Source organism: Neomonachus schauinslandi, chromosome 5 (genome assembly GCF_002201575.2).
Source record: "Neomonachus schauinslandi chromosome 5, ASM220157v2, whole genome shotgun sequence".
Taxonomy (NCBI): Eukaryota; Metazoa; Chordata; class Mammalia; order Carnivora; family Phocidae; genus Neomonachus; species Neomonachus schauinslandi.
The window spans coordinates 19,864,023-19,936,111 of NC_058407.1; the positions used below are offsets into that span (position 1 = coordinate 19,864,023).

The 72,089-nt window shown below is 41.6% G+C and overlaps 2 protein-coding genes across 2 annotated transcripts in view; one reads left to right on the plus strand and one right to left on the minus strand.

Moving 5' to 3' along the window:
- Window positions 1-5,030: 5,030 nt before the first annotated feature.
- Window positions 5,031-41,316, minus strand: DRAM1 (DNA damage regulated autophagy modulator 1). The gene is made up of 7 exons (XM_021687565.1): window positions 41,034-41,316; window positions 22,512-22,579; window positions 20,796-20,938; window positions 14,893-15,070; window positions 10,621-10,679; window positions 5,849-5,941; window positions 5,031-5,271 (listed from the first exon to the last, which is right to left on the minus strand). Exons 1-7 carry the CDS (start codon window positions 41,162-41,164, stop codon window positions 5,227-5,229), a joined length of 717 nt encoding a protein of 238 aa, XP_021543240.1. The 5' UTR covers window positions 41,165-41,316; the 3' UTR covers window positions 5,031-5,226.
- Window positions 41,317-71,672: 30,356 nt separating this feature from the next.
- The window catches only part of GNPTAB (N-acetylglucosamine-1-phosphate transferase subunits alpha and beta), a 73,945-nt gene continuing 73,528 nt past the window's right edge, over window positions 71,673-72,089 (plus strand). Inside the window, exon 1 of the mRNA XM_021687564.2 lies at window positions 71,673-71,789. Coding sequence (XP_021543239.1) covers window positions 71,673-71,789 — 117 coding nt within the window. The remainder of the gene's footprint in view (window positions 71,790-72,089) is intronic.

Below are 72,089 nucleotides of genomic sequence, written 5' to 3' on the forward strand. Positions count from 1 at the left end.
CTGAGGGACTGCCGAAGCTGGGGCTTACTAGGCATCTCATGGCACCCTGGCTCAAACCACAGAACAGATTTTGGTACCTCGTTTAGCATTTTTTAAGCATGGGTTTTGGAAGTCACAGCCACCCCCGAAATGAGCCTGGCATGCTGCTGCCCTTCCTTTTAGAAGATGAGTCTCCTGGGGGTAACCAAGGAAAGTCAGAAGCTTCTCCTCCAGGGCTTGAGGCTGTGGTTGCTCTCTTATGCAACAGACAGGACGCAAATGCATGACATTCTGGCCTTGAGAATGCAGGGCGTTCAGAGCCAGACCAAGAATATGTGTGTGGGGAGACGGCTGGCCTTACAGGCTTGCCAGAATCAGGGAGTGGGAGAGAATGGGATACCACTTATCTTCCTCCCACTCCTCCTTCCTCATTCCAGAGCCCAAACACCAGACCAGTGTGTCTCCAACTGAGTAAAAAATGGGAACATGGGACAATGCCACATGCAAGGGATGTTAGGAAACCCAAACACAGCACAACACTGATGTACTTAATTTGGTTTATGAAATGCAATTTCTGTGGAATTCTGTTAGTGTTTTGAAAGAAAGAAAGAAAAAGAAGAAAGAAAGAAGAAAGAAAGAAAGAAGGAAAGAGAGAGAAAGAAAGAAAGAAAGAGAGAGAGAGAAAGAAAGAAAAAAGACCCACTTGATTAGCAATCAGGAAAACAAGAGTCCCCGACTGGACTCCGTCGCCGGCCGGCAGCAGAACCTCTGGCACGTCCCTGAGCTTCTCTCTTCGTTTCTTCATCTGAAACATGTGATAAATAACTGCCTGACCAACCACACAGGGGTTAAATAAAAACACAAGAAGCTGGAAAAAGCGTAACTTTGAAGTTAACTGAAGGCATGTTTATTCCTAAATGGTTTACTTCTTTTAACCTGATAAGATTGTCAGCAAGTATAATTTGATTTACCCTGAAACAAGTTAGGTTGTCTTTCCTGGTGGGGGGGGGGGGGGGGGGAGGGGTTGGTTATCTACTGCTTTGAGTCTGTCCCAGACCCATTCCCCATTCCTTTCTTCTGAGAAACAACTTTCACCCACCACCAGCCCCACATTTCGGACACTGCTGACCCCGCCCTGCTCCAGAGGGGGACACGTGAAACACGGCTGACTAATCAGAGCATCAGACCTCCCTGAGCGGGGATGGCCATGTGACCCAAGCCAGCCAATCAGAGACAACGAGCTTCAACTCACGGGCTTTTGTGCGAACTCTGGAGGGGTCCCCTCTTTCCACTGGACAGGTGGTCACCCTCAGGCTTCTAGAAGCCATCTCACTCCCATCAGGGGAAAAACCTGCCTGTGAATGATGCCAACAGAGAGAAAAAGTAGAGCTAGGAGGAGGGGGTTCTGCTACCACTTTTGGATCCAGCCATCCCTGAAGCCAACTCCACCCCTGGACTTGAGTCAATAGATGCCTCTTTCTTCCTCAACACATTTGAGTTGGATTTCTGGTGCCTTCACCTCTAAGAGTCTAGACTGATGCAAACTTCTGATACTAATGTTGGAATCTCTACAAAGATGAACCACTGAGCCCACATGCAAAGCTACAAGAATTAAGAAAACATAAGGTTTAAACTGTCTTTATGGGGGTCCAAGTGGAACTACAATTGTCTCCTGGATATATAGACTTCATAGTAGTACTTAGTCGACATGTTGTAATTGAACTGAGACACAAATTACTAAAATAAAGAAATATTTCATTTTATTTTACTCTTTCAGCCGTGAGGTCCAAGGAAATGCAAGTTCATGGAAATTAGAAATAATACCGAAATTTGGATAAGACCAGCTTTAGAGGTTTCATGGAATCAGTAGAATGTGATTGTCTGCAGTTATTTTTGGTGTTCTCAGTTTGCCAAGCCAGGTGTACCATTTTGTCTAGCCCATCTAACAATTTCGGTGGTAACTGTCCAGGTTGAAGAGAGTTGTCCTAGAGTGGTGAAGCCCAAACAACTGAAATGTTTACAGTACACAAAGCAAAACAGTCAACATTACTGGGTGATACAGTTCATTTATAATAGTATTATAAATGATACTATTCATTTATTGCTTCACTAGTAAGCGGTGTACCAGTGTAAATCTCATTACGCAGCACTACAAATATCCCTAGTCATGCCTTCCTCTGTTCATTCCTTCATGCATTCAGTGATATTGATTAAGCACCTACTATGGACCAGGAGGCACCCTGGTAAACGCTGGAGTTACAAAGTTAAAGATTAAGGCCCATACTCTGCCCTCAAGGAGCTCCCAATCTATCTCGCAGAGAGATAAGGAAATGAAGAATGGCAATGCATCATGAGAAGTGCAGGGAAGAAAAGTCTGTTCCAAGTGAGTCCCAACCATGGATTCATTCTCCTACAGGTTCGTTGGCACAGCTAAGTGACACTTCTCCCCCCGTCTTCAGAATAAGGAATGCTTGACGTAGTTTCAATCAGTCTTTCACTTCCAGTGCTACTGTGGGGGGCCACAGCATTACAAGTTGCAACAGACTCAGACATGGTTATGGGGTTCTCACTGCTGAATGCACAGGGGACACAGTTTGTCATTGCAGAGGGGGCTGACTGCTTCATTCACTTGACAGATAGTTACTGAGGAGTCATGATGTGCTCCCCACTCCCAGATTCCCTCTCAGGCTGTCTAGGTGGGCTGCTCTGCCCTTGGCATACACCCTCAAGGTCTGCACCCACTTGGCCGGATGCAGATTTGTAGTCTGGAGGGTCTTCGAAGCAAAGCCTTCTCTTCAACTTTCAGATCTAAGCCTTAACATTTCAAGGTCCACTTCTTTTTTTAAAAATTTTTTTTATGAACATGCAATGTATTATTTGTTTCAGAGGTACAGGTCTGTGATTCATCAGTCTTAACACAATTCACAGTGCTCAACATAGTACATACCCTCCCCAGTGTCCATCGCCCAGCCACCCCATCCCTCCCACCCCCTCCACTCCAGCAACCCTCAGGTTGTTTCCTGAGATTGAGTCTCTTATGGTTTGTCTCTCTCTCTCGGGTTTCATCTTGTTTCATTTTTCCCTTCCTTCCCCTATGATCCTCTGTCTTGTTTCTTAAATTCCTCATATCAGTGAGATCATATGATACTTCTCTGATTGACTTATTTCGCTCAGCATAATACCCTCCAGTTCCATCCACGTCATTGCAAATGACAAGATTTCATTTTTTGATGGCTGCATACTATTCCATTGTGTATATATACCACATCTTCTTTATTCATTCATCTATTGATGGACATCTAGACTCTTTCCATAGTTTGGCAATTGTGGACATCGCTGCTATAAACATTGGGGTGCATGTGCCCCTTCGGATCACTGCATTTGTATCTTTGGGTTAAATACCCAGTAGTGCAATTGCTGGGTCATACGGTAGCTCTGTTTTCAACTTTTTGAGGAACCTCCATGCTGTTTTCCAGAGTGGCTGCACCAGCTTGCATTCCCACCAACAGTGTAAGAGGGTTCCCCTTTCTCCACATCCTCGCCAACATCTGTTGTTTCCTGACTTGTTAATTTTAGCCATTCTGACTGGTGTGAGGTGGTATCTCATTGAGGTTTTGATTTGGATTTCCCTGATGCCGAGCGATGTTGAGCACTTTTTCATGTGTCTGTTGGCCATTTGGATGTCTTCTTTGCAGAAATGTCTGTTCATGCCTTCTGCCCATTTCTTGATTGGATTATTTGTTCTTTGGGTGTTGAGTTTGATAAGTTCTTTATAGATTTTGGATACTAGCCTTTTATTTGATATGTCATTTGCAAATATCTTCTCCCATTCTGTAGGTTGTCTTTTGGTTTTGTTGACTGGTTCCTTTGCTGAGCAAAAGCTTTTTCTTGATGAAGTCCCAATAGTTCATTTTTGCCCTTGCTTCCCTTGCCTTTGGCGATGTTTCTAGGAAGAAGTTGCTGTGGCTGAGGTCGAAGAGGTTGCTGTCAAGGCCCACTTCTTGCTCTGGAACAATTTGCTTTTCCTTTGTCATTTGTGCTTTGGGTGAGAAGGAAGAGTCTGTCGGTCATGCTTAATAAAGGACCGACTCCCATTTCATACAATGTGCAAACATCCAGCCACGGGCATTAAAAGAAGGAGTAAATAACCTGCACTCTGCACCCTCTCTTTCTCTGTCTCAGACCTACATTCTCTTCCACAGGTTTAGTGGCAAGAAATGAATTTCAGACGTGAGTTTCAGCTTCTGAGTCAAACTGTATGTAGATCACTTTATGCCAGTGACAGTAAAGGGTGGTTTTACTAATGGTCTTTTTAATGTTTTTCACAGATTGGCTTTTGCGGAGGTTTAGTATTAACCAAAGGTCTCTTTCCATAATCTTGCCTTCGACAAATGGTCCCTGAGATACTTTCCCTCCTTGCTTATCCAGCCAGGACAACAATCCGGAATCCAGTGTGGTTTTCCTTGTCAGGTGCTCACCTCCACTTTATCGTTGTTCTAAGGCTTTTTTAATCTGTTTTGCTGAATTCATCTCATCTGGAATTGGGCCCACTATGGAATGCCAGCTGGCAGCAAGGGTAAAAGCTGTGGCTCTGTGAGCAGGGAGGCCCACAGGGGACGGAATTTAAAAACTGAGGTACTCTGTGTTCACTTAGAGTTAATGTGCATAGAGAGAGAGTCAATAAGGCCTTTCGATAGAAGCATTTTGCTTAGTTCACTTAAAAATCAGAGTATCCTTGTTAGTGTTCATTTGTTACCTAAATCTTTATGATTGTTATAAATCAAGCTTTATAAATGCTATCATGATATAAAATTAGACTGTTCATTCTCTAAAAATAAAATTTAAAAATGAATATGCCCTGATTTTACTTGTTAGTGAATTCCTCATTTAGTGTATTCCCACAAATCACTTACACACAAAGAAAACACAAAACAGAATCTGTGCAAAAATAAGAACTCTCCATTTTCTGTAACACCTTCTCTTTTCCGTATGAATTTGTTCATGTAAAAAAAGTGTCTACTTGGAAAATTATAAAAACATTGCTACAATGCCGTATATGCTCTACATTCTCTAGGAAAACATACCTTTGGAAATAGTACAACTATTGGGAATTCTTAAAGAAATTCAAGTCGTGGACGTGCCGCAGATACATTCCACTCAGAGCAACAGTGAAACCCTGTCTGTCCTCTCTACCACTTCCAGAAATTGTCTGCGACTCTCACTGAGTGAGATATCATTCTTCTTTCTTCAAACATCATCATTGATTTCTGTGGATATTCTTAGGGTGACACTCTATTAAAAACAAAAGAAAAAGGTTTCAAAGAAGGTAAACCAGTGCCAGCAACCAACTCCCCACAGCTCCGCACCCACCCTTCCAAGATAACCTCACTACGGTTTTGGCAGAGTTTGAGTTGGGTCTGAAAGAATTTTCTTGGTTTTCTATATCCTTTTAGCTAAGAATTCACTTGTTTCAAAATGTACGATTTTCTCTGTTCTCAAACCTGATAAGGTCCCACCTACTCTCTGCCTTGGAAACATTTTTCAACAACAAACTTTTATTAAAAGGACATATTTCCTTTTACTTGGAACTAGTCAGCAAGGCCTCCTCAGAAAGCTAATAACCAGGATCTATGACTATGAGCAATAAGGGGGCAGAGAACATATGAAAATGTCATTGTTTGGGAGAGCTGTTAGAGATGCTTCCCTTAGGGAATAAACTAAACTGTATGATATTTACATATCTTTTCAAACACATAAGGGTAAAAAGAAAGATAGCGCTCTTACTTTTTTTAAGTGTAAGAAATGTTCTATGGCGTTCTCCTAACCCTAATTGTCAGCAATTATAACATATGAACCGGTAAATACCTACCTGGAAATCGTGGATGAATGTTAGGAAGTAGAAAATGAAACCAAAGGCCACTGTCCATTCACAGATTGCACTCACTACGTGATATATATAATCCTAAAAGCAACAATAAAGAAACAGAATTTAGCGGAAATACATTCACTGTAGTGTATGTACTGAAATAAAAAGCTGGTCAGACCAGAGAGGAAAGTTGTCGGGTGAGCATAAGTCAACCCCTTGAGAAAACACAGTGAGCAAGGCCAGGTGGATGAACATCAGGGCACCTGCCCGATGTGAACATGAACGCAATTATCCCAAAAGTTCTTCAGGCTCTCATGCACTCTGGTTTTAAGACTTAGTCTATGCACTTCAAAAAGGCAGAATAGGGGCGCCTGGGTGGCTCAGTCATTAAGCGTCTGCCTTCGACTCAGGTCATGATCCCAGGGTCCTGGGATCAAGCCCCACATCGGGCTCCCTGCTCAGCGGGGAGCCTGCTTCTCCCTCTTCCACTCCCCCTACTTGTGTTCTCTCTCTCACTGTGTCTCTCTCTGTCAAATAAATAAATAAATAATCTTAAAAAAAAAAAAAAAAGGCAGAATAAGGGCCACAGAATGGCTGAGAATGGGAAGCAAATTTGGACTCAAGAGAAGAAAAAACTGGGGCGCCTGGGTAGCTCAGATGGCTAAGCATCTGCCTTAGCCTCAGGTCATGATCCCAGGGTCCTGGGATCGAACCCCACATCGAGCCCCACAATGGGCTCCTGGCTCAGTGGGGAGCCTGCTTCTCCCTCTCCCTCTGCCTCTCTCCCTGCTCATGCTCTCTCTCTCTCTCTCTGTATCTCTGTCTCTCGAATGAATAAATAAAATCTTAAAAAAAGAGAGAGAGAGAGAAGAAAATCTTTCCACTCAAGGCGTGACTTGCTCTCCCACTGCTAGGAATCCCAAAGTTGAAATGCATGCTTAAAAAACATCGAGTCAGCTTGTGGGCCCTTATTAAAAAGAATGAATGCTCGCACGCAGAGGACAATGGCTATCTCCACGGGTGTTGTGTTTCTCTATTACTACAGAAAAGGTCCTATCAGAACACAGCCACAGAGCAAAAGCTAAGGAGACATCAATATGGTAACTTACCTTATTGGGGGCAGAGATGAGAGAATGGAAAGCAAGAGTGGAGGCTTTAATTGGGGGTTCCTCCTATGGAGGCCAGAGAATAAAAATAAATGGAACTGATGGCTGCAAAAAGAGAGGGGGGACAGGGAACCCACTCCTCATCAGCTCAATTCCATTTTCACCAAATGGGAAAATATAACCCCCGTGTTGCTCTGAGAGATTAAGAAAAAGCCTCTGTGTGTGTGTGTGTGTGTGTGTGGTGTGATCTCTCCTGATTTTTAAATGCGGTAAATTACTTTAAAAGCATTTTTAAACACCATCCAAAGGTGGCCTGGGGGGCTTAGCCAGTTAGGTGTCTGACTCTTGATCTCAGCTCAAGTCTTGATCTCAGGGTTGAGAGTTCAAGCCCCGGTTGTGAGTTCCACGCTGGGTGTGGAACCTACTTAACTATAATAAAATAAACACTGAGTGCAAACTGCATGTCTGCATTCTGACTTGAGCCCACATGCCAGATTAGGCCTGTGGACTGTCATCAGTTCTCTGATTTCAAATAGTGACCTATTTTTTTTTCAGACTTCACTCTGCTCTGCTATAGGTTACACGCATGAATACACAAATATGGTGGGCTGCAGGTTGGTTCCATGGTGACAGGTGCTTTCTCTGATACAGTTTTCATCCATGAAGATTTCACTGCGGTGCATCAAACTCTCACAGAGAGCACTCCTCACTCTCCCCATGCACGTTCATATCCATCCCTGTCCTCATCCAGCTCACACTAGGGAGAACCAGATCAGCCTACGCTGGATGTAGAGAACTGAGGCCCCCACCTCCTTTTGGTGACCTTACCAGGAGATCCACCTCATCCTTTATCGTTCTCGGACAGTGAAGATGGCTTATAAAAATAGAAACAGAATTGGGGGAGGAAGATTTCTTTAGCATATTTAATGAAAGCACACTGAACTAGGAGTGCAGACTCTTCCACTACACTTGTGGGAATGCAGGCAAAGCTCTAATCTCCTTGCCACATGACATGAGAGAATGATATTAGAATTCTCACCATCCCTACCAAGTAAGTGAATGCACAGGAATGTGCTACACAAGCTCCAAGCACGCCACAGAAGTTTGGGGCAGTACCTAAGCCATTATTCCATTCAGTGAATTCATGTAAAGAGTTTTGTGTGCATTCATTGATACTGGGAACAGAAAGCAATACAAGAGCGGCATGGTAATTTATGGCGTGAGCAGAAAATGAGGTACTTTTCAAATTTTTAAGATAGAAAATGAAATGAAAAACAATTTTTAATTGCCTGGGGGATATAGTCTGATGAATCCTTCCCAGCAGCTGGTTTTGTGTTTGATTTGTGGTGGAAGGTCTCCCTCCAGTGGCTGAACTGGTAAAGTACATCCAAAGCCACCTCGCTGTGAGGTCTCGCTTTCAGAAAGGACTTTTTTTTTTTTAAACTTCTGCCTGGATCATTCTTTTCCTCACCCTCTTCAGTCTCGAGAGACTAAGGTGGTGAGGAAGAGAATGATCCCAGAGCGAGGAGGCAGAGGGAGAAGCGGACTCCCCGCTGAGCAGGGAGCGGGAAGCAGGGCTGGATCCCAGGACACTAAGATCATGACTTGAGCTGAAGGCAGATGCTTCACCGACTGAGCCACCCAGGTTTCCCTTCTCCGTAGTCTCCTGCAGGCTTCCATCACATGCCAGAATCCTGCCATGGAAAATCCCCTGATCCCACTGGCCCTCTAGCCACCATGTTATTTCTCCTCTTCCTCTCACTTCCAAACATTCATATAGCTGAATGAATGAACCACCCCTCTCACCATTTCTTTACCCTCCTGCAATTGGCCTAAAGCCAACATTTTACTGAAACTGCTTTTTGGAAAAACATCAGTAACTACCCTGCCCCTTGAAAAACAAACTGCTGTTCTCCCACCAACTCCCCTCTCCTGGGCATCATTCATTCCCCATATGGCATCTAGATGAGCCACCACTATGCGTACCTCGTGGCATGAGTCCATCTCAATTCCAAACATTCAGTTCCAGGTGTTCTGATGTTTGGGCTGGAAATACTCTGTGTCCTGATGGTTCCCAGTACCCCCACGGGTCTAGTCCCACAAGTAACTGGGCAGTTCTCCTTAATGTTTCACTATAGCCTCAGATTCAACAGTTCTAAACCCAAACCCGCCCACCTTCCCCTCATGGAATCATTTATTCCTGTTTGGGACTCTGCTTCTCTCTGCTCACGGGGACAGATTCTTTGCTTCCCCCAAGATAACATCTGAAAGTCCTCTTTGATTCATGTCCTTCTATTCTCATGTCTGTCACTTGCCAACACCCATGAATATTTCCCCTTCATACTTCTACCCTAGGCTAACCTTTTTTTAATTCCCTTTTTTAAAGTTTTTAATTTTAATTTCTGTATAGTTAACATAGTGTTATATTAGTTTCAGGTGTACAACATCGTGATTCAACACTTCCATAATCACCTGGTGCTCATCACAGCAAGTGCCCTCCTTAATCCCCCTCACCTGTTTCACCCATACCCCCCACCCACTGTGCCTCCAATAACCATCAGTTTGTTCTCTATAATTAAGAGTCTGTTTCTTGGTTTGTCTCTCTCTTTCTCACTTTTTTTCCTTTGTCCGTTTGTTTTGTTTCTTAAATTCCATATATATATGAGTGAAATCATATGTTTTTTGTCTTTCTCAGACTTATTCGCTTAGCATTATACTCGCTAGCTCCAACCATGTCGTTGCAAATGGCAAGATTTCATTCTTTTTATGGCTGAGTAATATTTCATTGTGTATATATACCACATCTTCTTTGTCCATTCATCTATGGATGGACATTTGGGCTACTTCCATCATTTGGCTATTGTAGATAATGCTGCAATAAACACAGGGGTGCATGTATCTCTTCGAATTAATGTTTTTGTATTTTGGGGGTAAATACCCAGTACTGTGATTACTGGATCATATGCTAGTTCTATTTTTAACTTTTTGAGGAATCTCCATACTGTTTTCCACAGTGGCTGCACCAGTTTGCATTCCCACCAGCAATGCACGAGGGTTCCTTTTTCTCCACATCCCCACCAACACTTGTTGTTTCTTGTGTTGTTGATTTTAGCCATTCTGACAGGTGTGAGGTGCTATCTCATTGTGGTTTTGATCTGCATTTCCCTGATGATGAGTGATGTTGAGCCCCCTAGGCCAATCCTGATTTGAAATCTAAACTAGAGAACTGCCTTCTCCCTGCCACCCTAACTCCAGGCTCTCTCCTCAGTCCTTTATCCCAGGGTTGCTTCTGACTAATAGGTACCCGCTAATACTCTTTCAATGTACTTGCCTGTTCAAAAGGCTTCAAAAGCTTATTTGGGTCACCTACGTCAAGAAGGAGCCTCTCTGCCTACCTCTTAGAGCTTTGCACAAACTCCTCGCCCGCACAGATAGTTTATTCTCCAGTTCATCCTGAAACAAAAGCCCTCTGTGCTGGAGCGGGTCTCATCCTCTCTGCTCACCACTCCCCGCGTTCCTTGGACCTCCATATACTTTAATTCACAGCAGCCCCTACCATTAAGTGTCTGACCTCTTTTGATGAGGAAATTCAATTAGGAACTCAAAATTTTGAAAATAATCCCCAGGCACCAGGTTCAACAATCATATTGAAGATGAGTTAAATTTTACCTTTTCTTTGGGATTCCACTCCAGCTTGGTTATAGAAATTAGTGAGGCACAGGCAATCACTAAAAAAGGGAAATCGTTAAGGAAGCTCCAAAAAAATACAGGTATTTTAATGTTAAGACTATTCTTCTAATAATCATCACACGGTGTTAAAATGTTAATACCAACATTTCTGCAATCAGAAATGTTATGTCAGCTTCTTATAATCTCAAAGCTTAAGTTCAATTGTGATAGCATTTAAATTATAACATGGACTTATAGTCGTTCCTTAGCAATACCTTTTCGGTTACGTATAGTCAAATTTTCTTCTGTGGCTCCATTTTGCTCCAATGTGCTTTTTAAATTTGGTCAAAATGACAGATGGGTACTTTTTACCTAAAATACTATTTTCCCTAAATAAAAGTATTGAATAAAAATACTCTTTCCCTAAAATCCTATTTTCAAGGCAACAGCTTTAAGGAAAAATTAACATTTCAAAGTATCAAAGCATCACAAACTACCAAGGTCCCTCTACAAAAACAAGCTACAGATTCACACTACTGTCTTTAAAAAAACAGACTTATTCCATCAAGTCCTTGGGTATAAACGGAGTCCTTCCTTCCAGGCCTAAAGGGTTTACAAATCAAAGAGATACATCCTACCTCTGACCTTCGGGGATACCCAGAGAGGCCAAACAGTGCCGGGGACTGAGGCTAGAGCCTCCATGGGCTGTCTGCAAAAGAGCCATGACAGCCATTCTGATGGAGCTTATAAAGGCAAAAGAGAAAGCTAGAGATGAGATGATCTTAAAATGCTTTTGCAAACAGTTATGAATTCAAAGCTTTGAGTCAATGCCAAGTTTAGAACTTCCTCCGAATTCAGAGTCAGCACCTCCTCTCCCTGCCCTCCCTACCCCCCAATATTTTGCAATTCTTAACACTTCTTGGTTTCTCAAAATAAAAGATTCTCTGATCATGTCATTACCATATTTCTGTTTCTAATAGTTTAAAAGCCTCTTAACTCTTTGTTCTCAAGTCCTATCTTCTGTGCACCAGGTACCATGCTGGTGGGGAGGAAGGGGGAGACAGAAAACTCTGGCAAAACAGACTTGGTGTCAGCTCTTGGAAACATCACAGCCTTGTCGGATGAAGCCCAGGGAATGTGCTGCATTAAGACAGAAAAGAATAGGGCACGATGATGACTCAGAGGGAAAATTATGAATTCAGAGTGGAATGGGATTTTAGGGGTCAGGAAAGGCTTCACTGAGTTGAGCCTAATGTAAGTTGAGGCTTGAGGAGCTCTCTAGAGCAGCATCACCTCAGAAATTAATGCCAGCCACATGTGTAATGTAAAATATTCTTTTTTTTTTTTTTAAAGATTTTATTTATTTATTTGAGAGAGGGATGGCAAGAGCAGGAGCACAAGCAGGGGGAGTAGGAGAGGGAGAAGCAGGCTCCCACTGAGCAGGGAGCCTGATGCGGGGCTCGATCCCAGGACCCTGGGATCATGACCTGAGCCGAAGGCAGATGCTCAACGACTGTGAGCCACTCAGGCACCCCTGTAAAATGCTCTCCCATAGGCAGATAGCCTCTCCTCTGCTGCCCTACCCGCTTCTCCCTTCAATAAACTTCTATCTCCTTAAAAAAAAAAATTCTACTATAGTAGCTACACTAAAAAAAAAACTAAAAAGAACCAAATGAGGGGCGCCTGGCTGGCTCAGTCGGTAGAGCATGTGACTCTTGATCTCAGGATTGGGAGGCTGGGCCACATGTTGGGTGTAGAGGTTACTTAAAAATAAAATAGAACCAAATGAAATTAATTTTAATAATATATCTTATCTAACCCAATATATCAAAAACATTATCATTTCAACATGTACTAATATAAAGAATTAATAATGAGATATTTTACATTCTCCTTTTCTTCTTCTTAAATCTTTGAAATCAGTGTGGTTTTTACACTTAGCTGCATGTCTCCATGTGAACCAGCCACATTTCAAGTGCTCAGTAGCCCCATGTGGCTAGTGGCTACCGTACTGGACAGCTCAGCTCTAGAAAACAAGGTGGAGGAGGAGAATCCAGCCAGGGAGGACAGAATGGGCAAAAGCAGAGAACAGGAAACGGGCAAGTCCAGGGGAGACCATGTAAGAATGAGGTAAAAAATACAGGCAGTCTCATGGGGCACGTGGGTGGCTCAGTCTGTTAAGTGCTGACTCTGGGTTTCAGCTCAGGTCATGATCTCATGGGTCATGAGGTCAAGTCCCACATGGGGCTCTGAGCACAGTGAGGAGTCTGAGATTCTCTCTCTCTCTCGAAAATAAGTAAATCAATAAAATCTTAAAAAAAAAATACTCAATAGGCAGTCTCAGGCTATGTGTCTCAAGCGAAGGAACCTGGGCTTTATGCTGTTAGTGATTTTGTGAAGGCTTTTGAAAGTGTTAGAAGCCAGGAGCAAGATGGATAGTCTCGCAGGGAGGGCCTAGAAGCAAGATCCTAGCAACTGCCTCATCTTTGCTTCAGTTTCTTCATTAGTCAAGTGAGGATGTTTCACAGAAATATTACAGTAAGAAGAGACAAGGGCATTTTAAAGATATTTTGAAATCTTTGGAAAGAAATATAAATACCATGCTAATGCTTAGGACAAAAGACCTTTCCATACGGATTAATTCATTCGAGTTGATTTAATACAGGGACATGACCTGTTTCTGCTTGGGGATGCAATCCCTTGGCATGGCTCCTAAGAATCACCTAGAAATGGGAGCTATTTGTATGTGAAACTCTTAGGCCTGAAATGCTTATTCTTACTAAAATTCTCTCTGATTTTAACATCTAAAGATGTGCCTCTCAAGTTGGAAGCAAGCAAAGGTTTCCTACACCAAGAAACTTTGGCTTTAACACTACGAACACTGCTACTATAAATTTTACAACTAACACAAGCTAGAAGTTTTAAGTGGATATATTTGGAGAGAAACATGAGTGTCTTCAATCCATAAATAGGACAGGGAAATTGCGAAGGAACTATCTTTGTAACAAGGGTATGTATTTTGTTTAAATTTCTCAACAGTAGGATTTGCTTCCTCTGTGCTTAGAAATTTTGTAACTAAAAATTTCCTTCCCTAAGATGAAAAAAAAAAAAAAAAACCAAAACCCAAAACCGTACTTAGGCTTCACATTTTGTATAGCTTCTGTTTTAAAAGAGAAATGCAAAACTTACTATTTAGAAGCACATGGTGCATTTTCACTCAAGCTTGCCCACTTTATACCACAACCCAATCCAGACTAAGAAAGTTTCTGCTAATAAAATAGTTGTTATTTTCCTACAGTCTGACAGGAATCACCATCTTTTGATGGCTCTGCAGTTTTTGTCTGATAGGACTGCAGATGGTATTTCTTTTTTTTTTTAAGATTTTATTTTTATTTATTTGAGAGAGAGAGAATGAGAGACAGAGAGCATGAGAGGGAGGAGGGTCAGAGGGAGAAGCAGACTCCCTGCCGAGCAGGGAGCCCGACGCGGGACTCGATCCCGGGACTCCAGGATCATGACCTGAGCCGAAGGCAGTCGCTTAACCAACTGAGCCACCCAGGCGCCCCAGCAGATGGTATTTCGAAAGATGGGGAATTTTCCACATCTTAAAGACACAGCTTTTTTTTTCTGTTAAATACCTCTAGAAAGAGCAAAAGATCAAGCTTTCATTTCCTCTAAACCAGAACGCACAGGCATTTAAATTGATACTTTCTTTTCACATTGTTGAATTAGAAAATGGAATGAGATTTCATTTTGCAACTGGAATCAGTGATAACAAGAGAAGGCTAAACGTATTTCAACTGCCTTAGAAATAAATGATAGAGCTTTTTAAAACCTCTCAACACAGACGGGTAAATCGAACCATCTAATGAATCATCAACGTGCAGGGTGAGGGCAGAGTACTGCCTCTTGGGACTTCACAGGGCTGTTACTTTAAGTACAATATCAATATTTGGTGCCTTTGACCAAGCACTACAAAGAAAAATAAATATTTTCCCATTGCTTATGAAACTTTCCCTGTTGGAAGGAAAGTAAACAGACTAAAGTGTTTCGACATGTTTCCATTCTCCTTGCACACATTCCCCCCAAAGATTGTTTTGAGCTAACCAGACAGTGTTGAGATATTTTCTTAACGACCTACACTTTTCTCCCAATTGTTCTCCTGAAGCACGTGGAAACCGGGCTGTTAACCTTTGCTTTTTTTCATACTCTTTTGGTGGAGTGGGAGAAGGGTCAAGCCTGTGAAGACACTGACAAATGTGGAAAGGATACTGGGGACGACGGCTGCACAGGAAACAGCAGAGATGGCCAGCCGCACGTGGCATGTGGACAGGCTGTTCCACTGGGGACATGATTTGTAAGAGATGATGGACTGCAGGAGCGTGTAGACCACACCGCAGACAAAAGCCAAGAGGGCGCCGCCATCGTGGACCACGGGGACAGCTAACTCCTAGAGAGAGAGTCACAAACAGCTGTTACTCCGCGTGAGTCTGCGCGAGTCTGCGCGCAGCAAGACCCACGCCCCCGCCCACGCTGGGCTACTCAAAGCCAGGGTCATCACAGGTGCACCCACCACTCCTTGGAGAATGCAGTTGCCTGCAGAGGACTACCAAGAGAAATGCCTTCCAGACCCTAAAGTAAATGCTCTTAGTTGTTCCACAGCAAACGGGGGCACGCTGGACAGGGACAGAGGGATGTCTGCTTCAGAGGTGGGAGAACTGAGTACCGAGGGCTTTGGAGTGCGACAGAACTGGATAAAGAATTTCAACTCTGCCACTGAACTCTGTGACCTTAGTTTATAACCTCAATTTCTGTATCTGTAAAATGGGCATAATAATTTCTGCCTTGCAGGTTTGCAGTGAAGATTATATGATGAGTTTCATTTAAAAGTATACAACTGGTTCTATGAACATGCCCAGTGTGGCTTTTCAGGCTCCCTGCTCCCCAGTAATCTCTTTGTCTTCCCCCAGGCACCCCACATGCACACACAAATGTAAGTAAAGACACTGCCCTTGTCATGCAAAGGCAATTTCAGGTCAAGGCCCTGCGCCCCCATCCTCCCCCAGCCATTTCACCCAGAAGGCACCCCTACACCCAGTCTAGGCACAGAATCTGGTATTGATCACAAATATGCTCATGATGGACCATTCAAGGAACTCACTTTAGGCTCCTTTCAAATGTGCAATGGGCACCTACCTTCTGGTGTAACAATGATGTTGGATTGAACAATGAATTGTCTCTGCTTGAACTTGAAAATGCAAGCTTTGCAAAGGGGCAAGTTAAAGTATTGTCCAAGAGAGCCTGGTTTGGGTCCTAGACCCCTACTGGCCCCAACTCACTACCCATACCCTGTCCCTCCCAGATTTTTCTTTGATCTGGGCCCACCCAGGCTTGCCCAGAACCAGGGTGTTCTCCATCTGCTCACAAATAAACTGGTATCAAGTCTTTATTGTCCACATGGGAAAGGAAGATTAAAAAAAAAAAAACTTTCAAACTTTTCTTTTTTTTAAGATTTTACTTATATATTTGACAGAGAGAGAGAGAGCACAAGCAGGGGGAGCAGCAGGTAGAGGGAGAAGCAGGCTCCCTGCTGAGCAAGGAGCCCTGACACAGGGCTTGACCCAAGGACCCTGGGATCATGACATGAGCTGAAGGCAGATGCTTAACCAACTGAGACATCCAGCTTGATCCCAGGATGCTGGGTCAAACTTATTTTCTAAGGAAACTTATTTCCTGGTATCAAACCTACTAATATAGGGGAAAATGCACTACTTGATTTATGTTATAATAAAATATGTCTACATTAACATTCTGCAACATGGAGTATCAATTACACACTTATTAGGTATAGATTCTGTATTCCTAGGATACTTAACATGGGCATATAGATTTAGGAAAATTATATATGAAAAATAAAATACATTCTATGCCCTTTAAAATATTTATATACCTTCAAGTACTTAAAGAATTTTTAAAAACCACTAAACTGTACACTTAAAAATGGTTAAATGGCCAATTTTTTTAAAAGATTTTATTTATTTATTTGAGAGAGAAAGCTAGAGAGAGCAAGCCTGGGGGGGGAGGGGCAGAGGGAGAGGGAAAAGCAGGCTCCCTGCTCAGCAGGGAGCCCCACACAGGGCTCATCCCAGGACCCTGAGATCATGACCTGAGCCAAAGGCAGATGCTTAACCGACTGAGCCACCCATGCACCCCTAAGATGGCCAATTCTATGTTATATATGTATTTTACTACAATGAAAAATAGCAATAATTCAAAGAAAATGAAATCACTCTCAAAAAGCTGACTATACCCCCATGTTCATTGCAGCATTATTTACAATAACCAAGACATAGAAAAAACCTAAGTGTCTGTCAAAGGATGAACAGATAATGAAAATCTCACACACACACACACACACACACACACACACAGATTATTATTCACCCATGAAAAAGAAAAAAATCTTGCCATTTGTGACACACAGATGGATGCTGAGGGCATTATGCTAAGTGAAATGAGTCAGACAGAGAAAGACAAATACTGTATGATCTCACTTATATGTGGAATCTTAAAAAAAATAAAAAACTGAACTTATCGATACAGAAAACAGATCAATGGTTGCCAGAGGTAAGGGGTAGGGGTGGGGATGGAGGATGGGGGAAAGGGGATCAAAAGATTGAAGCTTCCAGATATAAGGTCTGAGGATGTAACGTACAGCATGGTGACCATAGTTAACAATGCCGTATTGTATATTCGAAAGTTGGTAAGAGAGTTGTCATCACAAGAAAAAAAAATTGTAACTATGTGAGGTGATGTATGTTAATGAACTTATTGTGATCATTTTGCAATATATACATGTATCAAATCACTATGTTACACACTAATACAAGGTTATATGCCAAAGATACTTCAGTAAAACTGGGGAAAAAAACAATATAAAACCAACAGTATTAAACCAAATATAAAACCAACATTAAACCAATAAAATAAAGAATGAAGACACAGATCTTTTTCCCCCCCTTGAATGTTAGGCACATTTGGGCAAGGGAAAATGAACAAAAAGCAAGGCGTCCCCTGCTAATGAGTCATTTTCAGGAATAATGTTCTGAGATTCTTTTTTTTTTTTTAAGATTTTATTTATTTATTTGAGAGAGAGAGACCGTGAGAGAGGGAACACAAGCAGGCAGAGTGGGAGAGGGAGAAGCAGGCTCCCCGCTGAGCAGAGAGCCCGATGCGGGGCTCGATGCGGGGCTCGATGTGGGGCTCGATGCGGGGCTCGATGTGGGGCTCGATCCCAGGACCCTGGGATCATGACCTGAGCTGAAGGCAGACACTTAACGACTGAGCCACCCAGGCGCCCCAATGTTCTGAGATTCTTGATGCTTTCCATGAGCTGTTTTCTTTTTTATGCTAAGTAAATCAACATCCTGCATTTATATACTCTGTTTCCTCCAATTGCACTATCAGGAAATTTGCTTCCTCAACCCCCTCCAATTCAACATATCCTTTAGGATCTTCATCTGCAAATTCATGGGCCCCCACATTAACCCTGCCATTACCAGATCAGAAGGTCCTTGAGTCAGCAGGAGTTGTATTTGGATGTGCTTTTTCCCCCTGTGAAGTACATACTCTCTCATCAAAGATGTCTTTTCGAATTTAAAAGGTAGTAAAAAAAAAAATCTAGAATACTGAGAGGGTTAAACCTTGGAAAACTTGACTTTTCCAAAAGGGAAATTTCTTGAAGGAAAGTAAAGCATTGAGAGATGTTGGGGGGGACACACCAAAAAGTAGCCATCCCACCCAACCAGCTCAGGACAGACAGCTCCTTGAAATTCTGATGAGTGCAGTTTGCTCCTACGCAAAGAACACCCCCCCCCAAGACAGCCAGCGCCCTCTTGACCGCACACCTCCAATTCCTCGGGAAGGAACAGCTCGAGTTGGTTTGCTCCCCACATGTTGAAAATGAATTACAGGATATCAAACAAGGAAGTTGTAAAGATATACTTATGGGAACAATGACAAGGCAAATACTTTGCTCTCAGGAAAGTTTAAGATTCTATTGCTGGTTCTTTGTTAAGATGTAATCACTTCACTGAAACCTTAAAGAGAACCACAAGTTCAATGATCTGACTTCCAAGTGTTCTTTCTAACATTTGCCCTTTCTGGTTGAAAAGCTGACAGCTGTCGTGCTCATCCTGTGAGTTAGTTGGAGAGCAAAGTGATAGGATATCATATAGTGTATACTCTTCCCCACTGAACAATTCATATCCACCATCTACTAACGATTATATCGTTCCACGTCTTCTCCTCACCCCTCCGATTCCATTTCCCTTCCGTCGCACTTTCTGGCGCTAGAACTGTGAATTGTGTACCTGCTTTATTTCTTTCAGAGATTTCCCCATTTTGGCCTTGAAGTTAACTCTTTCCCACAGGTTCTAGACAGATGGCTTCGATTCAAAGTCCACGTCTGCCTTTCTGTGTTCATTCGATCTTGGGCAAGGATGAAGCCCTCTGGGCCTCCATTTCTCCACTGGCAAATGAGGAAAATAATACCACCTGACTTCTAAGGTCATTATTGGGATGACAGAAGTTAAATCACTGAATGTTTTTGTAAAGTCTGTCAAATAGGAGATTTTCAATACATTGGTTGTTATGAAAAACCAAACGCATACAATCATAAACTATAAAGAGAGAGTCTCCACCACGTGACCAATGTCACCTGCACCCACATGTGTTACAGCCTTTGTCTCATTTCTCCATTAAAGGGAAAATAAGGGTAGGAAAATGAAATGGAGCCAGAAGCAATCTATTCGTACAGTGCCCTCCATGAAGCCCTGGATACTTGCTCCAGGGAGGCTACAAACCCACCTTTCGGTGTTAACAGGGAAACAATAATTGTGGATTTATAACATTCAAAAACGAAAACTCAGGGGGCGCCTGGGTGGCTCAGTTAGTTAAACGTCTACCTTCCACCCAGGTCATGATCCCAGGGTCCTGGGATCGAGTCCCGCATCCAGCTCCTTGCTCAGCAGGAAGCCTGCTTCTCCCTCTGCCTATCGCTGCCCCCTGCTTGTGTGCACTCTCTCTCTCTCTCACTGGCAAATAAATAAATAAAATCTTAAAAAACAAAACAAAACATAGTGGCAGTGAGAGCAGGACCAACGCAGTGTAAGCCTGTAATGATGGCAGCCACGGTGGCTGCCAAGTACAGCCTGCTGTTAGTGTACATCAGCTCATAGGGTCCTCACAATAACCCTAGGAGGGGAGGATATTATAACTAGTAAAATCTGAAATGCAATAAATACTTTTAAAATATTAAATATTGTCTCCATAGACAAACAGTTCCCATGCCTTCCTGAAAGAGACCTCAGGATGAACAGGTATTCCCGAGTTAGAATAGAACAAGCAGGGTTTATTCAAACACTTCGAACAATAAGAATATATTGAGCAGACTCCAGAGAAGTCACCATATAAGTTAATTTGCTCCACTGGGGCCGTGTTTTGGCTCTGTAATGAATGAGCTGAGTAACGCTGAGCAAATGATTTCACCCCCATTACCTATATCCTCACCTGACAAAGGAAGAAATCAGACGCTGCTCTCCATTTGGTAAACACACACGTTCATACACACAAATATTCTCACACTCTTTGTTTTTTAAAGATTTTATTTGTTTGAGAGAGAGAGCTCAAGCAGGGGGAGGGGCAGAGGAAGAGGGAGAAGCAGACTCTTCACTGAGCGCAGAGCCCAATGCGGGCTCAATCTCAGGACCCTGAGATCATGACCTGAGCCGAAATCCAGAGTTAAAGGCTCAACCGACGGAGTCACCCAGGTGCCCCAAATATTTTCACACTCTTAACGAAACTATTACAATGACTAAAGTCGCTCTCCCAACCCGTCAACCATGTTAATAAACATGGAGCAATGCAGAGCCCGGAACATGGAGCAAAATGCACTTTCTCATAACCGTACAAACATGCACCCCACCTCTCCCAAGTGCCAGGCAGGACTGACTTTCAAATAAGAAAGATTTGTTTCTAAGAAGCAAACTATCCCAACTTTTATAAACCCATCAACTACTTGATCCTGGCACAAGGATCCTCTTGTGTTCTTGTTTCTCTCCTCCAGACACACATACTCCATCATCCCCAAGAACACAAACAACCTCAGGACATACCTGGAAATTGGCTACAATGCCCATTCCGATACATCCCACCAATCCAAGAACTAGGGACACCAAGTTAAATACAGGCGTGCTGAAATAGCTGGTCTGATTTTGCTTCTCTACTATTTTATATCTTGTGTACATTGTGGCTGCACCTGAAAAAGAAAGGCACTTTGATGAATCTTGATTTGACCTTTTAGAACGAAAACACAGGGAAAGTTTTGCATTGCTGTTTTAAAGTCTGTATTTCAATTTAATTGCCACAGTCTCCCACTCACCCACCCAGTCCTTCCTCACCCCTTCTTACTCTCTCCTCAGTGTGATGGACACACACACACATACACACACACACACACCAACTTGCCTGTTATCTTTTTCACATAAATGCTACTGTGCATGTATTCTGTGACTTGCTTTTTTTTCAAATAAAGAAAACCACCGTGGAGATCTCACCATGTTGGTGGAAATAAGTCTACTTCATTGTTCTTAGGGGTCTCATCATGGTATATATTTATTTCGTCATTCTCCTAATGTTGGACTTCTACACTGTCTCTATATTTTTCCTGTTACAAACAATGTTCAATGAAGAGCCTTGTATACAAGTCCTTGGCATGCTTTCAGTGCTTCTGGAAGACAAATTCCTAGAAGTAATATTACTGGAGCAAAAACTGTGCACAATTAAAATGCCAAGGAGTAGCTGCAAATTGCTCCAAGACTGTATTATAGCATTTATACCCTCACGGCAGAGTTTGAAAGCAATTCTGCATGCCCTTGCCTTTTTAATTATGGCCAATACAATGACAACCAACAGGTTGTCATTTCTCCGCTCATTAGTGAGATTGAGCAACTTTCAGTATGTCTGCTGGTCATCTGCATTTCTTCTTCTAAAACTTGCATTTAATTTTTTTCTGATTTTTCTCTTGAGTTTGTCTCTTCATTTTTAATTTGCAGTTGCTTTTTACACATTATGCACGCTAGTCTATTGTCTGCTATAAATATTACAAATTTTCTTCTGGTCCATCTTTAACTTCATTTTTTGTACCTTTTGTCACTTGGAAGTTTTAATTTTTTATCTACTAAATCTTTCAATTCTTTACTGTTCAGCTTCTGGGTTTTGTGTAAATTTATCCCTCTGCCCCTCCTCCCACTCGTGTGCCCGCATGCTCACACACTCTCTCTAATAAATAAACAAATCCTTAAAAAAATTTATATACACCAAGAGTGAACCCTAATGTAAACTATGGACTTTGGGTGATAATGATACATCAATGTAGGCTCATCAACTGTAACAAATGTACAACTCTGGTGGGGAATGCTGATAGTGGGGGAGACACTGGCTGGGGGGGCAGGGCATATATGAGAAATCTCTACTTTTTGCTCAATTTTGCTGTGAACCTAAAACTGTTCTGAAAAATAAAGTCTGCTAAAAAAACAAAAACAAAAAATTATATACAAACTGTAAACAACACATTTCACTTCACTTGAGATTATGAATTTTTCATTTATTTATAATAACTATTGTGGGGCGCCTGGGTGGCTCAGTTGGTTGGGCGACTGCCTTCGGCTCAGGTCATGATCCTGGAGTCCCTGGATCGAGTCCCGCATCGGGCTCCCTGCTCGGCAGGGAGTCTGCTTCGCCCTCTGACCCTCCCCACTCTCATGCTCTCTCTTTCTCTCTCTCAAATAAATAAATAAAATCTTTTAAAAAAAAAACTATTGTGTACTTACCAAGAAATGCAGAGAAGTTTATCATAAATCCAAAAATCCCACTCTCTGGAGGTGTTGTTCCTGTATCACTGACAGACAGAAATGTCCAAGTTATTAAAAAGGAATTAGACCTCTGGGAGGCATGTAACTGGCAATTTTAATATGGTGGTTCTTCTGGGTATTTAGCCACTTTGAATTCCAAGGACTTCATCCGATTTTGCTGTAAAGTATTTTCATTTTGGCTCTGAAAAACCTACCATAAGAGATTACATTAATCTTTTTTCCATTGTAAAAAGCTAGGAAATATTTAAGGTGAATGATTGTGGTGTTTCTCAAATAATCAAGCCCGATAAACTCGATGTGTATTCATTCTCGTTAAGAATTGAATGTGACTATTTAGGGGGGAAAAGAGTCTAAAATCAAGTTTGAAAAAGCAACTATTTGGATTTTAAATATACATAAACACACCATTTGCATTTTTTTAATTCTTTAACTTATCCACAAGAGTTTCTGCTGCTGACAATAGGATGGTGGGAAGCTGAACGATATTTCTGATGCCTATTAGAACCTTATGGAAGCAACAGGATATCAAGGATATATTAATTGTGGTCGACTATTTTAACAAAAAATAGTTTCTATGAGACATGTTTCTGGTGCAATCAATTAATTATATGAGCTCAAAAAAATTAATTAGATGAGCTGGAAAGCAGTGTTTGATGTGTTCTGTTTTCTACTCGTTCATACCAAGGTTTACATTTTTTTTTAATTTTATTATGTTATGTTAATCACCACACATTACATCATTAGTTTTAGATGTAGTATTCCATGATTCATTGTTTGTGCATAACACCCAGTGCTCCATGCAGTACGTGCCCTCCTCAATACCCATCACCAGGCTAACCCATTCCCCCGGCCCCCTCCCCTCTAGAACCCTCAGTTTGTTTCTCAGAGTCCATCATCTCTCATGGTTCGTCTCCCCCTCCGACTTCCCCCCCCTTCATTCTTCCTTTCCTGCTATCTTCTTCTTCTTTTTTCTTTTTTTTTTTTAAAGATTATTTATTTATTTATTTGAGAGAGAGAATGAGATAGAGAGCATGAGAGGGGGGAGGGTCAGAGAGAGAGGCAGACTCCCTGCTGAGCAGGGAGCCCGATGCGGGACTCGATCCCGGGACTCCAGGATCATGACCTGAGCCGAAGGCAGTCGCTTAACTAACTGAGCCACCCAGGCGCCCTCTTTTTTCTTTTTTTAACATATAATGTATTATTTGTTTCAGAGGTACAGGTCTGTGATTCAACAGTCTTGCACAATTCACAGCACTCACCATAGCACATACCCTCCCCAATGTCTATCACCCAGCCACCCCATCCCTCCCACCCCCACCGCACTCCAGCAACCCTCAGTTTGTTTTTCAGGGCCCATCATCTCTCATGGTTCATCTCCCCCTCCGATTTCCCCCCCTTCATTTTACCCTTCCTGCTATCTTCTTTTTTTTCCTTTTTTAAACATATAATGTATTATTTGTTTCAGAGGTACAGGTCTATGATTCAACAGTCTTAGACAATTCACAGCACTCACCATAGCACATACCCTCCCCAATGTCCATCACCCAGCCACCCCATCCCTCCCACCCCACCCCCCACTCCAGCAACCCTCAGTTTGTTTCCTGAGATTAAGAATTCCTCATATCAGTGAGATCATATGATACATGTCTTTCTCTGATTGACTTATTTCGCTCAGCATAATACCCTCCAGTTCCATCCACGTCGTTGCAAATGGCAAGATCTCATTCCTTTTGATGGATGCATAATATTCCATTGTATATATATACCACATCTTCTTTATCCATTCATCTGTCGATGGACATCTTGGCTCTTTCCACAGTTTGGCTATTGTGGACATTGCTGCTATAAACATCAGGATGCACGTACCCCTTCAGATCCATACATTTGTATCTTTGGGGTAAATACCCAGTAGTGCAATTGCTGGGTCATATGGTAGCTCTATTTTCAACTTTTTGAGGAACCTCCATACTGTTTTCCAGAGTGGTTGCACAAGCTTGCATTCCCACCAACAGTGTAGGAGGGTTTCCCTTTCTCTGCATCCCCACCAACATCTGTCGTTTCCTGACTTGTTAATTTTAGCCAAGGTTTACATTTTTACATCATCAAGCTGCTCCCATAAAGCGATAGTTTAAAACTGATGGCCAGAGAGTTCTCAACATGAAGCAATTTGTACCCGTCTTAAGTGTTTCCCCATTTTAAAACAGCTCTGAAATTTAAGTATTGAAACACTGATCATGTTGAAAAGGCACACTTCAAATGATCTGAGGAATTCCACAAGAAGCCCATGTGTGCAGAAGGCAGCAGGAGTCTTCCAGTTTTGTGCACACTTAATATTTGAAAAGTATAAAGAGGTTAAGACACCCCCTTACAACAAATACTTCTATTCCTATTTCAATCTCAGTGGCACTTGCACCTGTAAGAATCTGGAGGGTTTAGAATTTCACGTTATCATTTCTCCTACAAATAACCATTTTTCTCCCCAAAGGAATCTTGAGGGGGAAAAGGCTACACAGTGTGTGGGATGTCTTTCTGAGCATGACATGGGTAAGAGGAGGGGACCGGAACCAGTCATGGAAAAAAAGGCAGACAGCTTTTACCCTCGGGGGGACCTTTTGCCCGAAGATTAAATCTCACATAGAAATCAAGCCTTCTGTTCTTGGCCTCGGGATATAAAAAGGCAGCTTCCAGGTGAGTCATGCAAGAGTACTTGTGATCACAGGCCTGACAGCACCTACCACATGCCAGGGAGATTGTTTGCTTATTTGTGGAGAAAGGAAGGAAATGGAAGAGTGAGGATATTTATGGGAATGGGAATAGGTAAGTAGTTGGAGAGAAGAAGGTGCCCTGACAGGAGATAAGTCAACCGGACTCTGGAACTATCTGCCCATTGATAGCAAACCAAGACATTCGTCAAGGGCCCAGATGTACAGTCCCCATGGCATAAAACATGTGATCTGAAAGCTCAGAATTTCAGGGTGGTGCTTTATTCTTGTTTATCTGTACATGGGTGGTTCAGCCTGATAAGCATCTCACTTCCACTCAGGTCATGATCTCAGGGTCCAGGATCTAGACCCACTTCGGGCTCCCCTGCTCCGTGGGGAGTCTGCTTGTCCCTCTCTCTCTCTCTGCCCCTCCCCCTGCTCATGCTGCCTCTCTCTCTCTCACTCTCTCTAAAATAAATAAATAAAACCTTAAAAAATAACAATAATAAAAAGTAAAAATAAAGTAAAACCATCCAGGCAGAATCAAATGTGCTTTGTAAATAGCCATTCCATATGTATTTGTTGAATGAATATCAGTACTAGCAATAAAAAAAAAAACAACACCCAAACCTAGTAAACACCACTTATTGAGCATTTACTACATATCAGACACTGTTAGGTGGTTACCATACATCATTTCATTTTACCCTCAAAACCTTGAGGTGAGTCTTATTTCAACTCCATTTTACTAAGGAAGAAAGTGGTATTAGAGAGGTTACATAATTTGTTCAAGGTCATGGGGTTATTAAGGAGATGAATCTATATTCCAGTTACTAAACACAACAGACCCAAAATGGAGTTGCTTATACTAAGCCCCAAGTCACCAAACTGAGACTTAATTTAAGTTCCAGCTCTCCTGGAAATGGAATCTTAAACCAGTCATTCAGGAATCACCTGATCAGCATTAGTTATGTAATGTGCCTGATAAGACCCCTGCCCTCTGTAGGGAAAGTAAGCTTGCAATAATCAGTTGGCTTTTTGCCTAGTATAACTTCCTTGTCTGGCTCCCTTCTGCCTATAAAAAGCCTTTCATTTTGTACAGTTCCTCAGAGCTCCTTTCTGCCTGCTACACTGGATCCTGCCCAAATCATGAATCCATGAGTAAAGCCAGTAAGATCTTTAAATTTTTATTCAGTCAAATTTTGTTGTTAACACAATCCAGACATCTGACTCCCTGACTTCCCTGCCTCTCGTGTGCTCTAAAGCAGGCAAGGAACAGAGTAGTTAGAATGATTGCGGGTGGGCGCAGAGGATGAACACTGATATGCTGGTAAATGTTTAACAACTAGCTCTGGAGGTAGCCTGATTGTAGCACAGGCCAATTTCCATGGTGTAACTGCTCCCAACATGTCAAAGTTCAAGCTGCCAAAATGTAGGTCACTGAACATTGAATTGGGAAGAAATGTACACAGTTGGCTCTCAGGAGCACATACTAGCTGGCTCCAGCACACCCTGGGAATGAACCGTGATGGTAATGAAAACAGATCATCATGCCTTTCTGGTATACCAGGCAAGTGTAAACCAGGCAAGACCTCGTAACTCCTCAAATGCCATAACTGAATTGTAAAATATTTTTGACAAATATTGACTATCATAATAAGTCTGACTTTCTTTCAGGATTAGAGTCTACAACACCAACCATCAGTGCATGAGTACCAATGGGCCTACATTCTTACACTTGGCACTATACTACAAAAATTTGGGTAAATATTAGTGTACTGCATTCACAACCAGTTGTTTGATTAAATGCAAACATCTTCAAAATTTTTTTTATTTGGTTCCACAAATACCATGAAATTTATCTGCTCATCAACAAAATATTTAAGAGATACCTACTATGCGTTAGATACCATCTGAGTCACAAATTGCCCAATCTATCAGATAAGAATGGTCAGTGTGTGATTTATTTCCATTAAGTGACAAAAGGTACCTAACTACATATGGTGAAATTTCACTCAAGAATATTCTTTTTTTTTTTAAGACTTTATTTATTTATTTGACAGAGAGAACGAGTGGCTGGGAGGGGCAGAGGGAGAGAGAGAAAGAGAGAAGCAGACTCCCTGCTGAGCAGGAAGCCTGATGCAGGGCTTGATCCCAGGACCCTGAGTTCATGACCTGAGCTGAAGGCAGACGCTTAACTGACTTGAGTCACCCAAGTGCCCCTTGCTCAAGAATATTTCAAGGAAATTTTCCAAGCAGCAAGTAAAAATGTGACACTTCTAAGAATTTTTAAGAATAAAAGCAAAATTAAACTATTTGAGACTACTCCCAAACAAAAGGCTTTTGCACAGCAAAGGAAACCATCAATAAACCACCTACTGAATAGGAGAAGATATTTGCAAATGATATATCCCATAAGGGGTTACCATTCCAAAATATATATAAAGAAGTTATATAACTCAACACCAAAAAATAATAATAATCTAATTAAAAATGGGCAGGGGACTTGAATAGATATTTTTCCAAAGAAGACATAAAAATGGCTAACAGACGCATGAAAAGATGTTCAACATCACTTATCATCAAGGAAATGCAAATCAAAACCACAATGAGATATCACCTCACACCTGTCAGAATGACTAGAATTAAAAAGACAAGAAATAACAAGTGTTGGTGAGGATGTGGGGAAAAAAAGGAACCCTCGTGTACTATTGGTGGGAATGTAAACTGGTGCGGCTACTGTGGAAAACAATATGGAGGCTCCTCAAAAACTTAAAAATAGGGGTGCCTGGATGGCCCAGTCATTAAGTGTCTGCCTTCGGCTCAGGTCATGGTCCCAGGGTCCTGGGAATAAGCCCTGCATTGGGCTCCCTGCTCAGCGGGAAGCCTGCTTCTCTCTCTCCTACTCCTCCTGCTTGTGTTCCCTCTCTTGCTATCTCTCTCTCTCTGTCAAATAAATAAATAAAATCTTTTTGAAAAAACAAGTTAAAAATATAATTACCACACAATCCAGTAATTTCATTACTGGGCACTTACCCAAAGAAAATGAAAACACTAACTCAAAAAAATATAAGCACCCCTATGTTTGTTGCAGCATTATTTACAAGAGCCAAGATATGGAAGCAACCCAAGTGTCCACTGGTTGGATAAACAAGATATGGGTTACACACACGTGCACACACACACGCACACACACACAATGGAGGATTACTCAGCCATAAAAAAGAATGAGATCTTGCCATTTGCAACAACACAGATGAACCTAGAAGGTATAATGCTAAATGACATAAATAATACATAGAAATACAAATACCAAATGATTTCACTCATATGTAGAATTTAAGAAACAAAGCCAATGAACAAAGAAAAAAGAGACAAACCAAAACAAAAACAACAACAAAAAACCAGACTCCTAAATACAGGGAGCAAACTGGTGGTTGCCAGAAGGGAGGCAGGTGGGGGGCGGGGGCCAGGGGAGTGGGTGAAATAGATAAAGAGTACACTTATCTTGATGAGCACTGAGTAATGTATAGAATTGTTGAATCACTATATTGTGCACCTGAAACTAGTATGACACTGTATGTTAATTATACTTTAATTTAAAAAAAAGAATAGTAGTGGTTGCCCATTATCATCAATAAAAATGAAAGGCTCTTTTACCTTAAAATGTTCTTTTAAGTCTTTCAGTCTTTGAGCTAATATGTTATATCATTAATAAATATCAAATCACATCTTCTGCCTGACATTGGAATCCAGATGAGCACAACACCCAGGGGGTACCAAGAGAACCTGTGGGTAGACTCTTTTTATTTTTATTAAGCTCAAACTAAATGATCTCATTGTGCAAAGGTAGAGGTAGTAGTATTTGGCTGGCAGAGTCATACTTCGGTGCTGATTCAGGAAACTGGAGAATGAGTAAGAGGTGAAACCAATTGCCTCCCAACCTTGCAAAACAGTCTCCCCACCCAACTCCCACCACATGATTCTGTACCATACGGCTTAAGCCACATGGTTCTGGCCCTGCCCCATCCCAGCTGCCTCCTCACTTGCCTCCTTGTAAAGAACGCACTTCTTGGAAACTGCAACAGGGTTAGAAAGTAATTGTTCATTTGCATGTGGTTTAGAAGCTGTTGAGGCTATTGTTTGTAGACAGTTGTTTCTAGGGTAGGATTGTGTCTAGGAAATCAACTTACATCGACATTTCCTGTATTTACATCTCTACAAATTAAGTTCACTGTGGAAAATTCCAAGTTGGGTAACATCCTTCTCCAAACTAATTTATGATTTTATACCAGTGCATAATCATTTGATGCTCACAGGAATGAAAACAATGCAAAGAAGACCTACATGATAATATAAGCTTGATGGATGCTGTTCTCTAAATCACTGGATACAAGTAATTCCATCATTCCAAAGCCTGGAGTCATGGTTTATGGAGGAGCGGGGGCGACTGACAAGCTGACAAAATGCAAAACTATCTGTTTGCCCAGACTGAGGTTTATTGGATTGCCCTAAAATTCTAGGCCCAATGCTTGGAAAAATTATTCAGGACTTAGAACCTGAAGACACTGAATGCACCAATAAAGGAGACCATTAATTCCTTTATCTTCACAATATCTAAATATAATATTTGAAGGGAAGAAGTATTATAATAAAAAGTCATTACACTTTATTAGATACTTTTAATTATTAGGGCTAACTTTTTGGCAGCTTCATTTGCTGATGATTATCCTGAAGTGGGAGGCACCATATAGCTCTATCAACCATTTTTAAACTTAAAAAGAATTTCCTACTTATAAATGCAAACAACTCACTCTATTCTCACCCCACCAACATGCAAATTAGCCCCCTTTCTATCAGTCCAACTTCCCTCTTTGTTCACAAAAAAAAAAAAAAAAATGGCGGGGGGGCGGTTTGTGGGCAGAGGAAGAGAGAGAATCTCAAGCAGCCTCTACACCCATCAGGGAGCCTGATGCCAGGCTAGGTCCCACAACCCTGAGATCATGACCTAAGCCGAATTCAAGAGTTAGATGCTTAACTCACTGAGCCACCCAGGCATCCCACAAATTTCTTTTTTTTTTTTTTTAATTGTTAAGTGTCGGGAACTGTGTCAGGTGATGGGGATACAAAGACGAAAAGATAACTCACTAACCTTCAAGAAGCTTAATATCTAACACAAAATTCAAGGATTCACTGATTCAATACATAGTTACTGATTGCCTTCAACACAATAGGTGATTTTGTAGGCATGGTGAATGCAGTGACAGATAAAACAGAAAAAGCCCCTCCTTCATGGAACTTATAATCTGTGGAGGGCAATAAAAAGAGTCTAGGGTGATGAACGCTGTGAAGAAAAGGTAAGTTGGATACAGGACTCAGAGAGGGGTGAGGCGCCTACTTGAGACAGGGTATTCCGGGAAGGGGACTTGAATAGAGATCTGGATGAAGTGGAATATTTGGGCCAGGAAATTTACAAGCAGAGAACAGCAAAGTCAAAGGCCTTAAGGTGGCAATATGTCAGAGGAACTGCAAGGAAGTGGGTGTGGCTGGAGAGGAGTGAGTGAGAACATGTGTGTGCACATGGGGGAGGGAGTCTCGGGGAGTCCTGGGGTCATGGTAAGGACACTGAATGTTATTCTAAGATGATGGGAAGCCGTTGAGGGCTGAGCGCTGGGAAGTGATACGAAGTTGATAGATGTTTTTAAAGACTGTCGTGCAAAGGCTGTGGAGAGGCAAATGTGGTCCAATGAGACAGTTAGGAAGCTATTTCAATAGTTTGTCAAGAGATGACAATGGCTGAGGCAGGGTGGTAACGAAGCCGGAGGTGATAAGAGGACAGATTTGGGAAGTTTTCTGAGAGGGGTCTCTAGAAAACCAACCCTGCTTAGACTACGGCTGCTAATATTACAAGAGAAATTTTTAAGTTAACATTTCTTCAGCACTTACACTCGGTCAGGCTCATCTTATTTGGTCTTCACAACTTTGTAAGGCAAGTACTTTTTATCTCCATCCTAAAGATGAGGAAACGGAGTCTTAGAAAAGTACTTTATGTTTCTTTTTATGAAAACATATCATTTCCATGTGAGTTTGTAGTGCTAGGTAACTACAGCCAGGTTCGCATCCGCCATTCCCTCTGGAGCCTTAGTAGGATGTCCTTGGCAAGAACCGCGTCTACAACGCAGGTACCTGGGGGACCGAAATGCAATTACTGTCAGGTAAGGAGGACTGTTGAGTAGAGCACTCTTTTTTTTTTTTTAAGTTGAAATTGAGACCTTATATTTAAAAATTGTCAGCCTTGCAGCCGTCAGACTTTTGAGCAATACTCGGCTATCTTTTTAGAAGTGGGAATAACAGAAGAAAAACATTCCCAATTTTATTTTTCATGAAAAAAAAAGAATTTTATGTAATCCAATGACAATGGAAAATTTACAGAGGAGAAATTACACACATTTATGGTTGACTCAGAAGCCAAACAACACTGCATCCATCACTTCAATTAATTTTTGAGCAATGAAAGTTTGGGATCTTCAATTTTCTTATTATGCTTTTCTTAGGATTAACTAATTTGGGTAATGCTTTTTTTGAAGAAAATGTGAAGCTCTAAATTATCATTTCAAGGATGATACTTTTCTACCTAAAAGTTTTCAATGGCAAGCCCACATTTTCATCCTTATGATACCATGGCTTAGATACTATGAAGTAATAATCAGTGCACTGTAAAGACTGAAGCATCTGGGGCGCCTGGGTGGCTCAGTCGTTAAGCGCCTGCCTTCGGCTCAGGTCATGATCCCAGGGTCCTGGGATCGAGCCCCGCGTCAGGCTCCCCGCTCCACGGGAAGCCTGCTTCTCCCTCTCCCACTCCCCCTACTTGTGTTCCCTCTCTTGCTGTGTCTCTGTCAAATAAATAAATAAAATCTTAAAAAAAAAAAAAGACTGAAGCATCATTAACATCATGCCAGAATATGTGACTTTATACACACAGACCTCATTATCTGATTATTTATTATCCCCAACCCCACTGTTTTTTGTTTGTTTGTTTTTAATTTTAGGTAGTTAACATACAGTGCAATATTACTGGCTTCTGGAGTAGAATTCAGTGATTCATCACTCACATACAACACCCAGTGCTCATCATAACAAGTGCCCTCCTTACACCTATCCCCCATCCGGCCCATCCCCCACCCACTTCCGTCCTTCAACCCTCAGTTTGTTCTCTATCGTTAAGAGTTTCTTATGGTGGGACATTGTCATAATATGGGGGTAAATGATGAATTGCGGGCATCAACACTGTATGTGACATGGTCTTAATGGTATAAAAGAAAAAAATGTGTATTGTTGTTTATAAATATGCTTACAGATATACTTAAACATATCTTACAAGATGAGTGATGAGTATTATATGGATTGTACTGATGAACTCTAGGCATTTTGTATCCCTCCTCATATATATTAGATATAATTTAGTGACTGTATGTAAATAGAGTCCAAAATTATGCAAATCAATCCAATAATACTGGCTATATCTCTAGAAAGTTGAGATTTGAAATATTTATTTTCTGTTTCTGTATTTCTGATTTTTCACTATGATTATTACATTTTTATTTTAAAATTGTAAAATATGCCTTCACAAGTTATTATTACTGGAAAACTGCTTATTGTGTAACAGTACAAACAGAAGTGAAAAATTACGATCCAAAATGATATGTACAAACTTCCAGTTATAAAATGAGTAAGTCACAGAGATGAAAAGTACAGAATAGGCAATAAAGTCAATAATATTGTAATAATGTTTGGTGACAGATGGTGACTACACTTACCCTGATGAACACAGAATATTGTATAGAATTATTGAATGACTATATTGTACAGCTGAAACTAATATAATCCTTCAATAATAAATAAATAAATAAATACATAAATAAAATTTAAAAATAATATGTAGGAGTGAACCCAATTTTATAAAAAAAGTAAATATAAACATGGAAATGTAGAAATACATAAACATGTAAAGTTTGTATGAACATGTAAAGAAATGAGAAATTCCTAGGATTCCTAGGATGTTGGGTTCATGTTTGCTATTTATTTCTACAATATAGTTCTTTCTATTCTGAAAAAAGAAAAAGTTTCTTATGGCTTGTTTCCCTCTCTCCTTTTTTCTTTTCCCCCTTCCCATATGTTCGTTTTCTTTCTTAAATGCCACATACGAGTGAGATCATATGGTATATTTGTCTTTCTCTGACTGACTTATTTCACTTAACTTAATACACTCCAGCTCCATCCATGTCGTTGCAAATGGCAAGATTTCATTCTTCTTGATGGCTGAGTAATATTCCATTCTGTATATATACCCCATCTTCTTTATCCATTCATCAGTTGATGGACATTTGGGCTCTCTCCATAGTTTGGCTATTGTTGATAATGCTGCTATAAATATCCAGACCCTACTGTTATGGTTGAAATGGAAGCAAAAGTCACCATTGCCTGAAATGCAATGTAGTTAGTAATCAAAAAAGTTGGTTTAGGGTGCCTGGGTGGCTCAGTTGGTTAAGCGACTGCCTTCGGCTCAGGTCATGATCCTGGAGTCCCTGGATCGAGTCCCGCATCAGGCTCCCTGCTCGGCGGGGTGCCTGCTTCTCCCTCTGACCCTCCCCCCTCTCATGTGCTCTCTCTCTCTCATTCTCTCTGTCTCAAATAAATAAATAAAATCTTTAAAAAAAAAAAAGTTGGTTTAGGTAGAAGTCATCAAAAATTATGTGGATACAAAAAAAAAATTATGTGGATACATACACACAACAAGCAAATAAATTACCAGTTAACCCAGCAAGCTGATTGAGGTTGGTTAAGAAAACTTCTGCTCTAGGGGCACCTGCGGATAAGTAGAGAGAGCATGCAACTCTTGATCTTGGGGTTGTGAGTTCAAGTCCCACGTTGGGCGTAGAGATTACTTAAAAAATAAAATTAAAAAGAAAACCTGCTATAATCACAAATAAACCGATTACTTATAAAATTAGCCCTCAACCAAATGTCCTTTCCTACTTAACCCTAGCATCTATCCAGACCAGTGTGGGCTGGTCCCTTGATAATACTATTAGCAAATTCTTACAGAGAACTTAATTTCTTACAGCAGGGTGTTAATGAGTTCTAAGTGAGTTCACACCTTAATGCATGAGGGATGTGCTATTACTAACCCATAGAAAAGCAGAGAGAAATCAAGTAGCCTGTCCAAGATCCTATAGTGAGGGCACAGGGCGCAGTTGTATTCCAGCTAAAGCTGCCTGCTCAGAAGTCGTTCCTTTACCCACAGTGGTGGATAATCAAAGGTTGTAAATATCCAACAATGAAAGTCAAATGGACTACATTGTGAGGCTGCAAATCTTGTAGAACACACAGAATTTCATGAAGCCGACAGATTTGGTGTTGGAGAAGAGCTGGAATGGCAGCCCAAGTTAATGAACAGTGAGCACTGGCAGAATCAGCTAATAATTAAGGAGAAGCTGGCAAGATTAACAAAATGCATACTGAAAGCAGGCCCACCTGGCATAAATTATCTTCACATTCAACCAGTATTTACTAAGCACCTACTACGTGTCTGGCACTGTCATAAATGCAAGGGATACAGCAGTGAACAAACCCTAAATCTCTACCCTCATGAAACTTATATTTTGTGTGAGAAACAGACAATAATCAAGACAATAACCTTACACACAATGATTAAGAATGGTCATTGGAGGGCGCCTGGGTGGCTCAGATGGTTAAGCGTCTGCCTTCGGCTCAGGTCATGATCCCAGGGTCCTGGGATCGAGTCCCGCATCGGGCTCCCTGCTAGGCAGGGAGCCTGCTTCTCCCTCTGCTTCTGCCTCTCTCTCTCTCTCTCTCTCTGACTCTTATGAATAAATAAATAAAACATTTAAAAAAAAAAAAAAAGAATGGTCATTGGAAAAAGTGAAGTCACAAAACATTTCTGCAAAAATAAGCCTCTTCCTATCTCCCTTCACAAGACAGATGTGAAATCAAGGACTTCACACAATCATAAAACTGTCTTGGAAAGTTCCTTCCCTTAAAAAATCCACACCTGAATCATTTTAAGATTTTTGTTTATTGTAAGAATTCTGTCTTTTCATTTTGCTTTGTTCATTACAAGATGTGTTCATTATAATGAGTTTTGTTCATTGTTAGAACTAGCACCTAATTGTGATTACAACCTAAATTTTATGATTGTTAACCAAGTGAAAGATAAAAAGATTTCCCTAATTTTTAGGTTCATTTTGGAGTTAAAGACCCAGCCTCTTTTACTTTGTTTACTACACCATTTTGGTCTCCATTTTAAGGCGGCTTAATTCTAGGTGACCCGGTTTTCTGCCACCAACCACTGAGCAGGTTTGTGGTCATGAGGAGGAACAATGCGAGCGGCCAAAGATCACAATCTACCCAGCAAACAGTACTTGCACAAAAAATGAGACCAGGTTAATAAAAAGCAACCAGGACGCAGAACTGACAAAACTTTAAAGGGCCAAAGAATATACTGGAAGCATGAGACACAGTCCAAAGAAGATGATTTTTTTTTTCTTAAAGATTTTTATTTATTTATTTGAGAGAGAGAGAATGAGAGAGAGCAAGCACATGAGAGGGGGGAGGGTCAGAGGCAGAAGCAGACCCCCTGCTGAGCAGGTAGCCCGATGCGGGACTCGATCCCGGGATTCCAGGATCATGACCTGAGCCGAAGGCAGTCGCTTAACCGACTGAGCCACCCAGGCGCCCCTGAAGATGATTTTTTAAAAGAGAGTGGCTTATCAGCTGGGAGGAGTTGATAAGTAAAGTTGATTCAAGATAGCCTACGAGATTGGGTCATAGAGGGAATATAAGAAACTATAACAAATTAAGTATGATTGTGCTCAAGAATGTGGGTGTGACCTTGTAAAAATTTAAACTAATCCTTTGAGGTTGACTTTTATCTGTCCTTCATTTTGACACCCTTAAGGGCATTAATGGTTTCCTAATACAGAAACGTTGCACTATGCTAATTCAGCCTGTTAAATCAAGAGGCTGTTTGAATTGCATGTTTCTAATTTAAGTTTTAATAGGAAATCAGTCCATGTGGCTAAAGAATAAATACATACAGTAAGACATGCCAGGTTCATAAATATTGCCGTTGGGAGAAACTGGGTAAAAGACACATGGGATCTTTCTGCATTATTGTTTTATTACTGCATGTAAATTTACAACTATCTCAAAATAAAAAGACTAATTTAAAAAAGTATGGCACAGGGATGACTGGATGGCTCAGTTGGTTAAGCATCTGCCTTTGGCTCAGGTCATGATCCCGGGGTCCTGGGATTGAGTCCCGCATCGGGCTCCTTGTTCAGTGGGGAGCCTGCTTCTCCCTCAGCCTGCTGCTCCCCCTGCTTGTGCTCTCTCTCTCTAACAAATAAATAAATGAAATCTTTTTTTAATTAATTAATTAATTAAAAAATAAAAATAAAAAAGTATAGCACAAGGCCTTATTCCCACCCTCTTTTCCACCTGCTAAAGTCTCCCTGACCATGACCTCCTCCTTCATACACAAACCACATTTATTAGTTTCTTTATGCAAGCAAATACAAGTATACACTATTACCCCCACCAATCTCTATCTCCCCTCACCCCCACCCCACTAATGGTAGCATATTTTGCTCTGCATCTTGCTTTTTTCCATGTAACAATGTATTGGAGATTTTTCCACACTAATGTATTAATTTAAAAAGAGTATTCTGTGTATAGAGAGCTTTCCTTTGACGTATTCTTTGGATAAACCATATTTATTTAGTCAATCCTCTCTGATGGAAATCTGCATTGCTTCCAGCCTTTTGTTAGTAAAAGCAATACTGTAAGTAACCTTGCAGATAAATGTTCGTCATTTTGATACATGCCAACATCCCTCCATAGAGACTGAATCTATTTACATTCCCACCAGCAACACATGAAAGCCTGTTTCCTCGAAGTCTAGCAATAGAGTGTGTTATCAAAATTTAGGTTCCTGCTGATCCAATGATAAAAAATGGCATTAGTGAGTTTTAATTTGAATTTTTATTCCATTCATGAGATTGAGCATCTTTCCACAGGTCTAAGAGCTATTTGCCTTTTATTCAATATGCTGCAGGATAACAATGTTACAAGAAGATATGTCATGAGGAAGCTGAATTTGAAAGTCATACTGCAAAGAGGTCCTCCCAGGATTATGGTTCTTATTTAAAATGCAATAGCTCTTATTTAAAGTGTTCACGTTTTGGGGGTACCTGGGTGGCTCAGTTGGCTAAGTGGCTGACTCTTGATTTCTGCTCAAGTCACAGTCTCGGGTCCTAGGACTGAGCGCCGTGGAGGGCTCCCCAGTCAGCAGGGAGTCTGCCTGGGGATTCTCTCTCCCTCTGCCCCTCCCCCCCATTTCCCTGTGCACACGCTCACTCTCTCTCAAATAAATAAATACTTAAAAAATAAAGTGTTCAGGGCGCCTGGGTGGCTCAAATGGTTAAGCGTCTGCCTTCGGCTCAGGTCACGATCCCAGGATCCTGGGATCGAGTCCCGCATCAGGCTCCCTGCTCAGCGGGGAGCCTGCTTCTCCCTCTGCCTCTCTCTCTCTCTCTGTCTGTCTCTTACAAATAAATAAATAAAATCTTAAAAAAAAATAAAAAAATAAAGTGCTCAACATTGTTAAAAAATAAATCAATACAGTGTTTAACATTAAGAACTGTCAGAACATTGGATTGGTTGAACAATGTCATCACGTAAAAGGGAAGCATCCTGAATACATCCAAATCATTGATCAATGACCAATGATCTTACCGAGCCTTCCCTAAGGGGACGTGGCCCTAGGGGGAAGAATAACTCTATTGAAAATGAATGCCTGAGAAATATTAATTCAACAAATATTGAAAGCCCTCATGGATCTTACATTCCAGTGAAAAAAGACAGATAAAGGGCGCCTGGGTGGCTCAGTTGGTTAAGTGACTGCCTTCGGCTCAGGTCATGATCCTGGAGTCCCGGGATCGAGTCCCACATCAGGCTCCCTGCTCAGCAGGGAGTCTGCTTCTCCCTCTGACCCTCCTCCCTCTCATGCTCTCTGTCTCTCATTGTCTCTCTCGCAAATAAATAAAATCTTAAAAAAAAAAAATTAAAAAAAAAAGAAAGACAGATAAAGTATGTAATTTGTTAGAAGATGATAGATGCTATGGTGAATAATTAGACTAGATATGGGGGATCAGGAGTGCTAGCGGACAGTTTTAAATAGGGCAACAGGCCTCATCAATATTTGAACAGAGGAAGAGGTCGGGGAGAAAGCTTCATAATTTCTGGAGGAAGAGCATTCTGGCAGAGGAATAACCAGGGCAGAGGTCATGAGGAGGTGGTGTGTCTGACAAGCTTAAGACACAGGAAGGAAGCCAGTGTAGTTGAGGGAAGTGGAGGGAGTGGGGGTAAGGGAGACAGGGAGGCACTGACAGCAGAGATGAGTTATAGGAGATAAGGTTGAACATTTCTGGGGCCAAATGGATAAATCTGGCATTACTCCCATCACTTTCCAGTATCTTGTTCTTAATCTAAATCTTGCCTTTGCCTCAATGACTTGGTTTTCTAGGAGGGACAGAGAGACAATGGAGTGCTCCAGCTGCTCAAGTAGGCAGAGAGCAGACAACCTAAAAGCCCCCAGCACATGTGGGCAACAAAACATGTGTTTGTTGTTTGTAGGCTGGGGGCTCCTGGCAACAAGGTGACAATCTCTGGCCTTTTTCTCCGTAACTTCTGCTTTTCCTAAAGGCTTCCTTTCCTCGTTAAATTTAATACCTATTCTTTGGACTGTCTGTGATTGAGCATCTCACAAGTGGTTCATCTTGTCAGCTCATTTACCAATTTCTGAATGTCTTCCACTTCAAGTTCGCCTTGTGGTGCTATTAATCACAACTATATCAGACATCACAAAGATTCAAGCCCTCCTGCCTCTGACACTCTCCACTCCTCTCCCCCTGCCAATGAATATCAAATATTATGTGTTCCTGACCTTTAGATCCCGGACAGCTATTATTTTCTCATGAAAAGCATTGTAGGGGGCGCTGGGTGGCTCAGTCGTTAAGCGTCTGCCTTCGGCTCAGGTCATGATCCCAGGGTCCTGGGATTGAGCCCCACATCGGGCTCCCTGCTCTGCGGGGAGCCTGCTTCTCCCTCACCCTCTGCTTGCCTCTCTGCCTACTTGTGCTCTCCCTCTCTCTCTCTTTGTCAAATAAAGAAAGAAAATCTTTAAAAAAAAAAAAAGTATTGTAGGGAAAGAAACTCCTCCCTTTTATGCAAGTCTAAGAGGATCTATCAGCTTCAGAATCAAGAGAAGCGAGACAATGCCACGTGAGACTGAGATGAGCCACGAGAAACCCAGTCCAGGTTTCCGCAGGGCACCAGGTCTGATGGGAAAGTCTTTTTCTTTTCTTTTTTTTTTTTTTTAAAGATTTTATTCATTTATTTGCGAGAGAGAGAATGAGAGACAGAGAGCACGAGAGGGAGGAGGGTCATAGGGAGAAGCAGACTCCCCGCTGAGCAGGGAGCCCGATGCGGGACTCGATCCCGGGACTCCAGGATCATGACCTGAGCCGAAGGCAGTCGCTTAACCGACTGAGCCACCCAGGCGCCCCGGGAAAGTCTTCTTGATGCCTGGAACACCTCTTGAGTGGGCAAAACCACCACCGTTAGCTGCGTCTCTGAACTCTTCTCCACACTGCTCTCCTCCTTGCTTCAAACTCTAGGCCCTTCTTGCCTCACCTTCATTTCCCCTTCCGTGCCCACAAACATTACAGAACATGGCTCACCATGAGGCTCCGCTGCAGGACGGAGAAGCCCTATAATCCCTATAATCATAAAGTGGTAACAAACCTTGGTTATCACCAACTTTATTATTTCCTCACCAATCAGTGCAGGTCACAGCACTTGGATAAGGATGGATCGTTCTAATGGTTAAGGAACGCCCATTGCCATGGGGCTAGGCACAGAGATGGAAGCCATTTGAAGAGGATCGAAACGACCTGGGCACTGATGAAGGAACCCCTCAGGAATGGTGAGGCCAAAAACCATGAAAAAAGAAACGGTATGACAACGCAAGATATGTCATAAGTTGCTGACAATTTGAGGGCTCTGACTTTGGGGGCGCAGTATCCAGAGGGATCCTGGGCAGCTCCATCCAGGAGAGCTTAGGCCCGATCCCAAAGACCTGGAGGTGACACAGCGTTCCTTTTGGATTGGACGGATCTGGGTGTGAACTCTGCTTCCACCATTCCTACCTGTGACATCAGTGTTACACTAATGATATTTTAACGTCTGCTCATACTTAGATTTCCTTGCATGAAAAATACGCGGGACATCCATCATGAGGATATTGGGAAGTGGAAGTGAAATATGTGAGCTCTTTTAGCATACACCTGGACCTGCCTTTTACACACTCAAAAAATGGCATCCATCAGGCCCCATTCTTGTTTCAATACCGTCCCAGAAGCATCTTCAGGGATTCTGTCCCACGGTCCATCTCAAGCTCTATTGTCTATCCTGAGCCCCTCCCGACGCCACTGGGTTCAGTGTTCAATGTTCAGGGTAAACTCAGAACCGCTCTGGCTCTGCACCCGCTGGCTCCCTACCCGTCCCGGCCGCCAGGAGCGCGCTCGCCTCGTCGTTAGACGTGGGTCTCCCCGCAGGACGCCCCCTGCCAGGTCTGGACCCTTCCCTCCCCGCGGGCACCTCTGCCCCGCGGCTCCTCTGCCCGGCCCGGCCTCACCTGATGTAGGGGAGGAAGGGGTTGACGTGCCCCGAGAGCACCGCGACCACGTAGGAGATGATGAAGGCGGCAGACGACCAGGTCACCAGGAGGAAGGGCACGAAGGCCATTCCCCTCAGGAAGCACAGCATCGCGCGGCCGCCGGGAGGGCGCTGCGCTCTGTGGGGTCAGACGCGGGGCGCGGGGCGCGGGAGCCGCGCACGTGCTGGCCCGCAGCCGGCGGCCGGACCCAAGGCTCCGCGACGGCGGGGCAGGCCCGGCCCCGGATGTAGGGAAGCGCGGAAAGCGGAGTGAGGCGGCGGGCGGCGAGGCGGGCGGGCGGCCGGCCGGGGGTGGGTGGGGCGCCGGCTGCCCCGGTTTGTTTCGAAACCAGTGAAGTCACAAAGCGGCGGCCCCGCGGGCTTGGAGGCGCACGGCAGCCTCCCCGCGGACGCGACGTGGGAGCGGCGGGGACGCGGCGCCGGGCTCCTTTCGCTTTTGGTTCGGACTCGGCGGGGGTCTGCGCGGGCGGGCGGGGGTGCTCGGGGCAGTCTCAGCCCTCCCAGCCGCCCTGGCTCTTGCGCAACTCCGGAGAAACGAACAGCTCCTCCCGGGCTCTCCTTCCGTGGGGCTTTCCGGGGTATGGGGCCTCGAACGCCGGGGGGCTTCCCTTCCGTGATCCCACCGCCTGCCCGTCCGTCGCAGGTTGAGAGTGTGGCCACTGCGTGGCGACATCCACCCCATCCCGCTGCTGCTGCAGGGGTCCGGACAGAAGTGTATGGTGACGTTCGCCAACTCACGGGGCACGGACGTGGCACCCACCTCGATGGTGCCCACGAGAAAACCTAGAGTGTGTAGGAGCCGGTGGGAGTCGAGGTGGGACTGAGTTGCAGCCCAGCCGAGTGGCCCCTTATGCCTCATAGTTCTGCTTTTCACTAGAGCCGACCTGGAGTTATTTCCTAGAAATTAGATTTCCCTTTCTCCTCTCACGGATCAGGGTTCGCCCATGCTGGGAACCATACGTTAAGATGAGTAACGGTAACCTCGTACATTTCAAATGCTGCAAAAAGGATTTGTGTTCTGGGGGCTCTTGTGAGTATGGTGATTTTGAGGATGGGTTATAGATTCTGAGCCCAGGGTATGTGTTGGAAGTCACTGGGTCATCAGTGACCAAAGCTGGGTTCATTTCAGTCACATAAACATTTCTTGGGTGCAAACCCTGCTAGGGGACAGGATACAAAGATTAAGTAGTACCATGGGGCCAGAAGACTGACATACCAAAATTAAATAAAATTATATGGAATATTAGATAGAAATTAAAAAAGTAAAAGAGTTGGCAGGCAGGGGCCAGTGCTCAGGAAAAGGATCAAGGACGTTTTCCTGACAGATGGTATTAGAGGTTTTGAAAGTAAATGATTGCTAACCAGGCAAAGAAAGGGGAGACTAGCATTCAGGCCCAGGAAAAAGCAGGAGAAAATGCAGACTTTGGAGTTGATTTGGTTTCTGGAACAAGAAAAAGCACTCGAGTATAAGGCAGAGAATAGAGAGGTGGGCAAAGAGGCCATCCCACAGGAGCCCTGGTAACTATTTTTATTTCACTTTATATTTTTGCTTTTTGGTAGTGAGGAAATTATAGGAATATGGACAGATATGTATTTCAAATAGATCACATTGTGACTGGGGGGGGGAGTGACCACCATACTGAACACAACAGAGGCTTTTAAAAAAATCAGAAGAGCTGTCATCCATGGTGGATCCACCTTACATCTGTACCTTGATTTCTGTGTTGGGAAAACCACTCTCTTCCCTGGTCTTCTTTCCCTTGCCCTATGCCCTCCTTGCTTTTTTCCTACTCTACTACTGATTCATCTGACTTAAAAAACCCTCCGAGGCAGAGAAATTATAACATCAAATGGAGCTCACCTGATCACCTTATCATTTTGTTGCTTATGTAATTCCCTTAAGCAACCCAACTGGCTAGTAACTGTTAACACAAACACAGTAAGAGTTGTCTGACTATAATGGTAATAGGTGTTTCATTGTTTAAAATAAGTTTGTACACATGTATATATTTAAAATAGGTATATAGCTAACCATACATACTACATATGGGGCCAAGCAGCGCCGAGAAGCGTCATGCTGCTTTCCCTTCTAAAAGCTTTCCATACCATAGATCATGTAACACCCTCTCCTTGGAATAGTAAAGTTTATGATGGCAAGAAATGCAAAAGTCCTGGAAAACAACCTTACTCGTGAAGCAAATCAGAATATGTCACTTCAAAATATGCCTCTTGGACATAGAATTATGTTGTGCTTCTCCCCTTGAATTAATTCCTGATTTTTCTCCGTCAAAGCCACACCGACTCAAAGTAAGGGTCTGGTTGGACTGCCCTTTTGAAGATGAAGGCATTCTTCCTTGGTGACCACCATTTATTTAAAGGCAGTATGCTTCCTGATCTAAATAAAGTTCATGCCAGCGCTTAGGTATCTTCTCCATTTTATGGCTGGGGAAATAAGGCTCAATGTCATGCAGCTAATGAATGAAGATGCAGAATTTGAATCCAGGTCTATGTGACTCAAAAGCCTATAACCCTTACCATTGTGAGGAACTGTCTCACTCTTCGAAATCCAGAACTCCAGAATTTCAGAAGAACACTCAAGATATATGCAGTTATCTTTTATTTTTATATACGTGTTTATGAATACATTAGGATTTGAAAAAATTTCAAAAACTTACACAGTATAATCTAACAATAAAACAATAGAGAAGCATCTATAATTCTCTGCCAACAAGTCAACTTTCTCAATTTCCTAATTTCCATCTGCTTCTTACTCATAGAAATATTAAAAATCAAATTGTAATTACAAATTTGTAGCTTTATTATTTTTTTAAAGATTTTTAAAATATATTTAAGAAAGAGAGAGAGCATGGGCAGGGGGAGGAGCAGGACAAGCAGAGCTTGGGGTCCAACCCGGAGCTCTACCCCAGGACCCCGAAATCATGACCTGAAACAAAATCAAGAGTGAGACGCTTAACCCACTGAGCCACCCAGGCACCCTGCTTTTTTATTTTTAGGTATTAAATATCTACTCCATGTTGTTATACTCTTTGAGTTACTGCTTTTCATTACTCTACATTCGTCCATTGAATTAATGAACTATAATTTACTTCACTGCCCCCAGTGCTAAACAGTTATGTTAATCCAGGTACTTCCCTATTTTAAGCAACGTTCTACTAACATCTCAGTTGTTTCTGTGTTTTCTTTTTCCTTTAGGTAAATTTCCGTGAGTGGGATTACTGTGCCAAAGGACAATATGAACATTTTAAAATCTGTAAACATCCTAAATTATTTGAAAGTATTGTATCAATTTCATTGCTTCTAATAACCTGAGTGTTTCAGTTTCATTATATATCACCTCTATGTATTTTTTAAGATTTTTATTTATTTATTTATTTATTTATTTATTTTTAAGTAATCTCTAGGCCCAATGTGGAGCTTCAACTCATGACCCTAAGATCAAGAGTTGCATGCTTTACCAACTGAGCCAGCCAGTCGCCCCTTTATGTATTTTTTTAAATTTTATTTTATTATGTTGTGTTAATCACCATACATTACATCATTATGTAGTTTTTGATTAGTGTTCCCATGATTCATTATTTGCATATAACACCCAGTGCTCCATTCAATATGTGCCCTCTTTAATACCCATCACCAGGCTCTATGTATTTTTAATGTTCTATAATAGCTGTGAAATACTCCTTGAGATTTTAGCATACTTCCTTTTAAAGTTATCAATCCCTTATTTCATTGTTGGGATAGAGACCACTAGCTACCCAGTGCAGCATCCATTTTTTTCTTTCCTCCTTAGTAATAAACCCTCACTTTGAAATGGACACATTTTGCCTCACACAAAGGGATTCGATTTCTCAGCTTCCCTTGCAGCCAGGGGTGGCCATGTGACTTAGTTCTGTCCTATGGCATGTAATAAGTGTTATGTGATATAAGAAGGTTGCTTAAAGGAAGCTGACTTGCAACATCATGGGATGGCTGGGCTCCAGCCGCCATCTTGGAGTATGCAGTCATACTGCCGAGAGAAGGCCTCAGTGAAAACAGTGGAGTAAAAGGTGGGTGCCATAGTCCCTGCTGACATTATGGAGCTGCTGAGGTATGACCCTGGATTGTCTAGTTCTGGGCTTCTTTTATGTGAAAGAGAAATAAACTTCCATCTTATTTAAACACTGTTATTTGGGGAATTTTCTCTTACATGTAGCCACAACTAATACTTCCTATATTGGTTATCACATCCTTTTTATGATGTCTCTCAATCTCAGGTACCCAGTTGTTTGATGGGCCATATTCCTAGAAAACGGAGTATAAATTCATTTTCTACATACCACCTTTGAAATACTATAATGAATCCTCTTGGAAATTACCCCATAATGTATCCCTTTGTAAGCCTGGATTTGCATATGCTAAATTTGCTTAAGAGGCTTGTTTATTTCTTCTACCAGGTAATGATAATTTACAAACTCAAACTGCAGTCTTTCTGTTTCCCTCTTAAAGTGTGCTTTTATCTTAAGGCACTATATTATGTTATCCTGGTTGAATATTAGATATATTTTTTTGCAAAGTTATTTTTAAGAATAATTTTAGAAATATTTTTAGAAATAATTTTAGGTCTTGAATGCTAATGGCTTTCTCCAGTGAGCATTTTGTTTATTTCTTGCCCCCACCAGGGACACTTGCTATTCAGCATTATCTGAACTCCATTTTAGGGCTTGAGTTTCTGTCCACCCAGATACCTTGAAGCCAGACTTGCGGTGTGTGTGAGGGCTGGTTGTTTCTTATTCACCCTTCCTTCAGCCCCATAGCCCTGGCCTTCAATACTCATTGTCCTGACCATAACCTATAAGGTAGTTGAAAGCTCTGCTCTGTGGCCTCTCCTGACTAACGAAAGTCTCTAAGCAAACACAATCCCAGAGCTGGGCTCACTCCTCTGGATTTCTACTCTTTTGGGAGATCTTGGCCCAAAAACTCATAATTTGGTTAAATCTTTGATGTTTTTAGGAAGATGCTTTTATACTTCCCCACATTTTTCATTTGTCTGAATTTCCTAGTCCACCATTATTTGAGGCAGAAGCTGGGGCACCATATTAAGGCCATTTACTGGGGCACCTGGGTGGCTCAGTCGTTAAGCATCTGCCTTCAGCTCAGGTCATGATCCCAGGATCCTGTGATCCAGCCCTGCATCAGGCTCCCTGCTCGGCGGGGAGTCTGCTTCTTCCTCTCCCACTCCCTCTGCTTGTGTTTCCTCTCTTGCTGTCTCTCTCTCTCTCTCTGTCGAATAAATAAAATCTTAAAAAAAAAAAAAAGGCCATTTATTTTACTAGGAATACACCGTATTTCTTGTAAAAGCAACTTTAAAAAAATTCACAGTTCAGCAGTTTGGTCACCTGTCATTACTCAGCTCTTGAATACTAGATCAAAGAATATAAAAATTAGCATTGCTAATTCCATTTCTTTCATCATGTCTTTACTTATTGTATATGTTTTTATCCACAGGGTGTGAAAACTTGAATTATTTCTCCATTCTAAAAGTTGCAGTATCCCCTCTCCTTGAATGTGGACTGAACTTAGGGATGTGCTTTTGAAGCCTAGAGTATGGAAGGGAAATAAAGTATCTCTACAGAGGAGATACCTGGCGGACACCACCTTAATCAGATGATTGAGGTTAATATCACCCTAATAAATTGATACTCCATATATTCATAAAATAAGATACAATAATAGGATATAATGAGAATGTACATCCCCTGTGTGGTATTTCCCCCAAAACCCATACCTGCACTGTGGTTTAATCATAAGAAAACAAATTGAAGGCCAATCTATAAAATATCTGATTAGTAACTTCAAAGTGTCAAGGTTATGAAAAACAGTAAAAGATTGAAAAACTGTTGACAGATTAGAGAGGACGAAGGTGACATGATGACAAAATGTAATATGTAAAATTACAAAATTGCAATCCAATCCCAAATTGGATCCTGGAACAGAAAACCTCCGTGGAACCTTAGTGGGAAAACTGGTGATGTCTGGACAAAGCCTGTAGCTTAGCTGATGCTAATGCGAGATGTTACCATTAGGGGCAACTGGGTCATGTATCTCCATTTCCGTGACATCTTTGCAAGTTTTCTATAAATCAAATTATTCCAAAATAAGTTTGCTTTTAAAGGTTACAGTAATTTAGGAGTGCCTGGGTGGCTCAGTCCATTAAGCGTCTGCCTTCAGCTCAGGTCATGATCCCAGGGTCCTGGACTCGAGTCCCACATTGGGCTCCTTGCTCAGTGGGGAGCCTGCTTCTCCCTCTGCCTGCAGCTTCCCCTGCTTGTGCTCACTCGCTAGCTCTCTCTCTCTCTGACAAATAAATACATAAAATCTTTAAAAAAAAAAAAAATGATACTGTTGAAACTAAACATACATTGTAGCAGAAATGATTAGATATTCACCTAGAATGAAGGTTCCTGCTCCTTTTTCTTGCTAGGAAGGAATTTCTCAGACAGGGACTTCATTTCCTCCTGGTGGGATCATTAGTTCTTGCCAGTGGAAGATATGAGTCACTCGCCAGTCTAGGTGGTGAAAAAGCCAGTATGCCTTCTCTACTTTCTCTCTTCCCCCATCAGCTGGCTGGATGCCAGTGCTCATGATGACCTTGGAAGCCACATGTTATGGAGACCGTCAACCTAGGTTCCTGAACAACTTTGTGAAGCAATGCACTCCACCCACCCCACCCCCCCACACCACCATTAAGAAACACTCTTTTGGGTCTATATATAGATGAGAAACTGAAACCTTTATGATTTCTGGGTCTTTCTGCTCCAGCAACTCACATTATCTTAACTAGTATGTACATCTACTTCACTTGAGTCTCCTGCCTTCCCTATCTTAACTAGGTTGACCTTACACAGTATTTCTAGATTCACAGAGAGAGTCGGGCTGAGGTTAACAAACATTGTTATGAACAAGAAACACATACAGGAGGACTCACGTGAATAAAGATTATTGCAATTCAATTCATTTAGAATTAAAATAGTTATTTTTCAATGAATGGCAGGGTCACAGGGATCTTTCCACCCAAGTTGCATGTCACCCTCCTTCTTCGAAGAGTGCTTTGAAAAAGTCAAGTAAATTTATCTGCGTGAATGTGTGTTACCGTAGCTCTGAAAAAAAAGAGCACACATAATAATGTGTACCGTCTCTTTTAAAACCATTGTATGTAAGTTCTCTCCTTTTTATGACCAGGAAGAAATTTAAAATGTGCTCTTGGGGGAGGGGTTAAGTGGAATCCTTTCCCTGTATTCCTGCTTCTGTCAAAGGGACATTGTCACCATGAGGATGTCATGCTACAGGGTATTGGTCAATGTGTGAATGGCCCACTCTGTCTGTGTGTGTGTGTCTTTATCACGGCAGGAACCCCTGAGTTGTGAATGGATTCTGTGCTCTGTTCCCAGGTGTGGAAAGCAGTTAGCTCTCTGTATACAAAAGCGGTAAATTTCAACATGTTCTCAACACATTTTGAATAGGAACGAGATTACAAAGTGAGCCAGATTTTTCTGGTGCCTAAACTATACTCACTTGTATATAACTATCCTTTAAAGATACATTGTTCATTTTCTTTTTAGATTGCTCATCTGGCAAACTTCCTTCAGGGTATTCTCCTAAAATGTACATTCCACAAGGACAGGACTTTTCACTGATATATTCCCAGGCTTGGAGCAGTGCTTGACACAGGTAGCTTCATAAATACCTGATGTATGTCTTCACCTCAGCAATGACCTGCTTCTGGAAGTCTTCCCTAATATTCCCAAGATCTGACCTCTCTGTCACTCTTGCGCATCCCAAAGCATCCTGGGCTACTTCTATTATATATTCTACTACATGTTCACAATGTTAACTTATCAGCCTACCCACTAGGCTCTAAACTCTTTATGAGCAGGAAATAAACCTTCTATACTCGTATTTCCAATGCCAACACTGGCACAAAATAAATGGCTAATAAATGTTTACTGAAAAAAATATGTAGGTAAATGTTTTCTCCTAGTTTAACAGTATTACCTGGAGAATCTGTTCTTTATACAATGGTACAGACCATCAGCATATTCGCATCTCTTAAGAAGCACTAATAATCCCATATCACTGAGTACAGAAATCAAAGATGCAGCAAAGGTTTAGAAATTTTGGTTACTCGATGGGAGAGAAACCAGAGCCCTTCACGAAAGTGATACTTGTTAGTGAAGATAAACTGATCATGACAAGTTAGTACACATTTGGGCAACAGTACCAGATACTTGTTCAGTTTCATAATATTTCCTGGCAGATGTTTTTATCTCTACCAGAGATAAAGAAGAAAGAACACATCTGAGAAATTCGGGAATTTCCATTTTGACAATGAGAGTGAGAATTTCTTGTAAATTTTAAGAGGTTTTTTTTCCCTTTCCCCTTATGATACTTCCTAAATTAACTTGCAAATATAGGAACTCATATGATTTGGTTTTCTCAGTTTAACTAATCTTAAATCTCTATTTGTGGCAACAGTCCTACGTAGGGGTTTATTATGAGGAGCAGTTCATACTTTAGTGACAATTATCTATGGAAACACTGAGGTCTGATGCTCATGTTTACAATGATTTTATGAATTCATTTCTCTACACAGTAAAGATATTACAGAAGAATGTGGAAGGTTTTGTCAGCTGTTCTTCTCTTGAGAGTCTGGCATAAATTAGACAAGATTTGAAAAAGGCTAGAATAATGACAGAAAGTGCAGGAAACCAGGCAATCATTTGCCTCTCCATTTAAAAAAAAAAAAAGTAATTTTCTTGAAGGAGGCATTTTTTTAATAATTATTTTACTTACTTACTTAATACTTAATGTCTTACTGAAGAACCAACCATCCAGGATTTGAGCTTAATTCATTCAACAAACATTGATTGAAGATGTACGATTGTCAGATGTTGTGCTTTGGGATGAAGGATAAAGAGAACACTGCATGCCTGGAGTCTGAGTCACAGAGTTCAAATGAACTTGGTTTGCTTAGGGGATGAAAAGAGGTCCACTGGGACTGGAACACATGAAGATATGGCTGGGGAGATTGTGGTGATGACATTGTGAAGGGCCTTCCATCGATATGCTGAGGAGTTTGGACACAACCTGGAAGCAACCTTTGAGGAGAAGGTGAAAGTTCGTAAGTAGGGTGCTATCATTATCAGATTTGTTTCCTCTGGTGAAAACTCCAGCAGGCTTTGGGTACATGGACCAGAGATAGCACTGGAGATTAATGACAGATGGGTCTTTCTAAGAAATGCAAAAAAAACGAATGTAAGGCAGTAGATTGTGCATGGAGAAAAGCGAGTTGATGGACAATTGGATGAATGGAATAAGAGAGAAAAACTGAAGATGAGATGGAGTTGGTTTCCTGCTGGAGAGGCTCAGGGCATATTAATCATTAACTGAGTCAGGGAACACAAGGAGTACAGAGGATTATGAGTTCAGTTTTAGATATACAACAGTTTAATGAATAAGATGCTTGTAGGAGACCTAGGTGAAGACAACTGATAGGTAGTTGGAAATTGAGTTGGGAGGCATCAGTGGACAGGGGGTGGTACACCCCCAAAATATGTGAGATCATCAAGGGAGTATATGCTGCAGTGAAATCCAGCACAAGAAGAGCAGAAATTGGTTTGGGCAGATAATGATTGACAATCTCTATAGAAAAAAATTCACCACAGTGGTATAAATAAAAGTTGGACTACATTGGACTAAGGAGTAAAAGCAGTAGGTTCAGACTTCCATTCCAAGATGATAGGTTGAGAATTATACAAATACAGAATGGGGAGATGCTCATATTTATGGGTTAGGACAGAATCCTATCCAAGGGAGAATTTGAAGACTTCCTACTACATTCACGAATCACTTAATTAGGCCAATTAATCTTCAAATTTACTCAGGTGAATTTTGTTCTTTAACAAGGGGGAAACCATGGTTTGCAGCGAAGAGCTAAACCAAATGCAAAGGGGGCCTGGCTTCTTGTTTTGAAAGGAGAAAACACCACTCAACAGAGTGCCCTCAGGCCTACTCAGAGTGGCTGCAGGGATATAACACTAGTTGGCTTGGATGGAGCCAAATCCCCACCCTCTCCTCCCCTCCCCCCACACTTTCAGGAAGAGTGGAAGGTAATTGAGTGGTAACCTGCCTTGCGGTCACGGTAAGGAAGGAGGTAGAGGAGTTAAAAGTGACTTGGCAGCTTCGGCCACTGGTCTGACAGAGGTGATGCCCGAGTTCTCTAAGTTGGGGCCAAGGGGCCAAGTCAGGATTTGTGGATCACTGGGCCCCAATCCAGCCAGGAGTGCAGACCAATAGTCTTAATTTTGCACATTCCAGCAGTAAATGTCCCCAGGGTCCCCAGTGACAGACATTTCTGGGACATCAGTACTAACTTGAGGAGGGTCCCTGAGGCCCACAACAGTTTCAAAGCCTACAGAGAGATCCCCTTTTGGATATAAGGACTCCTTCTTCCCGCCAAGAGGGTCCATGCATGGCTTCTCCCGTGGAACCCAGACACCTTGAAAAGTAAGAGGGGGGAGGAGGATGAAATGGCTTTGATGTGGAGTTAAAGGTTAGATTATTGAATATTTACCCAGCAAGAGACAGTATTAAGCAGCACACACTAAAATACCTTTACTTGGCAAATTTGACTCTGACGGCATCCCATTTTACTGTCTCCCTTCTCCCTCCAACCAAGTGGGGTGGAGCTTAGTGAGAATGTTCAGATTGATTAAAAGGACCTACTATTACGGGCTGTGGTATTGAAATTTTTAACCTCATAATTCTATGACCTTGATGCAAATTATCTCATTTAATCCTCACAACAGCCTTATAATACAGATTATTATACCTCTTTTATAGATGAGAAAACAAGGCTTAGAAGTAGTAAGAGGGGACCAGTTATCAAATCTACACTGATTCATTCCAGAGACTGTTCTCTTAAGCAGATTTCTGTTTTCTCCCTACAAGTCAAATAGAATACTTAATGGAAGTTAAAAGTTTCAGTAATCAATTGATTAGTTGAGGTTATGTATACCACCCTAAACCTTTATATCTAGGAAATCCCAACCATCATTCATTCATACACCAAATATTTTTTGAGGGCTTACTTTGTGTCAATCCCTGTGCTTAATGCTAGAGGTATACTAGTCAAGAAACTGCATTTGATAAAATTGGGGTGGTCACCCAATAGGAATTCAGGATCTCTTGCCCAGTTCTTGAGCCTGAGTCAGTTTTCAGACCTCATACTGGTTGACTGAAGAGGTGGCCAGGTCACCAGGCAGAGGAACCCTGAAACCCCATCATAAGAGTTTTCTGTAATGATTCTCCCAGCCCTTCCTCAAGGGGACATATGGCCATCTACCATGGCGGCTGAGTACTGGAGAAAGAAGAATTCTGAAAGGTACTCAATGGCTCTCAAATACAGGGGTTGAGTGGATACTGATATTTGGACACCTGAAGCATCACCATAGGGTGTTTTTCTCTGCATTTTAGGCTTTAATTTAATAATAGGTATGGGGGCGCCTGGGTGGCTCAGTCAGTTAAGCATCTGCCTTCAGCTCAGGTCACGATCCCAGGGTCCTGAGATCGAGCCTTGCATCGGGCCCCTGCTCAGTGGGGAAGTCTGCCTCTCCCTCTCCATCTACCTCTCCCCCTGCTCATTTCTCTCTCTCTCTCAAATAAATGAAATCTTAAGAAAAAAAAAAAAACCCAGTCCAAAAAAAAATAGGTTATGGCACACATTTAACATATATGACTTGCAAATATTTTTTCTTAGAATCTAGATTTCTTTGATGTTATATAATGTATAGTATGTCAAAATAAGTTTTTTATTGGTTTTAGATTTCCTTGAGGAGACCAACTTGGTGACAAGTTGAGCCCAAAAGAAGATAATACTTCATAAGCATTATCCTTCATAAGGGAATAGCTAACACAATAACAAGAGTGGTTTGGGTGGTAGATGTGTGTAAAATGTCAAGATAACTAACTTTTATTTTTTTAAAAGATTTTATTTATTTGACAGAGAGAGCATGAACACAAGCAGGGGGAGTGGCAGGCAGTGGGAGAAGGAGAAGCAGACTCCCCGCAGAGCAGGGAGCCTAATGTGGGGCTCGATCCCAAGACCCTGGGATCATGACCTGAGCCGAAGGCAGACACTTAACCAACTGAGACACCCAAGTGTCCCTAACTAATTCTTTAAAGAAGAGCAATGAATACGCAGAGGAACATGCCATGTTTTTGCGTGGGAATACTAAATGCCTTAGAGATGTCACAGTCAGCTTTGGAACTGCAGAACACCAAAAAAGAAGGAAAGAACTTAAAAGCAGCCAGGGAGAAAAGACAGATCACCTATAATTAACTACTGATTTCTCAACAGAAACAATGGAAACTAGATGAGTGTGGAATGATAGATCCAGAGTCTTCACAGAAAACTATCTTTTGAGAATGACGGCAAACTGAAGATGTTTCAGATAAACAAAAACTGAGAATGTTTATCACCAAGAGACTTTCTCACCAAGGCAACATCTAAAGACTATATTTTGGGGGCGCCTGGGTGGCTTAGATGGTTAAGCGTCTGCCTTTGGCTCAGGTCATGATCCCAGGGTCCTGGGATCGAGTCCCACATCGGGCTCCCGGCTCAGCGGGGAGCCTGCTTCTCCCTCTGACCCTCTCCCCTCTCATGCTGTTTCTCTCTCGCTCGCTCGCTCTCTAAAAAATAAATAAAATCTTAAAAAAAAAAAAGACTATATTTTGGGAAGAATAATTATTACAGAAGAAAGATCTGAGATTCAAAAAAGAATGGAGAAGATGGAAATTGTATAATATGTATATAACTCAAAACAAAAGAAGTCTGTATAACTGGAAAAAAACATCATGTGCAGGAATTGGAAGATTCACTAGTATCAAGGTATAATTCTCTCCAAAAGGACCTAAGGATTTAATGTAATCTCAACAAAAATCCCAATGACCTTTTTTTTTTTTTGGTAGAAATCAACAAGTTGATAAAATTTATGGAAAATCAAAAGATCTAAGTAGTCAAAACATTTTTTAAAAGAAAAAAATTAGAAGACTCAAATTATCAAATTTCAAGATGTTGTATAAAGTTACGGTAATTAAGAGAGAGTGGTATCAGTGTGAGGAAAGACATGAAGTTTGATGGAATAGAAGAGAGAATCCAGTTATAGACCCACAAATAAAGGTCAGTTGATTTTTGAAAAGGTGTCAATTCAATGGACAAAGCAAAGTCTTTTCTGCAAAATGTGCTGTAATGATATACCACAAAAAAAAAAAAAAAAGAAGAAAAAACTACTTGGCTTCACACCATATACAAAAATTAACTCAGAATTATCATAGACTTAAATATAAGAGCTAAAACTAAAAAAATTTCTAGAAGTCTAGATGAAAAATATTTATGATTTTGGAAGGGACCAATGGCTCTTAATCAGGGGTGATTTTGGTGCAGGGAACACTTGGCAATGTTTGGATATATTTTTGGTAATTACAACTTTGGATGGGGAGTTGCTACTAACATCTAATGAATAGAAGTCAGGAATGTTGGTAAACATTGTACAATGCACAAGGCACCCCTCATACACAACAGAATTATCCATCACAAAATGTTAAGAATGCTGAGGTTGAGAAACCCCAGGGTAGGCAAAGGTTTCTTAAGACAGACACAAAAATATGAACCTTTTGGAAAAAAAATTGATAAATTGGGCTTTACCAAAACCTTTTCCTTTTTGTAAGACACTGTTAAGAAATGAAAAGATAAGCCATACACTAGAAGGTAATATTTGTAAAACACATATATGTGAACTGAAATGTTCACAAACTGATGAATGGAGAAACAAATTGCAGTACAACCACACAATGGATAAGCCACTCAGCAATAAACATGACATAACTACTGAGAGATGAAACAACATGAATGTACCTGAAAAGCACAAAAAGACAAAAAAGCTATTTACCATATGAGTCCATTTATATGACATCCTAGAAAAGGTAAAACTACAGGTACAAAAAAATAGATCAGTGATGTTCACAGGCTGGAGGTAAAAGCAGGAACTGACCTCAAAGGGCCATTGGAATATTCTCCACCATGATTGGGCTGACGCTTACACGAATGTATCCTTTATCAAATTCATTGAACTTTTAAAAGAGTGAATTTCATTGTATGTAAATTATACTTCAATAGGCCTGACCAAAAAGAAAAAGAAAGAAAAGAAAAGAAAGAAAAACACCCTTACCGTTGGCTTAATTCAAAAGCGTAACATATCAAAGTCACAGGCTAACATTTAGTGATTGCAGGGAGTTTGGAAGTCTATGAACGGCTACACTCATACATATTTTATAGTCTAGGTGTCAGAAGGGAGAGATTTGCTCCATCTCTACTGTTATTACAGAAGTACAAATTAAGGGGCGCCTGGGTGGCTCAGTTGTTAAGCATCTGCCTTCGGCTCAGGTCATGAAACCAGGGTCCTGGGATCGAGCCCCACATCGGGCTCCCTGCTCGGTGGGAAGCCTGCTTCTTCCTCTCCCACTCCCCCTGCTTGTGTTCCCTCTCTCACTGTCTCTCTCTGTCAAATAAATAAATAAAAATCTTAAAAAAAAAAAAAAAGAAGTACAAATTAAAACATCAATGAGGTTCCCACCTCAGGGCTTTCGCACCTGCTGCCTAAAATGGCCTTTCCCTAGATTTTCACGGGGCTGCCCCTCACTTTGTTCATATCTGTGCTTAAAAGTCACCCCCCTGCTGACCCTTCTTGATGATGCTAGCCCCCTAATGCCATCATTCTCTAGTTCCTTATTATGCTTTGTTTTTCTTCATCACATTTATCACCACCTAACACTATATTGTATATTAACCTGCCTATTTCTTTATTGCTTGCCTGCCCTTAGTGATTACATGCCCACAAGGGAAAGAATTAGGCCTTGATTGCTCCTGGATTGTCCTTGTGGCCTAGCATGGTGATTGGAACATTACAGGTTCTCAATGAGTATTTGTTAAATAAATAAATGAATAAACAAGAAATGATTTTATATAGTTTTCTTTGCATCAGATGTATAAAACTTCAAAAACAGATTGTTGTGAGAGATGTAAGAAATCTGATACCTTCATATTCTGTTGGAGGAGTACTGATTGGTGTAGCATTTTTTGAGGGCAGTTAGCCAATATTTATTAAAATGTGCATACCTTTTGACACAGCAAGTCTACTTCTAGAACGTTTTTGGCAGAAATATTTATACAGATGCACAAAAATTTAAGAACAAGGATATTCGCAGCATCATTGGATATAACAGTGAAAAATTATTTTGAAAGTAAGGGATTCATGAAATACATTTCATTAAATTAATTCTGTGGAATATTATGCACCTGTAAAAAAGAATGGGGTCGATCATATACTATCAACATGGTGATAACACAGAAGAGAGGCGGTGGTATCATGGTGTAGCCTGTGGACTCTGGGCTTATCCCCCAGATCTGCCGTTTCCTGGCTTTGTGATCCTGGGCAAGATACTTAATTTCTCTGTGTCTCATCTTACCATCTGCAAAGTGAAGATTATAATTGTTCTCACTTTACAGGGTTCAGCTAGTTAATATATTTAAAATACTTAGAGCAATGTCAAGAATATAGTAGATACAACAAATACTAGATTTTATTGTTACAATAATAATTATTTTGTTGTTATAAAGTTGTCATATGTTGTTGTTATAGTATTGCTATACCACTTATTATTATTATGACTACGACTATAGAAAGAGTTTCAAAATCTCTATTAGAGTAAGCTCCATGATTCAGGGACTGCATTTGTCCTGCTCATCACTGTAACCCCAGCACCTAGGAAAGTATATGGTACATAGTAAACCCTCAATGAAAAATGGTGACTTGTTGAATGAAAGATGATAGATTTATAAAGCAAGCTGTAGATCAACATGTATAAGAGGTTTTTAAAAGACAATTTACTAATGTAACATAGTGTGTCAACCAAACTTCAATAAAAAAGATAAAAGAAAATTTAATGGTGAAGTGTTTAGGGATGATGTGTACTGATCTCTGCAACTTATTTTGAAGTACATTTAAAAAAAAAGATGGATAGTTGAATGGTAACTGGCATAGATATTGGCCCATATTTGAATAGATATGTGAAAAACAATGAAGGAAACATGTTAACAGGTGGTAGGTACATGAGTGTTTTACTGTACAATTCTTTCTTTTATGTTGAATGATAAAAGGCTGTGTGTGTGTTTATATTCAGCATGGAAGAGATCTTTAGGGTTTCTTTTTTTTTAAATTTTTTATTGTTATGTTAATCACCATACATTACATCATTAGTTTTTGATGTAGTGTTCCATGATTCATTGTTTGTGCATAACACCCAGTGCTCCATGCAGAACGTGCCCTCTTTAATATCCATCACCAGGCTAACCCATCCCCCCACCCCCCTCCCCTCTAGAACCCTCAGTTTGTTTTTCAGAGTCCACAGTCTCTCATGGTTCGTCTACCCCTCTGATTTCCCCCCCTTCATTCTTCCCCTCCTGCTATCTTCTTCCTCTTTTTTTTTTTCTTAACATATATTGCATTATTTGTTTCAGAGGTACAAGATCTTTAGGGTTTCTAAGCAGGAATGCTACTGACATTCCAAGTGGAAAAATGTTTTATCTTGTGGGACCCTCCTAGGCATTCCAGAGTTGTTAACATCTGAGCACTCTGCCCCCAAGGGCCACAGAGCTTCCTAATCACTATGACAACCACAAACGTTCTCACATATTTCCAAATGCCTAAATGTTGACAACCAGAATCCATATCATGATTATTTCTTTGCAGATTCATTTAAGAGGGGGATGGAGTGAGAGGGACAAGGCAGGAAATATTATTTGTATTATAATTTTAATAAAATATGCTAAAACTTAAAAAAAATCAATTAAATCTGCAAAAAATAATTGTCTGGAAGAATATGCATCACTTTGTTAACAGTGATTACCCCTTGGGAGTAGCAGCAGGACCTGGAAGGGAATGAAGTCTAACCTTTCACTATAAGCACTTTTATTATTTTTACTTTTATAAGCATGAATTATTCTGGAACAATAAAATGTAAAGGTCAATTTGAAATAAGAAGAAAGCTAGTTGAAACATTTACTGAGAAAAACAACAGGAAGAGCTGTAAGAGATTTTGTCTTCTTTGGCCTATTCTATACTAAGAATATAACACTTTCATAAGAAAAATGAACTTTAGTTAAAACAAAAAGAATGTTAAAATTCATAGAAAAATGCATGAACATAAATATTTGCGAAGCAGACAGACATTCTTGGTTCTTAACCATATTTGTTAGAAATTATCTGTACAGGGCGCCTGGGTGGCTCAGCCGGTTAAGCCTCTGCCTTCAGCTCAGGTCAGGACCCTGGGATCAAGTCCCACATCAGGCTCCTTGCTCAGGGGGGAGCCTGCTTCTCCCTCTGCCTGCCCCTCCCCCTGCTTATGCTCTCTCTCTCTCTCTCTCTCTCTCTCTCTCTCTGACAAATAAATAAATAAAATCTTAAAAAAAATAAAATTACTTCTTAAAAAAAAAGAAATTGTCTGTACGGACATTAAGTCATTGGTAATTTTTCACCAGAAAGATTATAGTTTGACTAATAGGTTATGTTCTTATCATACTCTTGTTATGATCATTGAAATCTCAGTGATGTGCTTGCTGGAATCGGGCCATTTTGGAAATTATCATTGTGGATGCTGCCACTTAGTGGTGAAATGTGTTGACTATTTGTTGTCAAAATCTGTAATTTGGACAGGGATTTAGAAGTTTTAAGACCATGTCTGAACCATTCATTTATTCATTTTACAAACATCTGCTGAGTCAATAGAACACTGATAAGCACGGAGAGGATCTGAAGAAGTATCAAGAACAGATTCTGCCCTAAAAATGCTTATCATCTGTTCAAGACACAAATACATACTTGAGAATTTCAATAAAATCATGATGCAATATTGAGTGCCATAAAACCATAGAGTCTCACATTTATAGAGGATCTTAACAGTCATCTTGTTCAACCCAATGAGATGATTAATGCCAAATATGGGATAGAGAATTTATGAGCAGAAGAGATCATTGACTGAGGTTGTAGTGTTTTCTGAGGTTCCAGCCTGAGAAACCAGGAGAGTAATGGTACCCCTGACAGAGGCACAGAGGTTAACGCAGGGAGATGATTTGGGAACTAAGACAATGACATCTGTTTTAGACTCTGAACGTGAAGGAACAATAAGACGCTATGTTGCCTAGTCTCCTTTTGCTCCCAGATTCATTCCCATACCCTTTGCTGACCCCATAGATAGCTTTACCCAGCCTCTCCTAACCTCTGGCTTCAACCAATGGGAGGCACCAGTATGAGACTGAACGGTGGAAACAGATTAAGTTTGGGGTATTTCTTTTCTGCTGCCTCACTGCCTGGCTGCATCCTGTCTCACAGTGGCTGTATTTCTGATCAGTCTACTACTACATCTCCTGTCAGACAGCCCCCCTTCCACAGCTCCAGCTCTCACAGATTCTGATAGCTCCACTTCCTTAAAGACATTGTTAAATATCTCATTTCTTTTTAGACATTTCCTTAAAGATATAATTTGCCGTTGAATAAAATGTAAAAGGAGAAGAGCAGAGGGCGTAGTTCTAGTCTATGGACTAGACCATTTAGAGAGGGCAGGAGGAGGACTATTACCCAAAAAAGAGAGTTATCAAAAAAGAATCAGGAAAGTGTCTGGTCCTGAACACCAGAGTAAGACAACATTTCAAGAAGGGATTAATGGGGGCTCCTGGGTGGCTCAGTTGGTTAAGCATCTGACTCTTGGTTTCAGCTCAGGTCATGATCTCATGGGTCGTGGGATGGAGTCCTGCATCAGGCTCCGTGCTCAGTAGGGAGTCTGCTTGTAAGATTTCCCCCCCCTGCTCCTGCCCTCCCCCCCCCAATAAATAAATCTTAAAAAAAGAGAGAAGGGTTTAATGAAGATACTATCAAATACTGCAGTAGGGTCAAGGAGAAGACAAATTTAAAAACACTACTGGATCTGTAAGGACTTATTATCTCAGTGGTATTATATTATTTCAGAGGGCAGTTTTAATAAGAGTAAGAATAGAAACCAGGTTGTCAAAGGTTAAAGAGGGAACCCAATTTAAAAACAGGCAAAGGGAGGACATCTGACTGGCTCAGTCAGTAGAGCATGTGACTCTTGATCTGAGGTTCATGAATTCAAGCCCCACATTGGGCAGGAGAACTTACTTTAAAAAAATAAATAAAATAAAATAAAAATGGGCAAAGGGCTTAAATAGAAATTTTACCAAAGAGGGGTGCCTGGTTGGCTCAGTTGGCAGTGTGTTCAACTCTTGATCTTGGGGTCATGAGTTCAAGCCCCACGAGTTGGGCATGGAGCCTATGTAAAAAATAAAATTCGCCAAAGATGATATACAAATGGCTAATTAACAATGGGAAAATATGCTAACATCATTGGTCATCAGGGAAATGCAAAGAAATGCGAATCAAAACTATACTGAGTGATTATAATTAAAATGACAAGACAGTGCCAAGTGTTGGAAAGGATGAGAAGAAACTGGAACGTTCCTGCTTTGCTGGTGGGAATATAAAATGGTACAGCCACTTTGGAAAATGGCTTGGCAGTTTCTTAAAAAGTTAACTACACTGACCATATGACCCAGTAATTTCATTCCTCCATATTTACCCAAGAGAAATGAAAACATAGGTCCACTCAAAGACATGTATGTGATTGATTGTTCATAGCAGTATTACACATGATAGCCCCGAACTGAAAACCATTTACACGTCCATCAACCAGTGAATGGATAAACAAAATGTGGTAGGCATACAATGGACTACTACTACTCAGCAGTGAAAATGAATGAACCACTGATACATGCTACAACATGGATGAACCTCTAAACATCATGCTCAGTGATGGAAGTTAGACACAAGGACTAGATATCACAGATACTGTACGATTCCATTTCATTTTCTAGGAATGTCTAGAAAAGACAAATTCAGAGAGATAAAAAGCAGACTAGTGGCTGTCTAGGGCTGAAGGTGGGAGTGAGAATTAACTGCAAACGGGTACTAGAAATGGAAATATTCTAAATTCCTTTTTTTTTTTTAAAGATCTTATTTATTTGACAGAGAGAGTGAGAGATCACAAGTAGGGGGGAGCAGCAGAGGGAGAGGGAGAAGCAGGCTCCCCACTGAGCAGGGAGCCCGATTCAGGACTCGATCCAGGACCCTGGGATCATGACCTGAGCTGAAAGCGGATGCTTAACCGACTGAGCCACCCAGGTGTCCCGGAAATATTCTAAATTCTAATTCTGCATTATGGTGATGGTTGAATCACCCTACAAACTTACTAAAATCATTGTTGGACCTAAAATAGGTCAATTTTATGGTATGTAAATTATACATTGATCAATTTGGTTTCTTTAACAAGTTAAATAAGGAAGATGCAAGGAAATTGAGGAAAAAGAATTAAGGCAGTGAATGGAAAAAGAAACAAAAATATTATTCCATGATTTCTCAACAGACACGGAGGCTTTGACCATGACTTTTTGTTTGAGATAAATTTGCATGTTTCTAGCTTAACTAGAGGGAAATTCTCAAAATTAAGTAGCAGTGAATCTGCATAATGTATAGTGAAAAGAAAGCTACAAGGATGATTTTACCTGTAGAATCTAGATCAATATAAAGTGAGATGGGAAACATGAGTAAAACTGCCCTACCTTATTTGGATTGCAATTGTAGTCCCATTGCTTTAAACATTTTATGTATTTATTTATTTTCTTTTTTTTTTTTTAAAGATTTTTTTTATTTATTTGAGACAGAGAGAATGAGATACAGAGAGCATGAGAGGGAGGAGGGTCAGAGGGAGAAGCAGACTCCCTGCCGAGCAGGGAGCCCGATGCGGGACTCGATCCAGGGACTCCAGGATCATGACCTGAGCCGAAGGCAGTCGCTTAACCAACTGAGCCACCCAGGCGCCCTGTATTTATTTATTTTCAAGTAGGCTCCCCACCCAACATGGGGCTCCAAGTCATGACCCCAAGATCAAGAGTCACATGTGCTACCAACTGAGCCAGCTAGGCATCCCTCATGCCATTGCTTTAAATTAAGAACTCAGGGGCACCTGGGTGGCTCAGTCAGTTAAGTGTCTGCCTTCAGCTCAGGTCATGATCCCAGAGTCCTGGGATCGAGTCCTGCATCAGGCTCACGTCCTCATTAGCTTATTAGCAAAAATAGGTACCCTTTGCTCTGCCTCTCTTCCCCCTGTCCCTCCCCAGAGTAAAACCTTCTGTGAATTCATCTGATCAGGATGATCTAAATCACATCTGGAACGCTGCTTTCAGGGATGTGCCAGGTATCAATTGTTGCTTCTCAGTTCTAAATTCACCCCTTATCACCAAACTCTGATGGACTCAGGCTTTCACCTTTGTAAGTAATGAGGATGTCAACCTTGGCCAGCAGAGGGCGTTGGAGAGATTTTTGCAGGAAGAAGAGGGCTCTTGCTTTTTCCTCCACCTGCGGCATGGTGGGTTAGCCTAAGAATATGTGAGGACATCAGTGATGTTCTGCCCAGCACCGCACGCCCAGAGAGCACAGATACTGCCTAGGCCCAGGCTGGAGCCACGTTATCGTGGTTTTTCTGATATGGACACTGTGTCCAGGCCCGCACCCACAAAGGAGCCCCAACTCCCAATGTGCACCTGCATTCCATGCCAACATTTAATGTGATGCAATAAAATTAGTACTTAAAGGGAAGTTTATAGTTTTGAAACATTAATAAAAAACAAAGACTGAAAAAAATTGAGCTAAGTATTAAAGTTGAGAAACTATTTCAAGAGCAAAAGAGCAAATTCAGAGAACAAGAGGAAAGGAAATTATAAAGATAAAGGCATAAATCAATAAAATAGAAAACCACAGAAAAATAGAGAGGATGAGCCAAAGAGTAAGTGAAAGAAATTAGGAAAAAATTGAGAAAATACGAAGAAGTAATACATAAGATGAAACAAACAGAAAGTAAATCACAGTAAACACTAACAGATTTTAAAACCTAGATGATTTGAGTACGTTTCTGGAAATCTCCCATACCAAAATTATCCAGGTCCAAATAGTTTTCAAAGTGAGTCCTATCTCAAAATTTAGGTTTGTTCCCCCTAACATTCTAGTTTCCTTCAATTCAGTTCATCAAAACTTTAAGTTCTATGAGGGGCTTAAATTCACCACCCTGGCATCAAGAGTCATATGCTCTACTGACTGAGCCAGCCAGGCACACCCAATTCACCAAAACTTTAAGAGTTGCCAACTCTATACTTGGTACTTTTATCAGTGCAAAATATATTGACTCACTTGATAAATTTTTATCACTTGGCTACTATCAGCAAGGCACAATGCCATATGTAGGGATATAGTTATAAACAAGACAGGAAAGTCTCTTGTCTTTATGATGTCTATATTCCATGGATGAAACATACCAAAAAAAACCCACAAGTAAATATCAAATAAATAGAATAAAGCATGGTCACACATGTGAAAATTATATTTGTTTATATAAAGGTGATGCATTTGAATTAAAAAAAAATAAACAGTGGGCCATGTTGTGTTTGGCTCTTGAAATTCTATCAGAAACAATTAAATTTCTTAATAATTTTATTTTATTTTCTATTTTTCAAAAAATTAAAAACTGTCCTGGATTTCTCTTTTAGAATAAAGAAAGAAAGGGATGAGGTCACTTAAAACAGGTCTATGTTTTATGAACACACACCATATATCCTGAAAGGAGGAAGGGGACAAAAATCAAAAAATGTTTCCTGGCAAGAAGCAAGTTTTTCAAGTCTGAAGCTTAAAAGTAAAAGCATTTCACAATGTGAACATTTTATTTTTTTTACCTTGAATAAGGCAAGGACTTAGCTAAATACAGATTTATCAGGAGTTATTTTAACTTGGCTTAATCTGCTGGTTAAAGCTCTTTGTTTAGGTTCAATATTCTTATCAGCTCAAGGTAAGGCCTTCCAAGTACACATCTTTACATACAACCTGTATGTTTTGTAGGCCCAGGGTAAGAGGTTCCTCTCTGTGAATGACCATTTACTTTTACTGTTCATTTTTCATCAAGGCCAAGCCAAAGGAGACTCAAGCAAGGATAGTTGATCTATCTTTTAAGGCTCAATATGTAAAAGCATTGTCCTTCTCTCTTGAATTTTGAACCAAATGAGAAAGCTGTGCAAGAATCAGACAGCTAGAAGGGCACCTGGGTGGCTTGGTCCGTCAGCTCAGGTCCTGATCCCAGCGTCCTGGGATTGAGTCCCACATCGGGCTCCCCGCTCAGTGGGGAGTCTGCTTCTTCCTCTCCCCCCGCCCCTCCCCTACTTGTGCGCACGCAGGCACGCGCTCTCTCTCTTGCTCTCTCTCAAATAAATAATTTTTTTTTTAAGATTTTATTTATTCATTTGCTAGAGAGAGAGAGCATGGGCGAGAGAGAGTGAGTAAGAGTACAAGCAGGGGGAGCTGCAGGCAGAGGGAGAAGCAGGCTTCCAGGCGAGCAGGAAGCCCGATGCGGAACTCGATCCCAGGACCCTGGGATCATGACCTGAGCTGAAGGCAGCCGCTTAACCGACTGAGCCACCCAGGCGTCCCAATATATAAAAAAAAATTAAAAAAAGAATCAGACAGCTAGAGATCAAAGTGTTAGCTTTAGTACTTGATGAAGTTAATTGGACAATGTTGTTTTACCTCTGTGGACAAGTGGGCAGCCCATATTTCATTCCTGAATGAGACAGAGTTTCTAGGTCCTTCCTCAGGCCCTGGCACAGACACTCCCATGCCTGGCAGATAGTGGATCAGAACTCTTGTCTCTGGCAGATCAGTTCAATTCCTTTCAACCTCACCAGTCAGGTGCATTCCTCCTCTCCTGCAGTGAGGAGAAGGAAGGGAGAACAGGAGTATTAATAAAATGTTGGGGGGGGAAAATGGTGTCTTGAAATGAAAGACAGTTATTGCAAACGTCTTGAGACATAAGCTCTCTGGTTTTATTCTATCAAATGGTACTGTTCAATCCCCCTTTTCTAAAAAAAGGCACTGAAGACACACCGCAGTTTAATCTTTGTCTCAAGTGAACAATTAGCATTTCTGACGATCTCTTGTAGCATTCTAACTGATTTTGATAAGATTCTGCGCATCCCAGGATTTATCCCTTAGAAGCAAGCCACTTACAAGAACACAGGGAAAGGGGGAGGAGAGAATAAATCTTGCGTAATCGATCTTGCCTTGGTTTTAATCTTAACAAAATCTAAACTATTAGTCAACAGTCTGACTGCTTAATTTGGGCATCTCATACTCAAGTACCAGGCAGGTAGTATCATTGAAGCAGCTAATATAACTAGGTAACTCAGGCTAATATCTTTATTTCTACACACACACAAGACCTCCTCTCCCTTTTATTTTAATCATGTGGCTCTACCTTCTGTTTACCACGTTTGATAAAGATGTGTGTGCAAAGAAATCTTTCTCACCTGTAAAATAAATTATAGTGCAAGTGCTACAATAAATGTCACGGACTCTGAGCCTCAGGGCTGGGGAAATGAAAAGGAGCCATGGACTGTGGTGAGCACATGCCCCAAACAAAGGGAGCAGGCAGTCCCTACTTAGCCACAGCTGATCGCTGTCATGCAAAAATGTGGCCACAGCGTGGCCAGATCTTCTCATTTATTCAAAATAAACTAGACATTAGGATTAGGATTTGTCTGTGAAATCTCATAACTTTAAAATATTTTTAAAAACTTGCCTGTGAAATAAAACTTATCCACACGCCATAGGTTGATCATGTGTGATGTGCTTAAATTACTCTTTCTTATGCCCTAGCAAAAGATTAGCTAGTTTTTTTTTTTTTTTTTTAATTCAGAGAGGGTTTTATGATGTTTGAAGTTTTCATCTTAATGTTCAAAAAAACTATTGGGTAAAGAACATATTGAAAAGAAAAAAGAGGGGCACCTGCTGGCTCAGTTTGTTAAGCACTGACTCTTTGTTTCGGCTCTGGTCACCATCTCAGGGTCGTGAGATTGAGCCTCCTGTTGGCTACTAGCTCAGGGCAGAGTCTGCTGGAGAGTCTCTCCTTTTCCTTCCCCCACTCTGCTCTTGCCCACCACGTGTGGGTGCTCTCTTTCTCTAATAAATAAATACATAAAATCTTTGGGGGAAAAAAAAAAAGGAAAAATACTTTTCTTGATTTTGTGATGGATCTTGTCATTAGAAAATTGGAAAAGTGCACCAGTGAAAAGAACACAGTGATGATTTATCTAGTATTTTTGGAATAAAGTGATCCATTTCTGTAAACTTCATAGTTTACAGAATTAAAATATTAAACCCCCAATTTTTTCCTATTATCAGTAATTGTTCCATTTTGGAAATATATTTAAAATATGTATTGCATGCCCACTATTCCTCGGGTGTTCCCAATCTGGAGAACCAGCAGTCAGCGGTCCCTACCACATCCAATCGATCCAATAATGTTACAGGATTTTTTCTCCATCAGTGCCCATGGTTCTTGGTGATGCCACTTCAAAGAATGAAGACCAAACAGAATAGTGGGCAGCAAAGTAAGGTTTATTGAGAGATAGTAAAGCGATACTACAAAGCTCCCAAGGAGGGAGGGGACCCGAGAGGGTTGCCACAGGAGTTTCTAAGTCTAGGGGTTTTTATGGGCTTCTTGGCGGGCTGTTTTCATCTGATTAACCCTCCCTGCGCCTGTCATCCAGTCAGGTTTTTGTCACCTATCTATCACATGGGAAAGGGTGGAGGGCTCCTTCCAGGGTGGTGTAAAATCCTTTTAAAGGTGGTTTCCTCTGAGGGCAGAGGGGCCTCTTATCCCTGCCTGCCTGCTTTCCAAATACCCTTCATCACCAAGTCCTGGCAGTTTCATTTACTAAATATACCTGGGATTCTTTCCCTTGTCTTTGTTCTGACCCTCCTCCAAGCCACCAGTGCCCCTTGCCTGGACTCTCTGGTAGTTTCTGACCTAGGGTTGCCAGACTTGACAAATAAAAATACAGGATGCCCAGTTAATTTGAATTTCAGAAAAACAACAAATATTTTTTTTAGTATAAGTCAATCCCAGATATTGGATGAGATATACTTACAGTTAAAAAATTATTCATTGTTGGGGCACCTGGGGGGCTCAGTCGTTAAGCGTCTGCCTTCAGCTCAGGTCATGATCCCAGGGTCCTGGGATCGAGCCCAGCATCGGGCTCCCTGCTCCGCGGGAAGCCTGCTTCTCCCTCTCCCACTCCCCTTGCTTGTGTTCCCTCTCTCGCTGTATCTCTGTCAAATAAATAAATAAAATCTTAAAAAAAAATTTTTTTTAAATTATTCATTGTTGATCTGAAATCAAAGTTAACTAGGGGTTCTGTATTTTATCTGACAACTATACTGCCACTGGTCTCACTTCAACTCCGTGGGTCACCTCCAATACATTTTCCACACCATGGTTATGATTCTTAAAATTCTCACCTGATCATGTCACTTTTTGGCTTTTATTAAAATTTCTTGTTATCTTTAAGATTTAGTCTTGGTTTTTTTTATTTTAATCAGCACCACGCTCTAACCAACTGAGCTAACCGGCCAGCTAGTTTTTTTTATTTTTAAATTTATTTTATTTTTTAAGGTTTTATTTATTTATTTGCCAAAAAGAGAGAGAGAGCGCACACACAAGCAGGGGGAGCTGCAGGCAGAGGGAGAAGCAGGCTCCCTGCTGAGGAAGGAGCCCAATGCAGGACTCGATCCCAGGACCCTAGGATCATTACCTGAGCTGAAGGCAGAGGCTTAACTGACTGAGCCATCCCAAGTCTTTGTTTTTTTAAATAATTTTATTTTTAAGTAATCTCTACACCCAACGTGGGGCTCGAACTCACAACCCTGAGATCAAGCATCGCATACTTTTCTGACAGCCAGGTGGGTGCCCCAAGTCCTTTGTTCTTAATATAGCCCTCAAGTCCCTGCCAACCTCTCCCGACTCCATCTCATTGCACCTCCACCCTCTCCAGCTTTAGATTAGAGCCTTCAACATGCCAGTCCAGCCTGGAGTACACTTCCTTTCCCACCCTCCCATCTTTAGTCCTCAAGACTTGGTGTCAGCACCTCCTCCAGGAAGCCTTCCCTGATCTTCTAGGCTAAGTTAGCTCCCCTCCCAATACTAACTTAATACCTGTTTGTTCTTCTAGAGTGTAAATCCCAGGAGTCTCTACTAGGTACCCTTAGGGCCTGGTAAAATGTCTAGCACAGAGTATTCATTGATAAATGATGAATAAACACTAAACATTTCTTGAACTTTTCTCAAAGATTGGGTTCACCACTATATCACCCATCATCCTACTGTACTGGGAGCTATTGGTGCCTCCATTACATGTCTCTGTTCTTGCCTCTACTTATATTATTGGCCCCAAAATGGTCATATTTTTAAAATCAGTTTGACTTCTTTTTTAAAAAAATATTTTTTCTCTCTCATTTTTCTGTAATATTATCTGTTAAAGTCACTTCTTGCTTGGGAGAAGAACAGGAAATGGAACTCTTAATTTTTTCTTTCCCTGATCTGTCAGGGACTGAGAACTGAGACAACAAATTTTCTCAGAATTGTATTTATTAGATTTTGAGAGGACCGAGGGGTTTGCTTAAAAGCAAAACTCATGGATTTCAGTGGGTTCCTGGCAGTCTTTTTCCTTTCTTGTTTTTTTTCTGGCTTTTTTAGGTTGCCAGATAAAAGATTTTGAGATAAATGAGATGCCACTGTGTATTTTTTTCCACTGTTCAGAAGCTGATAGTTTAAGATCATTTCATGGGACACCTGGGTGGCTCAGTCAGTTAGGCGTCTGCCTTCAGCTCAGGTCACGATCCCCGAGTCCTGGGATCGAGTCACGCATCTGGCTCCTTGCTCAGCGGGGAGTCTGCTTCTCCTTCTCCCTCTGCTGCTCCCCCTGCTTGTGCATGCTCACTCTCTCTCTCTCTGACAGATAAATAAATAAATAAAATCTTAAAAATAAATAAATAAAATTTCCACAAATTTCATACTGCTAGATTAATCTTCTAGAAGATATTTAATCAGATCATTCTCATGGTGATTGCTTATTAGAACAAAGCTAAATATTCTTAACTTTTCTAACTTTTCTAACTTTTTCTTGACTATTTAACTTTTATTTCTTTTCTTAACTTAAAATATCCCAGGCACTTAAGCGCTTTCATGCATTATCTTATTTAATCTCCCTAATGTCTCTATAAGGTAGCTACTAGAGATGTATCATTTTATACCCACATTTATTTTACTCAAGTTCAATGACACTGGCTTAGGAGGGAGAGGGCAAGCAAGAGTGAGTTCTTTAGAAGAAAGGGCTTTGACAAAAACTTCTTCTGACACCCTTGAAGCTCTCTGGTTGGAGAATAAAGAGGCAGAAGAAAAAGAAAAAGCAAACAGCAAAGAAAACTTTCTTAGACCCATAGCTTCTAGGCAAGGCCAGGACTAGGGGCCAGGGCTAGCAGAGTGAGGCACTTGCCGTGGGTACAAAATTTAAGGGAAAGCCCAAAACTCACTAAACAAGATGAATAATATTTTAATGCTATTATTTAAAAAGCTCAAAATTAATACAAAATATCCACCAAGAACAAAATATCAAAAATTTTTTTTATTCTTATGTTAATCCCCATACATTACATCATTAGTTTTAGATGAAGTGTTCCATGATTCATTGTTTGTGCATAACACCCAGTGCTCCATGCAGAACGTGCCCTCCTCAATACCCACCACCAGGCTAACCCATCCTCCCACCCCCCTCCCCTCTAGAACCCTGTTTGTTTTTCAGAGTCCATCGTCTCTCATGGTTCGTCTACCCCTCCGATTTCCCCCGCTTCATTCTTCCCCTCCCGCTACCTTCTTCTTCTTCCAAAATATCAAAATTTTAAACAAAGAATCTGTCTTGACCTTGCACTTGCAGGACGACTCACTTCCCCCCACCCTCAGCCCTGTTTTAGAGCCTAAGTATACTGTTCAAATCTCAATTCTGTCATTTACTGGTCATGTGATGTTAGACAGTTATTTAACTTTACTGTACCTCAATTTCTTCATCTGTAGAATGGGGATAATAACGCTATGTCCTTCATAAGGTTGTTGTGAGGGTTAGCTGAACCCCTGTCTACAGTAGATTCTAAGTAAATGCTGGCCATCATTATTGTGGAAACAAACACTGCATAACAGAGTCCTGTTGAATGCTAGATGGTTTTGTATCTGTTACCATGCTTGAAAAGCCCCCAGAACTGCGTGTCTCACACAACTGCCCTAATTTGTGTCACGTATGTAGAGCATGTAATCAGCTTTTCCTAAAGAAGGATTAAAAGAATTGACTAAAAAGTGTGAATGCCTTACCTTGGATTGATCTGTTCATTCTATCTCACCATCCAGTTAAGGGCATATTTTGAGTATTTCCTTAAGCTGCTTCTGAAGACGATTCTAAAAATGCTATAAATGATGGCAACATAGGCTATGTGTACTGTTTTCCAGGGTGACTAGATCAAGACAAAAATCATATTAACTAGGGTATATTGAGAGAAAATAAAAATCTCTCCCAAGTAACAGGCGCCGAGGGGAAGCCCTCCTGGACATCACCTGGTGCCAAAGTAGAATTAATTGACCACTACCACCGTCTTGGTTCTCCTTCTATACTTCACACGATTTCTATCTTAACTTTTTTGTACTTAGCGGTTTGCGTGTTTATCTCCCCAGCCAGACTCCCTGGCAACAGTCGCCAGGTCAAGTTCATTTTTTAATACCCAGCACCAAGCACTTGCCAGGCACCGGACACTCACTACACATTCAGTGACTACATGAATGAATTGAATTTGGGTTTGGGCACATTTAGCCTAAAGGTTTCCTCTTTCAAACAACATAATTAAGGAGACAGAGGGGAAAGGAGCCTCATAGAGTATCTCCTCTTAGCGCTGTAAAAATGATTTACCATAATTTCCCAATTACTGTAAATGCAGAAAGGGTTTTGTGAGCACAAGTACTCATAACGCCGTCTGGGGCACAGCGACCTTGCATGGTCGGGTCCGCTCTCCTTGCGTGCCCAACTCTGCGGATCCTAGGGGACCCGAGCGGCCCCCGCGCACGCGCGGGTGGGAAGGGCGCTCGCCTACCCTCCGCTCATCCCCCCTCCCTCCGTCCGCCAGGTGGCGCTGGCTGCCCTGCAGCCACGTCGCCGCCGACTCTCGCCGGGCCAGATCGGGGCGGCGCCGGCCGCCTCGCGGGCCGCGGGTCCGCCTCCGCCGCGCCGAGGGCGTGGGCTCCCGGCTCCCGGAAGCGGCGGCCGCGGCGCGGAGCCGAGCGGGCGTCGATCCCCCGGAGCAGCAATGCGTGGCGGCCGCCTCTTGTGACCTGAGCGCGGCGGCCGGGCAGGGGCCGCTGAATAGCTGCTCGCTGAGGCGGCGGCGGCCGTGGCTGCTCGGGGCGTGGCGTGGCGTGGCCGTGGCGTGGCGTTGGCGGCCTGATGCTGCTTAAGCTCTTACAGAGACAGACCTATACCTGCCTGTCCCACAGGTATGGGCTCTACGTCTGTTTCGTGGGCGTCGTGGTCACCATCGTCTCTGCCTTCCAATTCGGAGAGGTGAGTAGCGGCGCGGGTGCCCCGGCCCGGGCGCCTTGGACCGGCACGACCCCGCGGCGCCCCGAGCCCCTGCCCTCGCCGAGCCCCGCGGCGCTCCGAGCCCAGGCGTGCTTGCCTCTTGCCTCCCCATCCTCGCTGCAGCTCCGGGGACACGTCCCAGAGGCTGCCTTTCCCCCCGGAGGCTCCTAGAATTCAGATCTCCCCGAGCTCTGGTCTCACATCTGGGATCCAGATCGCGTCCTCCCGACGGTTTGAGGGTAGGCGCTGGTTCTGCGGGTTCCCTTTGCCTCCAGGTGCTTT

What these genes read in the sequence shown, in the direction of transcription:
- DRAM1 (XM_021687565.1), bottom strand. Translation starts at nt 41,164, where the DNA reads ATGCTGTGCTTCCTGAGGGGAATGGCCTTCGTGCCCTTCCTCCTGGTG. An exon ending in GCATTGTAGCCAATTTCCAG is followed by an intron (nt 15,071 to 20,795) that starts GTATGTCCTGAG and finishes CTCTCTCTCTAG; the next exon opens with GAGTTAGCTGTCCCCGTGGT. An exon ending in AGTGGAATCCCAAAGAAAAG is followed by an intron (nt 5,942 to 10,620) that starts GTAAAATTTAAC and finishes TGTTGCTTTTAG; the next exon opens with GATTATATATATCACGTAGT.